Source organism: Fukomys damarensis, unplaced genomic scaffold (assembly GCF_012274545.1).
Source record: "Fukomys damarensis isolate Sample0158 unplaced genomic scaffold, DMR_v1.0_HiC HiC_scaffold_16, whole genome shotgun sequence".
NCBI lineage: Eukaryota > Metazoa > Chordata > Mammalia > Rodentia > Bathyergidae > Fukomys > Fukomys damarensis.
This window is the reverse complement of record NW_022900928.1, coordinates 78,254,569-78,314,479: the sequence shown is the minus strand read 5'-3', so window position 1 is coordinate 78,314,479 and position 59,911 is coordinate 78,254,569. Positions and strand designations below refer to the sequence as shown.

Here is a 59,911-nt window from a genome sequence, read left to right as displayed (position 1 = left end):
TAAACTCAATAAAAAGAAAAAAAACAATAAATAAAAACATTTTAAACACCCCAATCAAAATCAGTGAAATTGAAAATGTAATTAAACACTTACCAACAAAGAAAAGTCCAGGTCCTGATGGATTCACTGCTGAATTTTACAAGACATTTAGAAAAGAACTACTGCCTTTACTCTTCAAATTGTTCAATGAAATTGAAAGGGAAGCAATACCTCCAAATTCATTCCTGGAAGCAAGTATCACTTTGATTCCCAAACCAGGGAAAGATGTAACTAAAAAAGAGAACTACAGGCCAAACTCCTTAATGAATATAGATGCAAAAATCCTTTATATGATACTAGCAAACAGAATACAGAGGATCATCAAGAAGATCATACATCCTGACCAAGCTGGATTTATTCCAGGGATGCAAGGATGGTTCATCATATGTAAGTCAATAAATGTAATACACTATATTAACAGAGTCAAAGACAAAACCCATATGATCCTCTCAATGGATGCGGAAAAAGCACTTGACAAAATTCAACACCCATTCATGATAAAAACCTTGCAAAAAAATGGAATAGATGATCTACATCTCAACTTAATAAAGGCTATTTATGAAAAACCAACAGCCAACATCATATTAAATGGCCAAAAACTGAAAATCAGGACCAAGACAAGGATGCCCACTATCATCACTCCTCTTCGATATAGTCCTGGAAACATTAGCCACAGCAATTAGACAAAAGAGAGAAATTAAAGCAATAAAGATAGGAAAGGAAGAAGTTAAACAGTCATTGTTTGCTGACAATATGATACTCTACATTAAAGACCCAAAAAACTCTACCAAAAGACTTCTAAATTTAATTGACACTTCTAGCAGAGTAGCTAGATACAAGGTCAACACACAAAAATTAATAGCCTTCTTGTACACAAATAACAGACTCACTGAGAGAGAAATTAGGGAAACAATTCCTTTCACAATAGCATCCAAACAAATGAAGTATCTAGGAATCAATCTAACAAAAGAAGCAAAAGACCTCTACACTGAAAACTACAGCACTCTGAAAAAAGAGATTGAGGAGGATATAAGAAAATGGAAAGCTATCTCCTGCTCCTGGGTAGGAAGAATCAACATAGTGAAAATGGCCATACTACCAAAACTGCTATACAGATTCAATGCAAAGCCAATTGAAATTGCAACATTATATTTCACAGAAATAGAAAAACGAATCCAAAAATTGCTTTGGAACCATAAGAAGCCAAGAATAACAAAAGCCATCCTAGGCAACAGACACATGGTGGGAGGTATAACAATTTCCAATGTGAAACTATACTACAAAGCCATTGTGATAAAAACAGCATGATACTGTCAAAGAAACAGATCTGAGGATCTGTGGAACAGAATGGAAGACACAAAAACAACTCCAGATGTACTCAGCTACATCATCTTTGACAAAGGAGCTGACCATCCTCAGTGGAGGAAAGATCACCTCTTTAATAAATGGTGTTGGAAAAACTGGATCTCAACCTGCCAAAGATTAAAACTGGACCCTTATCTTTCACCATGCACTAAATTAAAATCCAAGTGGATTAAAGATCTAAATATTAAAACAGAAACACTAAACTTGCTGGAAGTTAGGCAAAATTCCCAAAGACATTGGCATAGGAAAAGCTTTTATGAATAAATCCTCAATAGCAAGGGAACTAGCAGAAAGAATCAACAACTGGGATCTCATCTTATTAAAAAGCTTCTGCACTGCAAAAGAAACCAACAGAACTAAGAGACAAACTACAATGTGGGAAAAAAATTTTACCAGCCGCTCTTCATACAAAGGACTATTATCTAGAATACATAAAGAACACAAAACAATCAGTCCCCCCAAATATAAAGACCTGATTCAAAAATGGGCATCTGAAATGAACAGACATTTCCCAAAGAAGTAAAAACAGCAAGTAGATATATGAAAAAATGTTCCACATCACTGGTCATTCGAGAGATGCAGATGCAAACAACACTGAGATTCCACCTCACCCCACAAAGAGTGGCTGCTATCAAGAAATCACACAATAACAAATGTTGGCGGAGTTGTGGGGAGAAAGAAACCCTTCTCCATTGTTGGTGGGAGTGCAGACTAGTGCAACCACTATGGAAATCAATATGGAGATACCTCAAAGAGCTAGGACTAGAGGTTCCATTTGACCCAGCCATCCCTCTGTTGAGTATCTTTCCAAAAGAATTAAAAGAATCATTTCACAGTGATATATGCTTATCTATGTTTATAGTGGCACAGTTTGTAATAGTTAAAACTTGGAAACAGCCCATTTGCCCATTTGTTGGGAACTGGATAAAGAAGATGTGGTTTTTCTATAAAATAGAATATTACTCAGCCATAAAGAATGAGAAATTAGATTCATTCATAGGAAAATGGATACATATTGTGGATATATTCCTATATGAAATAAATAAGTCACACATGGGTAAATACCGAATAGTTTCTCTGGTGTGAATAAACTATAATAGTACATAAGATCCTAATGATTCCCTGGTGTGAATATTCTGCAACAATGTATAAGATTCTAATAAGATTACTGACATTTAGAAATTTGAAGAAAGGAGCTAAAGGTGTAGGGAAGGTGTGATGCGTAGGGGAAGAACAAAAAGGGAAAAGAAAAAAATGTGAGAGAATGAAAAGATGAAAATAAAGTGTTTGTAGATGGGGAGGGGAGGAGGGGGTGAAGGGAGGGCAGAGGTAAGGGGAAAAAATGAGAATCAAGACTTGCCATGTAAAGGTACATGATCCCAACAATGAATGTAACTGTACTGTATCCCTAAAATGTACCAATAAACTCAATAAAATTAAAAAAAAGGATCCTAATGATATAATAGACAACGTGAAATAGGAGGAAAGGGGCTAAAGGTGTAGGGAATGTGGGAAGGGTAGGGGAAAGGTAATAAGGGAAAAGAAAAAATATGAGAAAATGAAAAAATGGAAATGAAGTGTTTGTAAAGGGAGAGGGGAGGAGGGGTGAAGGGAGGACAGGGACAAGGGGAAAAAATGAGAACCAAGACCTGTCACGTAAAGGTACAAGATCCCAATAATGAATGTAACTGTACTGTATACCTAGAATGTACCAATAAACTCAATGAGGAAAAAAAAATAAAAAGTAGCAAGAATGATGAGTAAGTATGTCTGGAACAAGGAGGTAGTAACATGAGAGGGACTCATGGCATTGTGCCTTTTACTGTAATAAATTTTTTAACCATCCTTGCCTCACAAGCACAAGGTCCTGAGTTCTATCTCCTGTACCAATAATTAATTAATTGATTGATTAATGTTTAATTGAAATATTTACCATATATTTTAATCATGCTTCATATGTATCTCTTGTTCTCTCTCCCTCTACTTTTAAAGCCAGCAGGATTCAATTATGAAGGCTCCACTCTGATGACTTTATCCAATCCCAAGCACCACATAATAACTAACACCTCTGGATGGCACCAGATACCTCTGGATACCATCCATAGTCAGGTTAAGTTTCAGCACAAATTTCATTGGGGGCAAGCTATCATAAATAGCAGCAAATATGCTCCCAAATGCGTTTCTGTATACATATGTACAAATGTTACATAGTAGGTTTTAAAAAATGATGTCATACCTTTTTTTTCAGACAGACTATCTCCGCTGTCTATTCTGTTGTGTGTGTGTGTGCGTGTGTGTGCTTTGTTTTTTGTTTTTTTGGTACTGGGGATCAATTTCAGGACCTTGCGCTTGCAAGGCAAGCAAGGCACCACTGAGTTAAATTTCTGGCCCCAAATCTCTTTTTTTAATACTGATCTTTGATTTACTGATTGACAATAATTCTAAAATCTTTCTATGTGACTGCAGTTTCTTATGAGCTGGTTTATCCTCCAAAATGCATACTCTGAATTCCCAACCTTTGATAGTACTTTATTTGGAGATAAGATATTTAAAGGGGTAATTGATTTCAACAGAGATCATTAGATTGGCCCTTAATCCAATATGGTCTTATAAAAAGAAAAGAGTGAAACACAGATAGAGAGTAAAGGCCATGTGAAGACACAGGGAGGACATGGCTATCTACAAGCCAAGGAGACAGGCTTCAGAAGAAACCAGCTTTGCTGACGTGGCTCCAGCCTCCAGAATTGGACTCTGGGTTTTCATCCTCCAGAATCATGAGAAAAACTAATTTCTATTGTTTTAGATCCTCAGCCTGTGGTAGCTGATGCCAGCTCACTTCTATTTAACTGCCACAAAGAATTCCATTTCATAAATAGATCACAACTGTTTTTAAATAAGTCTCTTTTGCTAGGTATCAAAAACCCTTCTACCTCTCATGTTCTTGTCTCACTCATTTTTTTCTTTCTTCCTTTTCAATTAGAAATAATGCTAAATTGAATGTTTCCACTGTTAAATTCTTTCATATTTGTGTTTCTTGTGAATGGCTGTTTCCATAGGTTTGAGTCACCCAGGACAAGTGTTTATGTCAAAACGAGAAGCATGGTTTCCAGGTCAGTACATATTATATGTACCAATTGTATGAGTTTCTCACATGTGTGCTCACCAAGGTTCTTTCCAGGTACTATATTGGCATCCTACTCTTCTCTTCTATATTGTCTGTTTCATTTTTTGGATTGTATTTTATCTTTTTCATAAAAAGAGCTCTAAGAAAGGAAAAGAAAAAAATCATCCACATATTTAACTCCAGACAATGATTGAACCTTCAGTTCCTTGGAAGTCAAGGAGCTCTTTCATCTCTGGTTTCAACACTGCTCTCACCATCCCTTGAGTCCCCTAAGCAATCCCATAAACTTGAATACCCACACTAGATAACAGAAGCAATGCAACCCTAGCAGTCAATATTCTTGTCATTGCTAAATATGTCATTGCTGTCACGGCTAAATCTTCCCAGGAATAGTTCTGGGTGGAGACTTGCCATGGCATGGCAGTGTTGGGGAATTCTCCATAGTTGGTTTCAAAGAGTTCAACACATTAACACAGACATGCATTTCTGGCACAAAGCATAGTCCTCTCTCCTCTTACCTAAAAAAGTCAATACCATAATTTCAGAATGCTATTCCCTTGTTTAGAAACCAGAATTTCCATGGCTATGGCTCAGCATAAAGCCCCAACTTTCGAGGCAGAAATCAAGCTCCCCACAATCCAGTTCTGCTCCACTCTCACCCCCACATCTGTCAGGCACAGGGCTTCGGCTTCCAAACCTCTTCATTCTCACCCCCAAAGAGGCCTCTGCTACCCCTATTTAATGTCTTTGTTCGGGTCAGTTATGTGTACCATCTCACCATTAGGTGATGGACTCTTGGAGGTCAGATCCTGTGTCTCAATTCCACACTTCTAGGACATAGTGAGAAAATAATAAATATTGAAAAGAGGGAAGAAAGAGAAACAGAACAGGGAAGGACCCAATGTTTGATTTAAAATTGCTCTTCCAAATCCTTCCATCCAGTGGCCATCTTCCCTCTCTCTGTTCTTCAGCCTCCACATTTGATCTACACTTTCTTCATCCATCTCAACTCCTCTGCTTCCATGAAACTTTCTGGACCACTCTGGACTATTTATTTATTTTCTAAGAATATACACAGTCTCCTGTCCTGAGCTATGTGCTCTTTATGATGAGTTGCATGCTTTAGCTTCTTTCTTGTTCCCCAGCTCCAAGAATGCACCACCATAGACAGATACTGAATGGAACTGGTAATTCTGTCCACTGTCTGCCACTAATTGCATTTGTCTCTGGCACCTGAACCAGCAGTTGAGGCAGAAACTTGGCTGTTCATAATCTCTAAGGAATAGGAGGCCCAGAAAACATTCTTCCTGTTTCTAACCCTAAATCTACCAGGACTGTTATCGCTTAGCTACTTTTCGAAAAGTCTGTTTTCTCACCTACAAAATGGGGGTAAAGATAGAATGTACTCTGTTGAGTTGTTATGAAGAACCACATACAACATATAAAGGCTTATAACCTGTAACACATACAACATATGGATGTAGAAAATCTTCTGTTAGCAACGGCAGCAGCTTTATTATTATCCTACCAAAAGTCAAGATCTCTCCCAAGACCCAGAACAAAGAAAATGCAGTGATGAAACCTACCCACTGGGCGGCAGTGCAGAGTTCGAAGTCAGTTTTTGTGCTAGGTATGAACATGGTAAATAAGTGCAGAAAAGAAACAGAAATATTTAAGCATCATTTTCCTGTTCACTGACATCTAAAAGTATTTCTGAGGTTAAAAGAAACTAAGAAAATTCTAGAGGAAGTAGCAATCCTGTCTACTGGGATTTCTCAACTATTTATTCTCCATCAGAGGGCAGTCTACAGATGGAAGAGTAGACTAGCCTTGGTCAAGAAACTTTCAAACAGAAGTTGAGGAATGTGGAAATTCTGAAGTATAAAATCAAAAAGACACATCTCCTTTTGTTTCAGAAGGAATAGCACACAAAAGCTTTTGAATACTCTTGGGGCTTAGATTTTTCAATTTATGAAATCAGTGGGTCTTTACGTGTGGAAAAGAGGGGTTGTATAATTAATAATCAAATCCAGTGATTCATCTAATAAATGAGGAAACGGACTCAAAAAAAAAAAAAACAAATCATTTGTGCAAGGTCACTGGGATCAGTGATAGCAGAGCCTAGCTAGAAGCCCAGAGCACTGGTTCTGTAGCCATGTCTAAATAAGTGGCTTTTGAAGAAATAAGAACAAAAGGGCTTACCAAGATGTAATGGACTCACGGGAACTACAAGAAACTTTTCCTTTCATCAATTAGGTATTTATCTAATGATTTCAAGTGTCAAACTTTCCCAGGATGGTGCACTAAAAGATCAGTGGCCTAAACTACAGGAAATCTCCATCTCAGGTGGAGAATGAGCAGCAAGATGTAGCCAGGTTGCTTCAGCAACATTTTCTGGCCCAAAAATTCACAAAACTTCTCTTTCAAAAGATTTTCATTTTTCTCAGCCTGACTCCAATCCACTTGCCAATCCAGTCCAAAGTGTGTTACACATTAAAACCCCAGGAATCCTTATGGGTAACATATGTTGCTGAAACATGCAGAGCCATAATATGTCATAACCCAATGGTATTGTCCCTAGAGCTAATACAACTTGGTTAGCATATGTTTCTGCTATTCCCATCATGAGACACAAGTATTGAAATATATTATGCACAATATATGGTTAAATGAAAGATACAGGGGGTATATTAAAAAATAAATCTGTTTACATGACCTATGCTGAAAGATATCTGAAATGCCATCCAGTTGCCTTCACACTAATGTATGATGACTATCTCTGTCATTTGCTCTGATCTCTCTATTCCCTTTCCTTTCAAGCTATCAAGACTCCTTGTATGTTTCTTGGTGTCAAGATAACCACAGAATACTCACCTCATAGACAGGGGAGGTGCAATGCCAAAAACTAAGGCAGTGAGTAAGGAGGTGTAGTAGGAAGTGAGGTACAACAGGAGAAAAGAATCAGTCATCCTCTCCCTCCAAATCCTGATGGTGCTGCATTTAGAAATTTAATCCCAGGAGGAAACCAAGTACGTTGATTTTTCCACTCCCTCTGTTGCACAGTCGTATCTATAGATCAAGGAATGCCTAACTTTATACTTCTTTTGTGAAACAAGGACGTCATCAAGACAGAAAACATTAATTCGATTTCCTGTGACACTTCTTTCGTTGTCAGACCCTGTGCACAGTTCACTCACCAGACCTGCTCACTCCCATAATTTTCAAGGACTGATGTTGCCTACTCCAACCCACTTACACTGCCCTAGTTCAGGCTTTTGTGGTCTTAAATCCAGATTATTACAGGAGCCTTTTACTTGATCCTTCTATAACAGTCAATTCTTATCCCAAAACCATGATTATTACCAGCTCATCAGAGTTGTAAGCTGCTTAAATTCTGATCTGATTTGAAAATCTAATTTTAAAATCCTTCCATGGCTTTCTGTTGCCTACCAAACTCTTTTACATGGCATATAAGGTCCTTCATGATCAGAATCCATCCCAGCCCAGCCTGCAAGCTCATCACTATCTGCCAATCTATAAACCAACCACATCAAGTTCTTTAAATGCCTAACCTCCTATGCCATGTTAAATGCTGGTCACATATTGAGGAATCCTTATCTACTCAACAAAGTCTACTCAATCTTAAAGGCCCAGCCCTAGCATAATTTCCTCTGTGAGGTCTTCCCAGATCTGCTTAAAGCAATACCTGCAAATTCTTCCATTGTCCCACAGATGTGCACACCTACATACCTCTGCTCTATACCTTCTCACAGTACATCACAGTCCTTTGCCTGCGCCTGTGTTCCCAACCGAATGTGAGTCTCTTGAGTAGAACAAGTGGTTTCATTCTACAACTCACTCCATAAACAGGAAACTCAGAGTCCTGACTCTACCACTTACAAGTTGGGAGAACGAATACAAGGTCCCTAACATTTTTGGTTCTCAGCTTCTTTGTATGCAAAAGGACACAGTGATAGAATATTGTTTATAAAATTATTATAAGCAATCAATAGAATAAGGCAGATAAAGTCCTTATGCTACTATATCATAGTTAATGTTAGGTAATAAGCATGCAGGTATGCTAACAGCCCAAGGAGGATGAGTATTATTATATTATTATATTGTATTATTATATTATTACTGTAAGTCAAGCACTTAGTTGTGCAAGTACAAATAAAGCTCACTCTCAAGGTCCATAGAGCCTATCTGAAGAGACAGACAATTAGTACAATATGAGAGGACACAGAGGGGGCCAGGAGAGCCCAAAACAGGGCACCTACTGCTGAGGTTGAAAGTCCTTCTTGGGGGAAGGATAGAAAGGGGATGAATCAAGGAGTGGGGAGGACAGGTTAGCGCTATTTACATATTCCAGGCATGATGTGAGACTGGTGGAAAGGAAAGTTGGGGCCCAAATATGTTGTCTTTAGCTGGAGCCAAATATGTTGTCATATAAACATCCCATAAGAAGAATGACTTTAGTCCACTTCTATTTCAATGCAGATTGGAAAATAACAACTATGAAAATTCTTTGAGAACATTCAGCCCTTGTAACTTACTCTTTGTTTAGAGAAATATCTCACTGGCATTTATTGAACCTTCATTACATTCCAGGCAGTGTGCTACACATGTCAGCCCATTGAGATCACATAATAACTCTACTGTTGGTAAAAATTTTCACACTTTTATAGAAAAAACGACCCCAGTTGCATCACCCCACCAAATGTCTTAGGTTCTGCCATGGTCTGGATATAGTTGAGGATGTCTCCAAAGGTTCATGTGTTGGGAGCATGGTCCTCAGTATGGTGATATGAGAGATAGTGAAATGTTTAAGTGGGGGTTAATGGGAGGTCTCTGGGGCACTACCTCCAAAGGAATGAATATAGTTATCATGAAATCTGGTTAGTTGGAAAGGAATATAATAAAAAAGCATAATGGCCCCTCCTCAATGTAGGATTCCTGTTCTGTCCTTTTTGTAATCCTTCCTGTGCACTGCCTACCAACATACTATCTACCATGGTGCAATATGTATAGGGGGAACCTCAGTAGGGTCAGTGCACATAGTCTGGACTGCCAGTCTCCAAAAATTTGAGATAAATAAACCTCTTTTCTTTATAAGTTCCTCAGCCTCCAGTGTTTTCATACAGCAATATAAAATATACTCATCTCCTTGATTTCATCACCCTTTCTTCCCTCACCTATCAGGTCCCCTCAGCAGACGAAGGTGCTGCTCTGGTTTATATCCCCATCTACATATCTATAAATTGTTCTTTATTCAACTCCCTCCTTGTGTTATCCTAAGTTGAGCCCGTCTCTGTATTTTCTGCTGGAATCCTAGCTGGATGATAGGAAAGGAAAGACTGGAGAAAGTGAATTTCCACCAACAGAAAAGTGGGTCAGAAGACGGAAAAAGTACTACCTGAAAAAAAAAAAAGCAATTGGCAAACTCTGGACATGATAAAAATCACTTGGGAGAACAACTTGGAAAGAGCTGGTAATAAAATATGCACATTACAGCCCAGAAATACCACTCCTACCAACTCACATTGAATCCGTGCTCTGAGACAGTTGGACAAGAATTTTCACAACAGAGCTGTATCACAAAAATACTGGAAACAACCTAAATGCCAGCCATTCTTATCCCATGGTGAAGTAATATACTAGATCACAAAACAAATGAGTTAGAACCACCTGTATCCCTACAAATGACTACTATATAGCTACAATTCAAACTGAGAAAGTAATTTTCAGAGGAGTGCATGTAGGTGCTACCCTGTATAGACAGTTGAAAAACATGCAATGCTCAGGGGTGGAGCTATATATGGGACAAGGCAGAAGAAATGGCTGGGCGTGACAAGCACCAGACTGGAGACAGAGACTGCACCCAGCAGAAGAGGAGGAGACAGAATGGGGGAGGCATCCATGGAGGGGGGGAGCAGCTTATTGGTGATGTCTTCTTTCTTACACTGGATGATTAGCACCTAGGTTTTATTTTATTTTATTACTTTTTGTCTCTTCTGGGCATCATCATATTATTATATTATTTTGGAATTATTTTAATGACAGGAAAAGGAAAAGGCACTAGTGGAAGTTTACAGAGAAAACAAAGAGCTGCAGGGTTGAAACTCCATTGCCAGGTTGGACTCCTTATTCATTCTTTTCTGCCCTTTTGACACTCAAAGGCAATCAAACAATTCAAGGATTCTGGACTTCTCTGTACTTGAGGCTTATTTGGTGGCAGGGTGGATCCAGGTGCCAAATTCCAATTCTAAAAATGTCAGAAGCTCCACTGGGAAATTTTCCAGTAAATGAATTAAGAGACAGGTTTCCCATCAGGAGAGATTGCAGAAATCTCAGGCGTATTCAGGTAGTACTAATGGATCCTTTAGGAAACAGAACATTGCCTCAAGTCATTGCTCCCAAGTCATTAAAAGAAATCTTTCAGAGGAAAAAGAAAAGAACAGGTAATTCTTCCCTAGCCTCACCAAGAGACTGATGAGGGCTCCCAATTTACAACAGAGGACAGCTGAAAGGAAGCACGCAGACCCAGTCCAAATGGCACCGCATAGGTCATGCTGTGCTTTGAGCCCCTTTCCCTGGAACACCCAAGGGCTTGTTCTTAAAATCCTCAGCAACAGCAAAACCACATCAGAAATATCAGCTTGCTCAGCCCCAGCAGAGGTGCCAAGACTGGAAGCCCAGCCCCACAAGGTCATCTGAACAGCTTTTCAGGAGTTCAGGATAGCAGCAGCCATAGTTGGAGACTATGGCCAAGTGGGGGAGGCAGGTGGAGAGGCAGGAAGAAGAGGGTTGTGTATAACAATTTAGGAGTGCAGACAAAATGTCACCAGCCTCCAACCCTTCACCATGAAAGTATATTCACCATTTTCCCAAACCCAGTTTTTTGTGAGTAAATTCCCTTCTCTCTTTATCTCCCCCAATCTTATCCTTTCTGCCCAAATTGCTCTCCTTTGGAAACAAACAGTTCTGTCTCTCCTTTGGAATGCCTCCTATCTCCTCCTTAATAACATTCTGGTCAGTTCTTGGAATGTGATTTACATTACTGACCAGAGTGCACAAGAACAAAACAATGGCAGGGCTTCCCAGCTGAGCGCCAGGGTGGAGCTGGGCAGAGTCTCCAAGTGCCTGGGGTGGGAGGGGAAGGGTGAGAGCTGAGCATCTGGCATGGTGCTCTCTCCTTCTGCAGTCTTCTGCTTGGGAGCTGCGGACATTTCATTACAATGCTCTCACAGCTGCTGTGGGCTAAGGATGACACGGTGGCATCTGAGGAACCTGAAGGAAACATTTTGGTCTTCTGGGATTTGTCTCTAGAATTGTAGGCTTCAGAGCTGACTCACCCAAAAGAGCCTGAGTGCAAGCCAAGATACAACGGAAAGACTCTTGGGTCACACATGCTGCCCTTGGCTATGCCAGCTCGGCCTAGGCAAGTGGGCCCCGACCCGGGGAGTCAAGAGCGTCCTGCAATTATCAAGATTTTTTCTCTACTGGGGCAAGAATGCATTACCCTTCCAAGGATGGATTACGAAGCACGCCATCCCTGTCTCTCTTCAGTGCCATGAAGGTTAGGAAACTGTTCCTGCCTTCTCTCGAAAGCTTACAAATACATACAGTAGAGACAGGTGTTACTGCTCCCAGCTGCAGCTCCGATGGGAGGTTCCTTCATAGGACTTCATTTGAGCTTCCAGGACTAACTGCCAGGGGGACTCAGCCTCCTCTGCTTTCTCTTTTATGTGCTGACCCCAAATCAACCCACAGGACCTTTTCCTTGGAAAGGTTTTCCTGGCAATTGCTACAGTGGAAGCCAGAGGGACAACAAAAATAACAGCCCCAAGAATGTGAGCACATTATTGGCAGTTCACAGAGATCTTAGTAACTGTAAGCTTAGGGATCAACCCAAGCCCCTCCACCTCCCTTCCAGGCCTCCAGGTAATTTGGAGGGCCACAAAGGCTCTCCTGTTTCTTCCAGAACCTTCTACCAAGTGCTGAAGCTTTGTCAAAGTCCCCTTCTCTGGCCTCCTCACCTACATGCCTCAAAGGGTGGCTCTTCCAGCTCATGAGAAATCATTCTCTCCATGGCTTTGCTCTGCCAGGAAGTCAGAAAGAGAAACACATCCATCTCTGAACCTCAAACCAAAGCTGGAGAGTCAGCCAGAAAAGTTGAAACCAAACTTCGCTTAGAAACCAGGCTGCAAATGCTGGACGTGCCTTAAAGGAACATTATATCTACACTGAGTATCTATATTCACTTTGCAAATAGGAAGTGAGGTTCCAAGACAGGACCTCAGATCTGAGCCAACTAAGTTTTCACATGTTCTTTAAAATGTGTCATACCCCTCTTTGTGCCTGTACGTTTGTTAAAACTGCCAAACAGACTAGGAGGAGGCAAACATTCTCCAGCCAGAATGAAACTTTAGAAAACTGGGGTCTCCTCTTACAATAGGCAGTTGAGACTCATGCGTGATGGGCCCCTCCGGCCTCTTTTATCTCATCCCCCTCACAAATACAACCCCAAAGATCCTCTCAAAGCCCCACAGTCTGGGCTTGCTGTCCCTGTGCTAAATGGCCTGTCCCTGTTTAGCATCCTTTAGTCTCAGGTTTTTCATCGTTTAGTCTCAAGTTGTCTTATTTTACCTACAAACACTCCGAAAGGGACTCTTTTATCACCAGTTGGTTTCTTCTTTGTATTGAACACTCCTCCTGACTCTGCCTCTTTGCTTCTGACCTGAGCTCTGCCCCACCCCACCCCCAACTCACCTGGGAGCTACATGGGACCAGGGCTGTGCCTGTCATGGTCACTGCTATCTCCATGGCTCCTAGCACCACAGTGGGCACAAAGCACACATTCCACAAACATGGGACATCTGTGCACAGATGAGATACAGTCACAGAGGCAGACACAAGTCTTAAAAACTTCCAACTTTATTAGGAGCAAACTGCCATCACCCCACAGCCAGCTCCCATGTATACACAGTATACATGCCCAGCCAGGACCCAGGTCCTCCCATCCTTCTGCAGTGTACAGAATGCAAAAGACGTAAGTACAGCTCTGGCTCTATCAATAGTGTCTAGTATCCTCAGAAGCTGACTCCCAGGCTGGGGCAATCCAGACCCTCAAACTGTCCTTGGCTCCTCCAGCTTTCTCTCCAGTATTGAGGGTGTTTGGTGAGGCTCTTCCAATCAGTGCACACAATGGGTAAAGGAGGTTAGGGAATCATGAGCCCAAGGCCTTACTGTTCCACACCCCACTTAGGAAATTTCTGAGGCCCCAAAAAGCTCCTCTTCTCCATAGGCATGAGATGCCATCTTCACTTTTTATGCCATCACCAGAACCCTGTGCCTTGAGTCTCATCTCCTCTCAGCTCTGGAGAGTTTGGCTGGACTGAGGAAATATTCAGAGACAAGACAAACTACCCAAATTGTCTTGTTCATAGTTTTGGTTTGGGGGAGGGAGCTGTTTGTTTTTTAAGAGAAGGAAAAAGGAGAGGGACCACGATAGAAAGGTGCACGGAGACCTAGCTTGTGCCAAGCACAAAAGTGGTTATCCCTCCTTGAAACAGTTTGTAAAGCAGTGTCAGCAAAGATCTCCTGCTAGGGAGCCAGCCACCCCAGGGATAGTCCCTTCCTCCCCCACCTTTCCCCTGCTCACTCTGCACAGCCCCCACCCCACCCTCTCCCAGCCTGGGGGAAAATGCACTGATCAGAGCACAGGTTGTCATCCACTAGCACATCTGCCCCTCTGCCTCATGCCGGGTCCTTTTGTCTCTGCAGCTTCACAGTATAAGGAGGGGATTCCTCCTTGCTCTGTCCTGCATGAGTGTCTGCAGCCCTACTCAAGGGAGTTGAAGGCCCTCCACTTGCTGCAGTAGTTCAGTCTATATTCTCCAGCCTAAGATTAGACCAGTGTCAGAACACCCTACACCAGCAGTCTGGCTGGCTGGCTGCTTGTTTTGTAGGTCTTGACTGTGAGCAAAACCACAGAAAAGAACTGAATCGCTCTCCCCAGGGAAGATTCACGCTTTGATCTGATCTCAGTTAAATTCTTTACTGAGGTCTTGGATTCTGCCTATACTGAAAAGCAGAAGGTCATCTTTTTGCACTAAGGCATCTGCACCTTCAAAAAATACCCTGCTTGACCAAAGGATTGCTATCCACAAATTATCTCCCTACTTGGAGCTATAAGTAATGCCTGGGTTTTCCCCCCGTCATGTTGCCAAAACAGATAAGTCTCCAGCAGTTCCTACTGGCAGCTGTGAAGGCCTCTGGGTCAGGTTATGACTCATGTTGCCTCCTGAACAGCTCCCAGGAAACCTAAAGAGACAAACCCCCTCTCTGCCTTCATGTTTGGAGCCCTGGTGGATGGCCCTGCATCACACACTCGTGTCTGGGGCTGAGCAGATTAATCTATGAAGATGACAGCTGGGCGTGGTCGAGCACTGGATCACCTCTGTTCCTAGGGACAGGGTGGGTTCCCAGAGAGCATAATCTGAGGTAGCAAACAAGCAACCCAATTCCCAGCTGCAGGTGTGATGTGACAGGCCCATAGCAGACAACAGGAGCCGTCTGGAAGAAGGAAGCTTACCTTGCAGGGAGAGAGATGTTCAGCACCCAGCCTTTATGGGCACACCCTGCTCCCCTCTCCATGGGTATAAGATTACGGTCACTTTGGAGATTCTTAGGCAATGCAGAGCCTGTGGGTGGTGTCAGCCTTACTATGTGTCCCTCTCAAGAGGAAAAAGCCATCAAAACTGGAGTTTCCTCCTCCCTGTCCCAGGGTGACAGTCCCCAGTGCCTAGACCAGAGCTCAGGATCTACCCCCAGCCCTAAAGTCAGCAGAACCCTCTAAATTTTCCCCCAGACTCCCTGCTTCAGCAAACCAATAAGCACCAGCATCTTTTAGCAATAGCCAGCTTCCCCCGGACAAAGACAGCAAACTCCATGGGACTTTTTCCTCTTTCTGCAAATCCTTTTGGCAAAGGAAACCTTGGTGGCAGCCTTCCCCCTAGTCTAATGCCCTGGGTGGTGGGGAAGAAAAGAAGCCTGCTTTTCCAGGGTGGGCCCAAGTGGAAGATGACAAACCTTGGGACTACCTGTTCCCATCTACATCTTCCCCAGTGGAGGCAGCCAGGCTCCAGTTGTAGGCAACCTCACTGTGTTCAGATTTCCCCTCTCACCACCAGTCTTTACTGATCAGCCTGTGTCAGTCAGGAAAAAAAGGGGGGTCTGAAAGCACCATGAAAACCCTGCCTTGTTCAGAGATGGCTCAGAACCCCTTGAGCCACCTGAGGGTGCCAAGCTGCTGGGCCATGGCTCTTCCAGCAGCATGAGGCCCCCAAATGGGGGGCCGGGGTCCCTGAAGTTTTCCCTGGGAGAAGCCCATTCTCCGGGTCCCTAAGAAACTGGGCCTCAGCACCTCTGCCCAGTACCCACACCTTGCAGCCTCTCCCCGAAACTGGGCCCCCGAGGAGCGGGGCATGAGGTAGACTGTGCGTTAGTTAGCATCCCTGCCCAGTCTAGGGAGGAAGGAACCACTCGTCCCAATCCATGGTCCTTGTCCTGGATGTGAGTGGCATGGTGGCACAGGCCACTTGCCGCCATCCTCTGCTCCATCTGGCCAGAGCACTGGCACAACAGTGGGGTGGAGAATGAAGGAGAGAAAGGGGCAGTCCCATTCAACAGGGCCTCAAGATGCAGAAGTCCAGTTCCTGGGGCTTGCGGCGCAGGTTGCACTGGTCCCGGGCCAGCAGCCGGCTTCCATGACCCACACACTTGAGTGAACGTCTCTTAAATCCCCTGCCACAGGTCTTGGAGCAGGGCGACCAGGTCCCAAGTTCCCAGGTTGGGCAGGGTTCCCCGCAGGCTCGCATCTCCACTGGTCGATGGGCTACATCACAGGCAGAGGCCCCATGCTGCTGCAAGGAGCCCCGGCAGTCCACTGCCCGCTTCTGCAGGCCATTGCCACAGCTGGCAGAGCAAGGTCCCCAGCTGCCCGCCACCCAACGTGCAGGAAGCCTGTCATCTGGCTGCTCCACTTGATTGGAGAGGCGGAGAACAGTGTTGTGCAGCACAGAGGGGGTGCGGGGCTCCTTGGGACGGGAGGACTTGTCTTCCCAAGGCTCTTTGGGCAGATAGAAGGAGTAACGGACCCGTGGTGGTGTCATCTTCCCCACAGAGAGGACCTCCACGGTCAGGGGCTCCAGGATGGGCCGGGAAGCCTGCAGGCTCTCCACTGCTGTGCCTGTGCCACTGTACCGCAGCAGGCTGCCCTTCACCACCAGGTCCCGCTCCACAGCCGACACCACAAAGTGCCCGTTGAGCAGGTACTTGCCGTGGCTGTTCTTCACTGCCAGGTAGTTGTCATCCCCAATCAGCCCCTTATAGCCACGCTGGCGGATGTCGATGCTGGAGGCGCCTACAGGGAGGGCAACCACGAAATTGTAGCCATGCCTGGGGAGGGAAAGAGGGATTGTACATTAGATGCCTGAACCTAAGAACCTCACTCCTCTTTAAAGTCACCACTGATCCTCTCTTGAAAGCCCCAGAAAAGAATGCAAAGTGTAGCAACAGGCTGTCCAGGGCCCAATGGAAGCACACAAAGTGAATGCTGGTACATGAGCTTGTCGCTTGTCATTAAATCATCTAAAGCTGAATACACTGACTATAGAGCCTCATGATCATTTTTCTTTCACAAATTTATCTTTTTGTAAATGCCAGTGAGAGAATAAAAACACAAGTTTTGGAGCTAGACAGATCCATGGCCCTTGCTTTACTGATGATCTTGGATAAATCTCAATTTTTCTGAGCCTGTTTCCTCATCGACAAAATGGACCTCATAGCTGATGCATCTCATCCAACTGTAGGATTAAAGAAGCCATAGCCTATAAAGTGTGCAGCCGAGTACCTAGCAAAGACTCAGAAAGTATCAACCATGGTGGTGAGGGAGGGGAGGAAGTAAGTCTACAGAGCTCGACATATTGAGAACCAGTAGTAGCCTTGAGGGATAGAGATCCAGCCCTAGCTCAGGCACCGATTCCCTGGTGACTTTACACAAGTCAGTTTCTCTGGGTTTTGGTGGCCTTCTGTACAATGCCTGGATTAGGCCAGGTGACTTCTACAGCTCCTGACAGCCTGTCCATTCAACCAGTCAAGCAAATCTAAGGCCCACATAGCCACCCTGCTGCAAGTCCCACGAAGGACAGCCTTGAACACCTCTGCCTGCAGCGCCCAAGCTTCCAGAGAAGGAGCCGGGTATTTGCCCCATGCCTCATGCTCCAAGAGGCTCAGCAGAGGGCATCACATCCAGAGGGGACAGTCTGACTCCAGGACAGTCCATCTGGTCTTCATTAGCTCCTGAACTCCTGCCCCCAACTGAAACCTCTGGTACTCTGCCTGTCCCTTCCTTAGGGAACGTCACTGGCCTCACAAAGCTCCAGCTGGGGAGGACATACATTGGAGTGAGGATTAGAAGAGGCCTAGAGATCATCCTTGGGCTGATTCTAGGGCATATTTCCAAAGACATGCCAGCTCCTTCAGTCCCAGCCATTTGCTTACTGTCCCTTAGCAGTTTGCTGCCATTTTCTCCTTAATCCAATCTTCAAGACCAAGATCTCAGTCACCAGGAGAGGGTGGCAGCTGTCAAATGCTGCCTCCTTATCAGCATTAGGAATATGTACTGAGCATTTATTTTGTACCTGGTTCTGTAATAGCCATTTTTTTTGGATTAATTCCTTTACTTTTCACAAGAGCACAAGTGAAGTACATTCATATTATACTCACTTTACAAATGAGAATGTCTAAAAGTCTACAGATTGAGTTGCTTGCCCAAGGTCATGGAGAAAATGGAAAACTGAGATTTGAATACAGGTCAGTGCTACTCTAAAGCACCAGACAGGTCCTAGCAACCCTGCCACCTCTAAGACTATCACCTCCTGATGAGATGTGTTCTCTACCATTTAGCTTTGCTGGATGGATGGATGGATGGATGGACGCTTGGGTAGATGGGTGAATATCAGCCCCCAAAGAGTAAGAATGGCCTCCACAAAAAGTGTATGCTGGGATCTGACATTCACTCCAATCGAATCTAAGCTTCCAGTGCCTTGGGGAATTCCACCCACTTGCCTCCCACCTTGCTCCCTGGCTGTACCCCCCAGGGCCCAGAACTCACATGGGCTTGGTGAATAGTCCTGTCACCCTCTTGCAGCTCTTATTGTCTCCCCCACACACCCCACACTTGTCAAACTTCTTCTTGGAGCCCAAGTTCCCATCGCAGCCAGCCTTGATGCACTTTCCTTGGACACAGACCGAGGTGGAGTCGGGAGAACACAGTGTACCATCCACCACCTGCAGCACCCCCAGGAGGGAGAGGAGGAAGAGGAAAGCAGCTCAGGGAATGCTCCCTGAATGCATGGGCCCTGCTTTATCTCCAACCCCCAGCTTGCTTACCTTGGGTGCCAGCACATAGAAGTAGCCAGTGCCGTTGGCTCGGCAGATGAGCTTGCACTTGTCCCGGGGAGACACACCTGAATACTTGGGCACCCACGCCACGGAGAGAGTGAGCCGGTTGGTGCTATGGTTATAGCCATTGAAAGCTTCACACTGCTCCTCCCTGAAGCTCTTGCCAGAGGCTGGGAAGGGAAGAAGCACAGGCAGAAAACTAAAGGGAAGTTCAAAAGAGAGCTTCCCTCCCAGGGGTGCCCAGCACCCAAGATCTAAACAGCTCTTCCCACCCTCAGAGGTATGATGCCACAGCCTCCCCAACTCAGAAGGACTACAGAGGCTAAAACCAAAAATGCAGTGCACAGATAGTAATGTGTCCCCTGAGCAACATAATATGGCAGCTTTTCCCTGTGTCACAGATATGCTAAACATTTTTTGGATCATGAAATCCTTCAGCAGTCACTGAAACTGTTTTCATCATAGTGTTATTGATGTACAAAATAAATTACATGGATTTACAAAAAAATATCACTTATATTGATATGCACTGACCAATATATTTTGAAACATACTTGTGATACATGTACTTCTGTTAATGCATTAAATAATAACATTCAATATTAACTCTAGTAACAACTATAAATTTAAATTAGAGATGGTCATAGATGGCATTCTGAGAATTCTTCAACAAATGAAATGTCATATGAAAAGATCCATGATTTCTTTTAGTGACAAAGTGACAAGTATTTCTACCAAGGTTGTAGTTTGCTGCTCAAGTGTAGGAAATATTAAATTTTAGATGGAAAGGCTCATTTCTTCAAAAAACTAAATTTCTAATTGAAGGAAATACTGTTTTAGATAGAAACACTAACAAAAACAGAGGTGCAATTTTCCCCCCATCAAGTTCATGAACCTTGGATTCCTGCCTAGAAGATGGGTTTGTCAAAGACTTCCTTGAGCCACTTGCCTTCTAGCCTAAGTACCCAGAAGAAAACACCCTTGCCAAAAAGTGAGTGGACAGAGGCTCTGCACCTCTCCACTCCCTGGCTCTGTCCTAGGACGTGGGATCTTGACTGCAATCCCTCTGTGGGGAAAGTGGCCTTTAGGTTCACCTCCCCAAATCCCAGGCCATGTGCCCCACCACCACCGCCTCCTCACCTGAGGTGGGGCAGGGCTCCAGGTTGCAAGACCGGTACTTCACCCGCACTCCCTCGCAGTACTTGCCACCATTGGCAGGGGTGGGGCTGCTGCACTGTCTCCGGGCCAGCTGGACGCCCCCGCCGCAGGTGCGTGAGCAGGGACCGTAGGGCTCCCACTTGGCCCAAGAGCCGTCCACCTGCAAAGAAGAGCCTATTACACCCCTGCGAGGCTCCAGGCACCACTTCCAGCCTCTTCATCTGCAGAAAAGTCTGGCGGTACAGCTCCAAGTTCCCACCCTGCCCCACTGGAATGAAATCTACTTTATGTCATGAAGAAAAAATGATAAGCCGATGATCCATATGCACAGGGCCCACACAATGCTACAAGTAATTAATTAGCAAACACCTACTGCTACCAGTTATAAAAAAATCACCCAGAAGAGAGAAGCCTCCCTGTACTACAGAGGGAGGCAGACCAGTTTTATAGTCACAGGAATGGGTCTAAGCTGGCAGCTAAACCTCCCTGGGTTTCATGTGCTTCACCTGTAAAAATGGGACCAGTAATCCTCAGATCCGAGTTTGGAAGTTTTAAATGAAGCTACACATATAAAAACTATTAGCACAGGACCTGTCTCTGCAGGAGCTCAAAGCTTCCTCCCTTTTTCATTTACTTTTAGCGCATCTACAAAAATCTATCCTTCCACTGGCCTAGTCAATACCCTTGTCAGAGAAACTAAGTCACCATAGATGCTTAAATAGTTTTATTTGCAAGTGTTCTGTAATTCAGACTTTTTCCCAAATTAAACAGACCTTCACTTTAATCAGGTGCTTCATCGGAGAAAGTTTCACACTAAGCAGTGTTAATTTTGTATTAAGAGGGCATACAGGTGAAACACTATAGAGCAATCCTAAAACTACTTTGGACTAAATTATGCAGGGGGATATCTGTTTGTGGGTTTGTGGGTTGTTGGTTGGTTTGAAAGGGCAGGGAGGGGATAGAAAATTTATAGTCTACATTCTCTCCCCCCCCTTCTTTCTTTTTGTTTTTTTTGTTTTGTTTTGTTTTGTTTTGTTTTTTTGTTTTGTTTTAGCCAGAATCTCCCTATGTAGTTCAGGCTGGCTCTGAACTCACGGTGACCCTCCTGCCTCAGCTTCCCCAGTGCTGGGATTATAGACATACCTGCACTGTTTCTCTTATGATAAGAACAAAATGGGTTTCATCCTCTGAGCATACATCAGCTGAGCAACAGAGGAAGCAACCCAGTTGTACAAGTCTGGGACTCAAACTGTCCTAGATCATTCACATAGCGACTCACCCACACAGACCTAGTCAGGAACTGATTGCATGAAATACGAAAACTTTGATGTAGGTACATATTCAGCATAGTCATTCCATTCCATCTGTCTGCCAAACAATTCTTGATTCCTTGTGTGCCCATCACAAGCTGAAGCTGCTCTCTCAAAATCAGCAAGGATCAGATGAAGAATGAATGAGTCTATGCTGAGCTCTTATGATCTCCAGTTTTTCTTCTACACTTAACCCAGCCTCTGCAGCTTCTGATATATTGCTGTTTGTTTTTCTTTCCAGCCGTCTGTACAAAAATATTCACTGTGTTCCTGCCATGCGCCATTCATTTGTTCACCAGTATTTACTGAGTTCCTTCTACACACCTTACACCATGTGCAACAAGTTCCCACCTTCAAACAGTAAAAATAAGCCAGTGCGTTTGGTGCATTGGATGGGGTTAAAAGCAGGTGGGGGGAGGACAACTGGGAGGACCTCAGTGAGGAGCTTTCTACATTAGGAGGGGTCAGGGAGGTCACATTTAAAGAAGTACAGGTGTGAACCAGGCAGATATTGGAGAAACAGCACTCCGGAGGCAGCAACGCAAAGGCCCTAAGGAAGGACACACCTAGAATGCACCAGCATCACAGGAGCAGAGCAAGCAAGAGGAGAGGAACAGGACATAAAGGCAGAAGTTGGTTGGCTCATTCATTCCAAGCCAGATCCAGCAGAGAAATAGCATAGCCAAATTAAAACTTTAGCATTATCTTTCTGGTTGCCATGTTGCGGATTGTCTACAAGAGTAAGATCAGAGGCAGGAAATCCAGTAGGGAGCCATTGCCATAATCTGGGGGAGGAGACAGAAGCTGGGGGACAAGCAGAGGAAGCAGGGAGAAATGGGGTTCTGGGTCTATTTCCAAGATGGGTCAATGGAAATTGCTAAGATACAGAAGGTGAGGTAAGCAAGAGAAAAAGGATTACAGCAGAAGCAACTGGAAGGTGGAGTTGCCAGAGCAGGTAAGAGCTCAGTTTTACACCTGCTATGTTTAAGATGCCTGCCAGGTGTCCACAAAGGATTGTCAAGATTCAGCAAACACACCTGTAGTTCAGGATAGAGACACAGGCTAGAGACAAATTTCAGGGTTTTCAACATATGAGTGGTATTTAAAGATTCAGTACAGATGAATCACTGGAAGACTAGCAGGGATAGTGAGGAGAGAAAGGACTGAACCCCACAGCACATCAACCTGTAGAAAATGAGAGTAGAAGAAAGAAAAAGTGGAGATTGAGAGGCAGCCAGTAAGGGAGAAGAAGAACTCACAAGATAGTGGGGCCTGGCCTGAGCCACAAGGCTCCATCCCCAGGGAACAGAGGGATGGGCTGCAGCAGCTCCAGCCAGGGCAACAACGGTGACTGACCCAGGACCTGGCCACCAAATGGCCTGAAGAGGAGCTCTTTGAGGAATGGGGAGAGTGAAATCCTGACTTGAATAAGCTCCAGAGAAAAGCCAGAAGACAGGAATTGGAGAGAACAAGTGTTTACACAACTCTTTCAAGGAACTCTGCTATAAAGGGAGTCAGAGAAACATACTGCATATTTGGAGAGGCCGTAGGATCCCACAAGAAGTTCTGTTTAAGATTAAAGAAATCATGACAGGTTTGTATACTGATAGGAATTACTTAACTCAGGAGAGGAGAAAACTATTACTGCAGGAGAGAAAGGAGGCTTCATAAATTAGTTCTATGGAAGTGAGATGTTACACGAGTGAGCCTGATCCCTCCCCGCTCCAGCTTTCTGTCTGACCATGTGAGCTCTCCCTCTTGAATGCACTGTCACTATGATGCCACCTGCCACAAGGTGACACAGTTAGGAGGTTCCTTATCAGACTGTACATCATGATATTTGGACTTTCAGCTGCCAGAATTGTGAGCTAAATAAAACTCTTTTTGTTATAAGTATCCATCCTCCAGTACTTCATCATAGTGATGGAAAATGGGCTAAGATACCAGTGACAATCAAAATGAGGATGAAGAGTTCATAACGGGAGAGAAGAGGTAAAGGTGTACACTCACAGGTTCCAGAGGCCGGGAGACTCCCAGCCAGCATCATGGGCTCCCTGAGTGCCCAGGCTATGAAACTGAGGCCAGAGAGCACAGCTGGGTGTGTTTCTCCATTCGTGTTCACCCCTGTAGGGACACCCCAGGGTGCGACTGAACTGGACTCAACCAAGGGGTGGCTAAGCCAAGTGAATACAACAGAGACAGAGTGAGTGGTCCAGAGTACATGTAACAAGTGACTCTCAGCTCACTTACTAGAAAGTGAGGGCAACAGAAGGAAAGCTTTAAAGTCAGCTGCATCAGTGGACCATAGGCCCAGAAGGCACTAAAGAATTGGAATCCAAAAACCAAACTGAGCTGGGAAGTGGAGCCGGCAGGGAAGATGGGGTGCTCATGGTCAGCATGGATCCCTGGGATTCTGAGACAGGCCTTGTGTGTTGCCCTTGGCTGATAAGGGCAATGGCCCACATGAAGGGTCAGATTTTGGTTAAACAGGGTGATGCAGGGACTGCTCAGAAGTTGTGGAGGATATAATGGATTTTTCTGAGAGACAATTCCAGAAATTACATAGAAAAATTGTGCTTTCCAGACCACATTTTCCATATACAAAAGCACCTTAACTAGTTTTCATTCTCTGGATTCCTCTTACCAAGAGAAGTCTTGCCAAGACTCACCCTTACACAGAAGCTTCTAGTCTCAATCCATCAGCCTGGCCATCAAATTGGCCATAATCTGGTAGAAAAAGGTTTTAAATAATTCTGGACCACACCTATCTCAAGTGCTTGTGAAAGGTTTTTTATACTATTACTTCTATGCATATAAACCTTGTACTTCCCTCAGCTGGGGACAGGGATGTGGAAGGGACAGCTGTGTCCAGGATCAAGGAGGACAGACTTGTTATTCCCATCTGGGAATAAACCTTTTTACTACCATAACATACAAGACCTGAAGTACATAAAGTTCGTGGTAGAGCCAGAGAATATTTGGGTTTCTGTCGCTCTAATTTTTCTATTTATCTGGAGGAAAGACTTTTATTCAATTATATTTCAGTTAAAAAACAACAATGACTGAAGCTGAGTTCAGGGTATGTCAAATTACCAAAGCTTTCCCAAGGCTTCATTTCATTTCATTGCTGAGCCTGTTCATCTTGATCACCCCAACCCCCTGAATTGAAACAGACTCGGAAATGATGAGGAAAGAAACAGTGGACCCAGAGAGTGAGCTGCTCCAGAGGGCAAGTGTTCAACTCTAGGCCCAGGCCTCTCCTACATAAGAAGCTCAGAGCTGGAGCCCCAATACTGCTGGAGACTTTCTCCACATGTCTAATACCTCACCAAGTTCTCTGGCCTACCACAGTTTTTCCTCTCCACTTTCAGAAGCAAAGAAGGGACAGGACTGTAGACAGGAACAGAAGCACAGTGCAGGGTAGTGATTTAGTTATTGTAGCCCCACTGATCTGAAGATCTGAGATGGGCCTCTTCCCAGTGGAGACCAGGCACCATTCTCCTCCTCCCCAGTTCCCAGTGTGGGGCTCCAGCACTCACCCGGTACTTGTTGAGGTTGTGTCTCTCCACACAGGCACCCTTGAGGCAGAACTTGCCTTCACCACAGCTGGTGCCATCTGCCCAGGGGAAGTGGCGGGTCTGGCACACCATCTGCCCCTTGGCCTTGCCGGTGCACCACAGCTTGGTGCAGTACTGCATGTAGGGACAGGGCTTAGAGCCCACACCAAAGGCCAGCTCACACTGCTGGCTCAGGGTATAGCTGGTGCCTGGCAGGTCCTCAGGCAGGGAGAGCGGTTTGCTGGGCTGGTCTAAGAGGCAATCACCTGCAGAGAGCCAAGGATATTTGTTAGAACATGCTAGAGGAGAGGCTAAGCTAGCCTGGGATCTAAAAGGCAGAGAGAAAATGGACCAAGGAGCGTCTGGAATGGACCCACATCAGGGCCCAACTCCATGGGGTAATCACACCTTTTGTACAGAAGGTGATCCAGAGAGGATGTGAGCAGCCCCTCCAGTGACAGCCCCACTCTTCTGTCACCCTGGCTCACCATGCCCGCTGTCCAGGAAGTCAGTGATGATGGCAGCACTGCAGGCTGACCAGGGGTTGGCACGGTCAATCTGGATGAGGGTTGGAGACATCATGTGGTTGGCTTGGAGCTTTCCAAAGACCTCCTCGCATACTTTCACATTGTCATGAGGCATATTGAACACGTGGCCTGTGGGGTGACATTGGAGGACTCAGGGGGCAGAAGTTCAGGGCCGCACAGAATAGGGAGAAATCAGGGGGAATCTGGAGAGCCTATAAAACAGTTTTCAAGGTGTTCATTTGCACCTGTCAATGGACTGCTTTGCAGATGTCCTCAAGATCATGCGCTTATATTTTCTGTATCTTTCACCAGGCTGTAAGCTAAGTGAGGACAAAGTTACATCTTCTTGTATTTATCATATTCTCCTTAGAGTGCCCAAGTGACAGACACTCAGCAGAGGTATTCAGACCTCTGCCAACTAAGCTGGCCATCTAATCTGGGGCAATCAGAAGATATAAAACAAAGCCACTGCCAATGCAAACTCTGGCCCTTAGAAAGGATCCCTAAGGCTTCAGAATATGAGTGAGCAAGTGTCTCCCTACCCCCAAAGCATCCAGCTCAAACCCAGAACAACCTCAGAGGGCAGCTCTCTCCCTGCTCCAGCCTTACCCAGCTCGTGGGCAGTGGTGAAGGCTGACGGAAGCCCATCATCCTCGATAACAGAGCAACTCCTCTTGGGATCGCACATGGTGCCCACATCCGCCATGCCCAGAGTGTCACATGTGGTGGCTCCACACAAGTCCTGCCAGGAGGGAGAGAAGCAGAGCCTGGATGAAGCTAGAGGACAGTGACACTTGAAGGAAATAAAGGGTGTTCTAAGGAATACTCCTATTCATCTCCACTCCAACCCCCGACCAACCGAAGAACTTCCAGCCAGGCCTCCTTGCTAAGGGGTTATAGGGCTCTTTGTGGGACCACCCCAGGCAAAGGGAGGAGGCCTCAGGAAGAAAGCTCTGTGGCTCACTGAGAATGTGTCCAACCCCACCCAGGGAGGTCTTATGAGAGGAAATTAAGAGGTACAAAATTAAACTACAATGGCCACTGCTTTATATAGAGACAATCTTCCAGACCAGAAAAGTGGTGCCTCCCATGGCGGGGTGAGGTTTTGGTCATGGCTTGCTGAGGCAGGTGGAATGGAAGGCAACCACATCCCCATCCAGAGTAAGCTTTGAGCAGCCTTGGTCTGAGCTGAGTGACTGCCATTTGGATAACCATGAATTAAGTTTCAATTCTCAGCCTAAATATCACTGGCTAAGGACTGGCCCATGCCAGAGATACAGTTTCCATGAGTTGGGAGGAAGCAAACTGAGGTGGTTACAAGCCATACACAATGCAGGTGTACACCGAAGCTCAAGGGGCTGCTAGGAGGAAATGATAATTAGATCATCACCCAAGACAAAGATTTCCCCCTTATTTAAGGGCTTGAACCGAGAGCCTTCTAGTTGAGCTTCCTTCCAGCCCTTTTTTGAGGCAGACTAGCTAAGTTGCAAAGGTCTGGTTGCTCGGGCTGGCTCAGACTTTTTATCCTGCTGCTCAGCCTCCTAGCCTCCCCACTGGGATTACAGTGTGCACCCCCATGCATGGCTAGGTCCCTATTTTTGTACTGAAGCTTAACTTGCTACAGTAGCAAGGGCTTCCAGTACCACACTTTGATATGAAGTATTCCCAGGGGATGCTGAAGGGCACAAGGAGGCTCCAAAAGTGGTCAGCTCAAAGAATTTACAGAGCACTAAAGGCAGTGATGCAATCTAAACACAGTAAGAAGCCAGATGTTGGCCTGGGGATGTAGTGCAGTTGTAGAACCCTTGCCTAGGGGGTATAAGGTCCTCAGTTGGATCCCTGGCACCTGCACCCACCACACACACACACATACACACACACACACACACACACACACACAAATGCAGGAGTTGGAAGTAGGATGAGATACTCATGCACATCCTCTTCTCCTTCGGAAAAACATGTAAAGTCAGTGGCACCAACACTCTCTGCATTACATCACTGCCTTTGATGCACAAAGCATTCTACAGTGTACAAGAAACGAGCACATACATCACCTCATTCAATCCTCCCAAGAGTATTAGAAGGTGGGAACATTACTATACACATCTGTCAAAAGTGAAAACTGAGGTTTATGATCTTAGCTAATATTATGGCTTATATCTAGATGTATCTTCAAAGCGCCATTTGGTCATAGGTAAGGATTTTCAGAGGTGCCTGGATCTAGAGTGTGTGATGCTGGGATCAAGGGTGTGTGACTACTAAATTAATCCATTGAGTGGTTTGGCATAGTTCTAGGTGTGAATAATGAGAAAGCCCACACTGGGTGTGGGTGGCATCACCCAAAGTGTGGGTAGCTTGGAAAGGATAAAAGGAAGAGACAGGCTGCTGCTGGTGGAGCCTCTTCATACTTCGCTGCTTTGCTGTCATCTGCTTGCCATGAACTGTTTCTCCTCTGCCGCGCCCTGTGCCATGTCACCCTTCCGTGGAGCCAGCCAACTGTGAACTGAAACCTCTACAAACTGTGAGCTACAATTAATCTTTCCTCCTTTAACTTTGGTGTAGGGTGTTTTGTCTCAGCAATAAGAAAAGTAACCAAGACAGCTAATCATAGCATGATTTAGTAAACATTGTGCATACATTTTACATGCATGACCCAATCTAACCCTCACAACATTCCACTGAAATAATGACTAATTACTACCTTCCACAAAGAAACTGAAGCCCAACAAGGTCACAGAGCACAAAGATACACTGAGGATCTGTATAATTGGTGCTCTTTCCTCCAAATCACAACTAATTGCTCAGCAACTCTTGTGCAACTCAGGAGAAAGAGCTGTGTCAGTCTTCTGTGGCATGTGAGCACACACACATAGCTGTTCTCAATTTCTTTCCCTTTAGGGCAAAGTGCCTATGTGAGGCGTGTGTGATTAAGCATGTCTGTGCACACACGCATATTCTGACCTCAGGGAGGTGGGTAGCAGCAAGTTAGTGGGGTCAGGGGGCATGGGAGGAAAAGTGGTCATAGTTCAGAAAATCAGCAAACTTTAATCCAAAGCACTCACAAGTTTACCACCTGAGCAATCAAAGTTGGCTTTCCAGAGTCAGGTGACAGTCACCCCTCCTAATGAGTTAACAGTTCTTCTGGCCAGAGAACCACGAGAGTGACCAGCCTGAACCCAGAGGGTGCTGTAGTCAGCGACAGGTTCCATGCATGCCCTATCTTTGTGCAGCTGCCTGCATCTGTACATCCACTTCCAGCAACCCCACAGGGGACCTCAACTGCCTTCCCTTTTCAAAGACTTACCCTCCTAAAAAGTTCTTTTTCCCCAGAGCTCTGAAATCTCCAAGGGAGCCACTGTTAAAACTCAGGAAAAGAAATTTACTGGATCAGCATTTAGGGAATGCTAAACTGCTGAGATCATGGACCAGCTGGTTAGTGGAGGGAAAAGGGAAGTGGAGGAAAGGATGATAACTTGTGCCATGGCACAGTGAAGGAAACAGGCAGTGGGCAATGGGGCCACATGTCCCTGGTCCCTACGGCACGAGATCCCAACCAGCAAAGGTGATTGTCACTGGAAACGATAGCTGTGTGCTTTCAGCTTGCAGTCTGCAACAGTGCCTCCAGCGCAGGCCAGTCTCGTGGTTCCCGGCACCCTGCACACTCACTGCTGCCCTCACAAGGGGGAAGGGTACAGGAATAAGAACTAATAAGCCAGATTTCAATCCTGGCCCAGTCACTAAGTGTAAGTGTACCTTTAGCTAAGTCCCTTCTCTCCTCCAAGCCTATTTCCAGCTCCAGTGAAAGGCCAGTTCTCAACTAGAATTTCTAATGCCCCATGTGTTACACCTCTTCCCCAATCCCAGTGTACTCAGCCCCTTCTGGCCCTGAAAGATACAAACGGAACACACAGAATGACACACTTTTAGACCTTAAAGAACCCTAACCAGCTCCTCTTCCACTGACCCATGTCATACAGTGAATAGCACTAACTTACACAAGAAATGACGGCCACCTTGCCCCCTGCTAGCATGCGGAGTGCCAGCCCCTAACCTGCTCCCACAAAATGGCCAGAACAGAGCAGGAGTTCACACTGGGATCTCAGGCTTTCCTGAGGTGCCTCTGCAGCTGGGAGGTCCTGAAAGCCAAGGTGTCCTTCCTCTCAGGAAGGAAGGTTTCTTGATAATCAAGGACATGCACCTGCAGGCCCTTCCTGGCCAGGAGCAACCTGTTCTTTCCATCAAGGAATGTGGTTTCACGGGATCAAACAAGGAGAACAAGGAAAGTGCCAGAGAGTGCAAATTCCTGAAGGGAAGATGCTGCTCTTGGGATCAGAAGCTCTGCCTGTCCTTCTTCTCCAAATCAGGGATATAAATAAAGAATTGCTGGCCTTAGTGCTTTGAACGCCTACTAGCACTTGTACAGGGGCCCAGTTTTGTCTCATTTGTGGCATTAAATGTCTCCACCCTTCTGGAATGGACTCAGAGACACTCCAATTGCCTTAACCTTTTCAACTCAGGACTTGATCAAAAATGAGAAGGGAGAGGAGGGAAGAGAAGGGGAGGGAAGGGAACGGAAGGGAAGGGAAGGCCTTCTGACTTCTTCTACCTGCAGGGTATAGGCACCTCCCTGCCCAACACGTTGCAGTAGCCCCATTTACCAATGTTGTTCCCTACGTGCCCTGGCCAGGACTCCCCACCAGCTCCTTCCCCTACAGACCTCCTCTGTTTCCCATGCCTATCCCGAAATTCTCAATGTTTTTCAACACTACAGAGAAAGAAGGATACATAAAAACAAGCACATTAATTTTGGAGGGGGTACTGGGGATTAAACTCAGGACCTTGAGCTTGCAAGACAGGTGAAGCACCACTGAGCTAAATCCTGGCCTTCATTTTTTTAATGTGGTAGGAAATACATGCATTCCATGTAATTGACTTCCCACTTCCATTTATGAAGTCCTAGACATAAGAGACAATACTCATCTTGGAGGCCACAACACAGCAGGCTAGTATTGTACTCATAGAACCTCCACACTTTTGCAGAGGGGGAAACTGAGGCTTCATGAGTTGAGATTACATGCCAAGACCACATGGTTATCAAGTGAAAACAAGATCCCAAATCCATGCCTTTGACACCCTTGCCAGCCCAACAATGTTCTTTCTTCCAAATCCACCTCATTAGTTAGTTACTGAAATTACTAGTAAAAGTCACCCTGCACTAGTAGTAACAGCATTAACACTAGTAAGGGAGTCCCCTTAACTTGTCTTCCATCTGAATCTCTGCCATATTTCCTTCTGTAGCCTAAAACTCATTTCTGTTTGTAATCCCCAAAGATGGGAGGGCTTTGCTCTGCTCCAAGAAATAACAGCTGGCACTTGTGCCTGGTCAATGGGACTAAGGTAGCCTGATAAAGGAGGAGATCATACAGACCAGAAGGTCATTTGCTTCTATTAGCACATTTGGTTTCACTGGCATACAAATCTTCCAGATGTACAAAATGGTATTATTGAAGAGATTCAAGTGCCCAAATAACAGGAACACCTCAATGAGGAAGAACTGGAATCCAAAATCATCTCCAGAAACTGTCACTTCAAGAGAGGTACCCACCAAATACAGTGACAATGGCTAACATTTATTGAGCTCCTACTAGGTACCAGACACTATCTTAAGAACTTAACTTCTATTTGCTCATCTTATATTTAATCTTCACAATAGCTTCAGGAGAAGATGCTTTTATAGGCCCCATTTTACAGAAGAGACCCAGAGAAGATACTTAATAAACTCAGTGTCGCACGGTGTTTCACAGTAGGTGAAAATATTTTCATTTTTTAACCTGAACCCTAAATGTGCTGCCCTATTGCAAGTGCTTTACGACAGAAGGCACTGGCCTCAGATTCACATGAGGTTCCAGATGTTGTTCCTCCGTGCACAATAAAACATTGCCTCAACAAGGCCTCAAACTTTGGGGTTGAGAGGGGGGAAAAGTCAGAGGATGAATGAAGCAAGTAAGAGAGAAGAGGGGATAAACTTCCTGCCCAGGTAATCCCAAGAGAGGAAGAAAGAACAAAGGGGAGATAGAAAAAGGAGATAGATAGAAAAGGGGTTGAGATCTAGGCAGCACAGCCTGTGGCCGAGCCCCTACCACGACTCCCTACTGCTTCTGGTGCACATGTGCCCCAGGAATAAAAAGGGCCAAGTCATCTCAAGAGGGAAGACAGCCTGCCCCATAATGCCCCTCCGCAGAGCTCAAGCTAGTGCTAAGGGACAGAATGAGGAGAATCCTAGAGAGAGGGAAACCAGACACTGCTACAGAGAGCCTCGCTGGTTGAGCAAGCTCCTGGACCCTTGCTCCACACCTGTACTGACACACTGACCCATCCCTGCTGTGCACCCCATCTGCTGACTCCAGGGTAGATTAAGAGTGCTCCTCTCTGGGGTCCTGTCCTTCTCTAGGGCACAACTTGATGCCAAAGAGCAAAGAAGAAATGCCAGAAGAACCAAAGACTCCCTCTCCCAAACATGGCAACCTGGCAGCTGGAAATCTGTCTTAATAATGCCAGGAAGGGAAAGAAACAACTTAAATGCCCAATGACAGGCAGTCATCTCATCTTCCTTCTACACACACTTATCAAGCCCGAGATGCAGGGGCCTGGGTAGGGGTTATAGAGACACAGAGAGGCTGCTGCCTTAGAGGACTTCATAGGTCAGTAGGATTGGCAAGTACTGAGTTTCTGTTCAAACACAAGAACATGTAATCAGACAAGTGTGACATACACTTGGCAAGGACAATGGAACAGAATGCTTTAAATCAGGACTGCCCCAAGTTTACATTCTGATAAGGAGTCCAGAGGTGACTTATCAACAAGAAGAAGCCTAACATGAGCAGCCCCTAGGGTGGTCATCAGAATGAGCTGCCATTGCCGGGTGCCTACTTTGGAAGACTCAGCAACTCACCCTTGAAAGAGACTCACAAGTTAGGTGTCCAGTCATCATCATTAGTCTCATTCCAGGGAAAGGAAAGTGAACCCCAAACAGCTGACTCATTCAGTATTCATGGCTTAAAAAGTGCAAGTGCAGTGTTCAGACTCAGCTCTGCCAACTCCACGCCTGATTTATTTCCATGGCACCAGGAGACAGTGAGTGAGTCACGGTGTCAAGACAAGGTGGGAAAAGGGGGTGGGGGTGACAGCCAAAGAGAAGGGGAATGGTGGGTAGAGGGAAAGGTCTTCCTCATCTTCTTAACTGGCTAAAAATAAAGAAAGAAGCCGGGTGTGGCAGCACACACCTGTAGTCCCAGCTACTCAGGAAGCTGAGGCAGAAGAGGCACTTGAGCCTAGGGGCTAAGCATCTGCCAGGACCACAAAACCTCGTCCTGAAAAAAGGAAAAGAAAGAAAGTATGAGAGAGAGAGAGAGAGAGAGAGAGAGAGAGAGAGAGAGAGAGAGAGGAAAGAGAGAGAGAGAGAGAGAGAGAGAGAGAGAGAAGGAAAGAAAGGGAGGGAAGGAGGGAGGGGAAAAATAAGATTGATTTCCTCTGACCCTCATCCTCTGTCTTCCACCATTAATATCAGGTATAGTGAAAGAATGGCTAAAGTTCTCATCCTACAAGAGACAAAATAATAGGCTCCTTCTTCCTCTCTTTCTCCGTGTTCCCTCCCCGCAGGAGTGTATTTCCATGTAATGACCAAGAATGACAAATTATTAAACACCATATCTTCATTTGGCCCATCTCTCCTACAATCTTCCAAGGACTGACCAAAAGAGATCATGATGTAGCACATAGAAGGCTGAGGCAGGAAGATCACCACAAGTTCAGGACCAGCCTCAGCTGCATAGTGAGCTCAAGGTCAGCCTGAATTAAAAGGAGACTTCTCTCTCAAAAAAAAAGAGAGAGATCGCAGGGGAATTTAGTTCATTGGTTCTGCTGCCTAAGGTCCTGAGTTTGATCTCCAGCACCAAAAAAAAAAAAAAAAAGATCATAACAAAATCATAATTTTTATCATATTGAAAGATAGATGTAAATACATATAATCATTTTATTTGCATTTTTTAACCTGAACCCTAAATGTGCTGCCCTATTGCAAGTGCTTTACGACAGAAGGCACTGGCCTCAGATTCACATGAGGTTCCAGATGTTGTTCCACCGTGCACAATAAAACAATGCCTCAACAAGGCCTCAAAGTTTGGGGTGGAGAGCGGGGAAAGGTCAGAGGATGAAGCAAGTAAGAGAGAAGAGGCGATAAACTTCCTGCCCAGGTAATCCCAACAGAGGAAGAAAGAACAAAGGGAAGAAAGGAAAGGGGAATGGCATAAAATGACACTAAAACAACAGAAAAAAAAAACTGAAAGGTTAAGTGGGCAGAAAACCATAAACTGCAAGTTTTAAAAAATGAAAATGAAGTCATCTCAAAAGAGGAAATATCACAAAAAACAAACCAGGTTGGGGAGGAAATAAAGGTATACTGCAATGTGGAAAACAATCTTCCTTCCCCCTTCCAGCAGCTTCCTGGCCCCGGGGCCTTTCCTGCAGCCTGGTCCCTTCAAGGGCTTCCTCGGCTCACACTTTCCAGGAGGTGAACATCCCCTTTGGGCGCTCCCAGGGAAGGCTCTATGCCTCTGTCCTGGCACTCAGCACATCCTACTAGAACTGGCTGTTGCCTCGTGGAATCCTTGTCACACAGTTAATTCCTAGGGACTACAAGCTATATATTACTAATAGTGTAGAACAGCCTAGAATAGTACCTGGAAAGAACACACTCAATAAATATGAGGAGAATGTGCCAATAAATGGATGAAAGCCATCCTACCACAAAGGCTCCAAACAGCAGAGGCCTTGGATCTAAAGACAAAGAAGTCCCAGCAAATGAGGGCCTACTGAGTCTCAGCTGCCAATACCTGGCGCCTGCTGTTCCATGAAACAAGAAGCCAGAGAAACTTTTCTCCTCACAGAAATAAAAGAGAAAGACTCTGGCTCTAATTCTCAGCAGATCCTCGTTCCAATCCTGGGCTGACCTCACCCTGCTGTTATGAGCCTGGAGGCTGACTGCTTTGCAGATTCAGATGTGCACTCTTGCTGCATGAACTTACTCTGAATCTTTACATAAACTCCTCAGATCGTCAAAATGCTTGTTGTATGATCAATGTATCCTCTGTTCTGGATGGTTAGGGCTCCTGGAGACCACATCTGCCTTAGTCTAGAAAGAGCAGCTGTTGGCTCATGTTCTCATCCAATACTCTACCTTCCCTCAGGGAGCTCAGGAATGAAAAGTTGCTAAGACTCTGAGAATGCAGCAGGCCCCTAAATCTACACTGTTGAGGGAGTGGGGGAGAGATGTTTACCCAAGGCATAACACACATACCTGGACGAGAGACCTGCCAACACAACCTCCCCATTCTCTAACTTTGCCCTTTAGATGTCTACAGGAAAAACAGCTTCTAACAGTTACATCTCATGCATCTCTGCTTCTGACCCAAGTGGTCATGCATCCTGTACCCATTATGCCCAGACAACACAGGGCCCCAAACAGAAGCTATCGTGCTGTTTGACTGCTTCTTCTTCTTCAAAAGGGAGACTCCTTCTGATGGCATGGCCCATATTCCCAGTGGTACTCCTCTTCCTAGGGCTGCTTACAAAAGTCAGCCTGAACCACTAAGCAGCAGAGACTGAGGTCTGCTGCTTTACAGACAGCAAGTGATCTCCACAGTGGCATCCTGGGTAGCAGATGGGGCAACAGCTCCTTTTCCCATTAAGATATCCTGTTCTTGGCCTTTGCTTTCTTTCCCCCAGCAATCCAACTGCAGGGCTGGTCTATGTGCTGAGGTCGAAGCCACCTCCTTTGCAGTTTCTCCATGACTCAGGCAGTGCTTGAAAGGGGCTGGGCAAAGGCAGCTCAACAGACTTCAGTTGAAAGAATGAGTGCAAGCAAACAAGACTCGGGCCAAAGACCTCCCTAGAGAAACCAGGTGGTGGGAGGAGAAGAAGAATGGGAAAAGAGGAAGTTCAACTCCAGGAAGGGACTGGCTGTGCCAAATGGGTTACTGTGGAAGACTCCAGCTCCAGTCCATGGGCGCCAGACCAGCTTTGAGTGGCCATTTGGAAACAGTGGAGAATGAGAGCCCCAGAGGTGACTCTGTGCCATCGCCAAGATGCTGTGATTATTATGATAATGACAAAACAAGAGCAAAGCACTCCTCCAAGTCAAAGCCCCCAAAATCAGAGGAAGCAGGTCACTGGGATGGCTGTTTTCCTCCCAGTCTCCTGTATCTGAGAAATTCCAAGAATCCAAACATTTCATAGCATCTGGCTGCATCAACACCTACAACCTAAATATTTACAGATGTATAGCTTCTTTGAGATAGAGTATCAGGTAAAGTTGCCAAAAGGCCTCACTGTTTTTCTGGTCAGGGTCCATCTGCCTAATTCTAATGCTTAGTATCTCACCAACCCTGCAGCCAGTGTCTTCCAACACTCGACTATTCTTACATTGCTTCCACCCACACAAGGGCAGAAGCTGGAACCCCACATTCAAATGATTTGAGTGGGGTGGCAGGTGTCACAGGAGTTTTAGTTGAGTCTGGACATGAGTGACCTTACCTGCTCTGCTCTGGGGTCCAGCTGGGTTAATGGGTCACCCTCTGGTAACAAGGATAGGGGTAAACTGGAAGAGATTTTCCCAGCTCAGGGCCAAGTGAAACGCCACTTGAAGCTCCAAGTGAAACGGTCCCAGTTCCAAACAGGTGCCCTAAACTAATGCTCTGCTTGCAGTCGTCTAAAAGCCCCTAGATAGGACCCGCAGAGAAGGTTGAGGAGACCCAGAATTGAAGGGAGGTTCCCAGAAGGCACTTGAGTCTGGTCTTTCATGCAACCCACAAAATATCTCAAAGATTACTTACATCCCACTCCAGGTTTTCCAAGGGCCCAGGACAGAGAGAGAATAACATGTCACCCATTAGAGAAATGTAGCAGATGCTGACCTCAGGTCACCTTCCAGTTCCACAGTCAGGGACAGGAAGCCTCTGAGGAGGTGTCAGACAGCACTTAGCAGCGGCACCTAAGAAGGGCAGTCGGTCCTGCCCTCTCCAACACCATCCTCATAGCGCCTCCTATCGACCTTGCAGACCAACTGCGGCTCCGGGGCGGCAACTTCCTGGGTTCCGGCCCCTGCATGCCTGGTTTAGGAGGCGCTGATTGGCCGCGGCAAGCCAACACCTTCGGAAGTGGAGCCGTCCAGATACACGTGAGCCCGAGCTCGGCTAAGCCTAAGAGAGGGCTTCTCCACGAAGTTGCAAAGTTGGAGTTGGAAGAGATGGATGGAATTTAAACTCTGGGGCATTGCGGGGAACAAAGGAGATCTGCAGAGCTAAGAGTGGTGACCTTAGGAGAACAGGGCTGACTGGGTCCAGAGAGAGGACAGATCAACTCACCTGCCTGGTGAAGAGGATGGCGGTATCCCAGTACTCAGGGTGCTTGTCGCTCACTTTGTTCAGCTTCTTCTGCCAGGCGCAGAAATTGCGCAGCGTCAGGGCAGCGTTGCCGGTGACCTTGGGCCCGGTGTCACGGTCTCCGAGAAGCAGCACCTTCACCACAACGATGTTGATGGGATTAAGGATGCTGGGGTGGCGGTAGAGTCGCGCCGCCGTGGCCAGCAGCGTCAGCAGATAATGCTCCAAGTCCGCGCCGTGGAACTTGACCATCGACTCGTCCGCCACCACCAGCGTCTCCACGTACCGTGGGATGGACACGAAGCGCTTGGCGCGCCCAGAACTGCGCTGCCTGTGATTGTCCCCCAAGTCTGTCCGCCGCGGCTTGTACGGATCCAGGGCCCTCAGGATGGCCGGGTTCCAGCCCGAGGCCACCCCGCAGCGGGAGGCGGAGTCTCCCGAGATCCCGCCGGGAACTCCCCGGCGCTGGAGGAGGTGCGCGCCCTGGCTGTTGCGCGGCGCAGCCGGAGAGCTAGCGTTGGGCAGTGGGCTAATGACATACTCCGCACCTCGGTAGCCAAAGGTGCCGCGGAGACCTCCGCACAGGCTCAAGGCGGCGAACGAGTCTGGCTCGGCGTTCACGTCCCCCGAGTAGAAACAGCGTCGCAGGTCTAAAGAGCTGGGGGCGAGCTCCTGGAGGGGATCGCCCAGATACTCAGTGGCGAAGGCGGGAGCCAGGAACTGAGCATCCGGCATCAGGTGTAGGTAAAAGTCCTCCTGAAACGCTGCAATCTGAAAAATGAGTCCCTGATCCCCGGAATCCTCTGGACCTCGCCGGTAGTAGTGGCGGCCGTTGATGTCTGGATCCAGTCGGATGGGGACGACGACCTCCCGCTGTGTGTCCGAGCCGCCAGCAAGTCGCCCGGCAAGAGCCAGGGTTAGTATGCCCAGAAGAAGCATGGCGCGGGGAAGCTCACAGCCGCGCTCTGCCCAGGATCTCGGCCGGGCGCCCTGGCCGCATGCACCGGTCTCCTTGCAGCCCACGCACCGGAACCACCGACGCTCGGGGGCAGCCGGCAGCTCTCAAAAAGTACAGCCAACCAAGGCAGAGAGACACCTCCCGGAGCAGCGAGCTTGCACCCGCAGCCCGCGCCTCCTACCTGTGCCTTTCCAAGAAGAGCGCGCGCCCAGGGAGCTTAAGTACAACCGCTGTCAAGTGCAAGGACAAAAAATTGCAGCGGAGAGCTGGCAGGAGGCGCAGGGCGGCTTCTCGCTGCCTCAGCCACTCGCAGCGCAGAAACCCAGGATCTGGGCGAGCCTATTAAAGGCCCCCTCCTCTTTGGACTGCCCAGTCAGCGCCCCTCCCTTCTCTCCCCTTCCAGCCTCCCAGAGCTCGCAGCCCCGAGCCTCAAAGGGCCACCGGAGAGCTCGGTCCCGCCTCCAGAGCAGAGAGCCACTTGGCGGGGAGGGAGTGGAGCTGAGCTGAGGCTGGAGGCGTGGGCTGGCCAGGGGAACCGGTGCAGGGAAGCTCTCCTTGCGCGTTTTGCCCTAGGTTATGCACCAGTGCATGTGCAAGCCAGTTACTTGTGCCCCTGGTGTCGCCTGAGTTCTTCCTGAGTTTTAGCCTTCAGCTGGAGGCAGCTGGAGTCAAGAGTTAAGAATGAAGATATGACTGACCCCTTCCTCATCCCTGCTGTTGCTGTCTGTCCCTGCTGTTTCTTAATCACAGGGTCCCCTAAAAGACTCACAACCAAGCATCTCACACACACAGCCGTTGAATGTCCTATTGCCAGAAGGGTGACTTCCAAGAAACCTGGGAATCCCTTCTGGATCCAGAGCCAAGCCCGCATCAGCCCTGGGATGAAGAGTGTATTGGATAGGCCGGTGTGTAGTGTCACCTTTTGGGGAGTTTTGCCAGCCAACTGTTTAACATAGCCATTTTTTAAATCAAACTACATAAGTTTTATTAAATAAAAATGTTTTTTTCTTTATTGGTACATTTTAGGTATACAATACACTTACATTCTTCATTGCGATCTTGTACCTAAATAAAAATGTTTTATAACAAAATTGATAAATATTCAAAGCCCATCACTTCCTAATAATTTGACTATTGTCCATGGTTGTGAGCCATCAAAACCATCAACTTTACCCAACAATGCTGAACTCCCAAAAAGAGAGCACAGGGCTTGGAAATATGACAGGGGCTCTACATGCCCCCCAGCATTCAGGGAGGTCAGGAGGGCTGCTTCAAATAAGTCCTGGTAGAAGTACAATTGGTCCCCGATTAAAGACCCACCTACCAGTTTAACAGCTGTTCAGACTTATGACCCACATTTGGGCTTACAATGCAGAAAGGGGAGGGGTAGTACAGCCTTGTGATGGTTCCTTCTACAGTATGTGCAGTACCTTGATTTTTGTTGATTGTACTATACAGTACTTTATTTTTTGTTTTGTTTTGTCATATATTACAGTGCTGGATGTAAGGGCTATGCAAATAAAGCCAACTCATCAAGGTGGAGTTTCCTTTGACCATTTATTTGTTTTGAATATTGTGCGTACTATATACAATTCCTCATTTAGCAACCAACTCATTTAATTGCCTAGTGAAAGGACTGGCCCTCATTGGTTAAACAAGGAGTGCTTGTGTGGCAAATGCTACCAGTCAGGGCTTGAGGAGGGGAGATGAGTCTTTGTTAAATATTCACCGGCATCCAGTTCCTGGGGGAGTATAGACAACATGAAAGAGATGATCTTCCTGCCTCAGAGGGACAGGGCGCTCAACAGTAGAAAAGTCAGATCTTTCTTATCTAACTTGATCTTTGACCAAAGGTTGGCCTGGGCACTGGAGTTGGAAGCCAAGTATGGAGCAATCCAATTACTCTATAATTTGGAGAGCACCCGAGGGCTCTGCTTACAGATGCTGTAGACCTCAAGGTTCTCCTTCCCTCTCTGCAGAATCCACTTCTTCCTGACATGAGGAAAGACACGGAGATAGTGGGGGCTTTCCTGTTTTTCCTGATACCTTGAAAGCCTTTCCAGGACAAAACTGAGTCTACAGGAGAAAAAAAAACAGGAGAGGGGAGTGTGTGGTGATTTTAGCATAACTGGGTCAGAGTGGAAGTATGTGAGAGTTTTAGAAAAGTGCTCCTCCAGTGGACAACTCTGCTGGGAGGGAAAGAGAAGGCACATACTGCTGCAGCAGGGCAGAGTGCCTAATGCCCAGTATCTTCTCCCAGCAAAGAAGCCACTCTTAGGAGAGCTTCATACAGGAAGACAGTACAGATGCCCATGATTCTCCTGAGGTCTTTCCTTAATTGAGATGTGAGGCACTGAAATTCTTTATGTAAAGGAGTAAGAGATGGGTGTTTGTACCTGTAAATGAAGCGGACAGACGCATGTAGGAGAATCATGTGAAACAGTTTGCTCTGGTTCACAAATAATCCATATGAGTATTCAAAGAGGGCCTATCTTTAAAGAGCAACTCACACAACTGAGAGCAACTGGAAGTGACTTTTTGGGGGCAAGCAGTTGTTTCCTATGCCCTCAATTTTAATGGTGAGTTACAAGGTTTCCAACTACATTTTACTTTCACTCAATGGATGGGTTTGGGCAAGGCCCGCAGCATTTCAATCAAGGTGGCAAACTCAGGGAGAAGCCCCCAACCCTCCCAAGTACTTCTGTTCCCTTTCCACAATCACAGCCTGGCTTGTTTCATCCCTGAACTTGGAAACTTGCCATGTGGACTTGCTCAAAGTCACTAGCATGTACTGCATACTTTCCGTGTATGAAGCACTGTACCAAGAGTTGTATGTGCATTATCTTATTCAATGCTTGTTTTTCTCCCTTGGTACTTGAAGTTCCATCCCATCACTACTACCAGGGTGTCCTAGCCAGGAATTGAGGGTTGAGGGCTATGCTGATATTCAGTACCAAGACTACTTGAATAGCAGTTGGGAAAACTCGGATCCACACTCCAGTTCCATCATTCTGGTTCTCAGACCCTGCATTTCCTCATCTAGCAGAAAAGAAAAGATCATCCTGTGGCAAAGAACTATAACAGAAATCTCTCATCCCACTAACACCTAAGGCTACTTCCAGACCAAAGATTATATGACTGAGGGTAGCCTATGGAAGGTAACATAGCTAAAGGGTTAAGAGTATCTTCCATCTTCCAGGTGCTAGCTGTGCATCTTGGATAAGTTGCTGTACATTCCTAAGCCTCAGTTTCTCCTTTGTTAAAAGAAGGATAATATTCTTGCTTCCTATAGTTATTGTGAAGATCAAGTGACTTAATGCTTGCAAAGAGCTCAGCAGCGTTTGGAACATAAAGAAAAATGTCTCTTAAGGGTTATCTAACACTACTGTTAATATTCTTATTAGCTGCTATTATTTTGACTACTACTGCTCTTGTCAAGCTTTACTAGCGCCTCCAACACAATTTGCCATCATCACATTCTGACTTCTGTGGTGTTCCTAAGAGGGAAGAGGGGAAAGCTAATGGGAATGTCCTCTTCCAGCTCTGCTTGGGGATTTTCATGTGGTTTCAGCAGCCCTGCTTCCCACCACCTTCTCACTTCTCTCTGTCCTCTATGATTTTAAGATCCTTGGGCAATGAAAGACATCTTATTCCCTAGAGAGAGATCAGGGGCCTAGATCATCATCTCAGCCTTGCCTGTTATGCCTTGCAGGATCAGCGCAAATGAGCACTTTATAGACTAAGTCCCAAGTCATGACCCAGATGACATCCTTTATTTGGTCCCTAGTACTTATCTCTATTTAAAACCATTTTGTTTACTTGACTTTTTACTTTTGTATGGAGTGACTTTCTCCATCCCTGACAGAATGAGAGTGAGACCTGTTTGTCATGTCCACTATTCTATTCCACAGGGTGGAGCACACAGAAGTCCAGGTACATACTGAATGAATCCATGAAACCAATTCTATTCTCGACTTTGAAGCTCAGTCTGGAAGCTTTGTAAAAGATATTACATTTCTAAAATGAGCCTAAGGCTATCTCACAGAGTTCAGTGCCTAATGCTCTCTTCCCTTAACTATTGATTTCTCTTACATGAGAACTCCTCACATAGCCCAGCACCCTCACTGCTGTGTCTACGGCAACTCAGCCAGCTGATTTCCTCATCTCATGAACCCACTTCTCTTTATTCTTTACCTGAAGACCTGACTTTGGCTAAATTTGTTCAGCTGTTTCATGCTGAACACAGATCTGTGCAAACCATTTTCTCCTGCCCTCTCCACTTCCTCCATACATACCTTTCTTCAAATGACAGAAGCCATTTGAACAAATTCACACAGCTCTGGATGCTCCTTCTCTCTTGGTTCCTTTGGGCCCTTACATACTCCACCTATAACATAAGTATATTCCATTTGAGCTTGCCATTCACTAATTAAGTGTTGAACCCTTCTCCTCAGTCTGGGCCACAGCAATACTGGACAGGTAACTCATCGAAGATGGAGCTTGGGCTCCCTTTCCCTTTCTGACAGTCTCCATGCCAGTTCCCACTGCAGGTAGTGACTGCGTAGCTAAACCAAGTAGGTTCAGGAGATTCCAAGAAGATCAACTCAAAAAAGTGACACCCAATGCCAGAGAGAGACAGTTGCACGGCTAGGTATGACACTTGGATTTCACTTCTTTCAGATCCCGCTGATTAATGCATGATCCAGGTCAAGGTTACCTTCAGCCACCCTGTAATACAGAGCATCCTGGAGGATCTCCCAAAATAAGACAAAAGAATAGAGGAGAAAAGTTGTAGGAGTTAGGGAGGCAAGCACCACAGTGCAAGCTAGATTTTAATGGGAAGGAAAGTAATTGAAAGAAGTCTGGAGAGATGGTATATCATTGGCTCACCATGCTGGGATTTAAATCAGGTTTCATACAGCAACATGAAAATAGATTTATGAATTTATGTCTTTATCACTCTTTTTCAAATATCTTAAAAATCTCAAATGTGTTTCATGTGCTCTTCATGGAACTTGTGCCACAGCACTGGGCAAAGCAGACAACACCCAGACAGGCGGAGACTTTGGGGAGCCCTTGGGAGGCCTAGGGAATGTTATCCTATGGAGCCTCCTTCATCCACTGGCTTCCACAACCGCTGGAACCCTCAGCTGATCTTCTTCCAGATGTGGAGACAGCTGAAGCAGTTGGAGATTCATCTAAGGCCCCATGAATTATAGTTCTGGGCCTGCATCCATTCTTCATTGCTCAGAGGAAATATTTAACTCTATTTTTCCCTCTCAGCCACCCACTCTGTTTTTTTCTCTAGGGCTGAGTATTTTAGTATAAAGGCCACCTGGTCCTTAACTCCTCTGGTTCTCTCGAACACTAGGAGGTCAGAACAAAAGGTCCTGATTTGGCTTGGGAAAACTCAACAAATAATTCCAGGCTATGTCCTTCTCCACCCTAAATCCCCTTTATACAGTCTTAAGTACAGCCACCACCCTGCTATCTCAGACTCCCCAACTCAGTCATTTATTTTATAGCTTTACACATATACACACCCCAATGTAAATTACTTGGTAACTCCTGGTTGTTCAGGATACAGCTACACCTTTGGCCTTCAGGCTGGTGTGGGATGAATGCCTACAACAGACAGGAAATGAATGCTGAATCCTCCACTCCTATCCAGAGGTTTAGAAAATAATTAGTGTGTTCTGTCCAATAAGCTTCTGTCACCTCTACTCATCCCAGCATGCTCCTTCCCTCATCACCTCCATCAGCATCCACAATAGCACCTTCAAGACGGAGCTTGAAAGGGGCTCCATGCCAGTCAGTAAAGAAGGGTGTCTCTTGTTTCTGAGACAAAATATCCCACTTCCAAAGTTAAAGAAAAGGTTTATTTGGGAAAAGTTTATTTGGCTTACAGTTGGTGGAAGTTTCAGTCTACAATCAACTCACTCCAAGGCAGGGTGGCAAAGAGGCAACAGTTCATGGCAGTGGAAGACAACAAAAGCAACAAGACACCTTAACAGTGTCTTTCTACACCCTTTATCTTATTCAGACTACTCATGCCCTTAATCCTAGTCCCCTTGGGCCTAGCCCCACCATGAATCAATCATATAGTTTCAGCTACCTCCAAAATAGCATGAAGCTTTGGGGGGACATCTAAACACAAGCCATGACAAAGGCCCTTCTCCAGATGCTTTCTTCACACTAAATGAGGCTAGAAGGTATAGCTGGTCACTTTCCCAAGTGTGTTTTCTTCCATCAGCTCATCCTCTTTCCTCTTGAAAATACTTGACAGCATGAAACATTATGTGATTTGTAAATGAATTAGTTGCCGCAGAATGAGCTGATATAATTTAGGCTCCTGTATACACCCAGTAGTAAGTAGCAAGCAGCTACATTTATTGTAGATCACAGGAAGTTGTGCCCAGGGCAAGTCTGTGCCACCAAAAGATAAGGCACAGACAGAAAAATCTACTGGGGTGACAGAAAAGCACTGCAACATGTCAAAGCATACTAAAGCAGCAACAGCAATAGAGCAACAAAAAGCCTGGATAGCAAGACCTTGGGAATTTCAAGGATACGCACCTCATCTCAAGTGCCTTCTCCTGAATCTCTAGGTGTGATGGACAGGGACAATTGACAGGGTGCTGAGTCATCTTAGAGGATCTCAACATGCATGCCTGTCCCAGATTCACTCTGATCTGAATTATATTTATGACAGGTAGTGCATATTTATGAACCTATAATGAGATAGCAGAGTCAAGGTCACTAGAAGGTCAACCAGGGAGAACCAACACTCATATGCTCTCAGATAGAGGATCAGAAATCTCCTAGGTTTTTGTTGTTTTATTTTTTTTTTTATCCCTCTTACAGACAACAGAAACAGGAACAATCACAGGGTACTGTTACTTCTAGGTTTGTTGTTTTATTTTTTTTTTTATCCCTCTTACAGACAACAGAAACAGGAACAATCACAGGGTACTGTTTAGAATTAAATGGTGGGAAGGGGATGACCCCTTCAGCTCTATTGTCTCTAACTAAATGCATATATGTTTTCTCACCTCATTCTCACAAAACCACTTGGGGAAGAGTTGAGGGACACGTAAGAGTTTGCCCATAACTTCCGGGGATCTCTTGCCTCTCCAAAGCCCATTCTTCATCTCCTAGAAATTTGGCAAACCCTGCTCTTGCCCAAAGAAGAGGAAAAGTCTCCTCTTTTACATAAGCTGCTAAGAGACTTGAAACTCAGAATGAGTTATGCCAGGCCCAAGTCTAATGCACCAACCCTCATATGATGAAAGGTCAGGAGCAGCAGTCAACTCACAGTCCAAACTGCAGGCCAGCAAGTCAAGGCCCAGCCTTGGCTCTGTCTGATGTTGGATTATCTGGGGGTACCAGCTAAGTGACCCAGCCTCTTAAAATTCTGGATTTCTTATTTGTGAAGAGGAAGAATGTTCTTATTATCATTAGTAGCAAAACACTGAGTCCACAGAGTGAAGAGTATTCTTTGGGACTCTTAAAATTAGAAAATAAGATACAGATCTCACTTCAGGAGTTTGCAATTTATTTGACTTATTCTGTCCAGAAGAAACTGAGGTGAGTCACAGATTCTTGCTCTCTGCACTTAAATTCTACCAGCAACTTCCTTCTTCATATCAAAATTAGCAGGTAGCAATCCCAGTACTCAGGAGGCCATCCTGGACTACATAGTGAGATTGCTTGTGCAACGCAAAGGCAGCAGGCACCTTCTGCCTGTACCCTGCTGTTCCATCCTTTTCTCCCTCCAGCATGTCAGCCTCCCCTCCACAGTCCACACTCCCTGGCCCTGCTCACAGCCACTATGCTTTCTGTTGCTCTCTGTCATCTTCTCACACATCCTCACTCCCTTTTCTCAAAATTTACTGCCAGCATCTAATTTGCACTAAGATGAAAGTAACTGATAACAGCTCTAAAATGTTTCCCATTAGTACACATTCACACCTTCGAAGGATGACAGACTTTTTCAATATAAAGTTTTGATGGTATAATTTTAGATGGCAGCCAGTTTTGAAGAGGAGCGGAGGGAAGAGTAGCAAAAACACTCTAACTGTTAGGAAAGGTCACCACTAACAGTTGCACAACTTTTGCACAGAACAGCCCCAGGGAGAGCAGTTCTTATCAACAAGGACTCCCAGAAACAAAGCTTACTCCACAACACTGATACCATCTGCTAACCCCACTCTTGTCTATCAGGCTTCTTCCTGAGCCTAAGAGCCCCACGATAGAAGGAAGGGCTTCTCTTTAACTACTCCCTTTTGCTGGCATCTAATTTAGAAATGTTTCATGGAAAGCTTACCTCTCTGATCCTTTCTTTTACTAACCTAGCTGAAGCACCTCGCCTCTCTGCAGGCTTCAGTGGGAAATTAAACACACTGGTGTCTAACTAAAGAACACGGAACTAGTATTTGGGTGAGGCCCATCATGCTGCGTGGCCCTGACTCACCTCTCACCTGAGAAGAGCCTAAGGTCCCAGCACACCCTGTTGTTCTCCTACCTTGGGTGCCCCATCTTCTGCAAAGATGCCAGACATCAGCAACTTCTTCTATGAGGGCTTTGCACCTATGCCTCCCTCACTTCCTCCTCCCTGCCCCTCTGAGCAGCCCCCCTTGTCCCTATAGATCCAGCAATGTCGCTTCACTAAACTGGCAGGAGCAGCTCAGCAACTCGTCCAATACTTTCAAGCTGTGCTTGATAAGACTCCAAAAGTCAAGTCGCTCCAAGTAGCAAGTCCTTCCTCCCTCCCCTTTTCCTTCCTGAAGTAGCCAGGAATCACCTTCTTCATATCAAGACATCCCACCCTGACATTTGGAATCAGCTGAGTGATAGTCACTACTTGTGTGAGGGCCCAGGTATGGCATGAAAAGGGGCAGCAAGAATTGGGTGGGCTTATCTCTTCACCTGTGCTCTTGGAAGTGTAGAAAAGAGAAAATTGGGAAAAATATGAAAAGCTGAAAAATGAAAATGAATAGAAGCTATAATTGCACTTCTACTAACCCGATGTTGGCACCTGGCTCCCATATCAGCATTTCTATTTCCCATAGCTACTTGAGCTTCATTACTTTTAGCTATCTCCTGCTAGACATCCTAACGGGTCCAGAACAAGCCTGAAACCAAACTCCTTAGTCCCCTGGTGCAACCCAAAACAACACACACACACACACACACACACACACACACACACACACGCATCTTCTCCCTCCTGTTTTACTCTCTTCCCTCATCTTTCAACAAGTCAGTTTCATCTCTCTTCCTTGACCCTGCCTCTATCACCAGGTCAAGACAGTGCTAACCCAAAGAGGCTCTAATCTGTTCCTCCCCTTCCCCATCGCTGCTTCTGGAGAAGGCTGTCACCTCCTGTGATCTTGTCCCTACATGTCTGTCTTGGCCAATCTCTCTATTCACACAATCTTTATCCCACATAATTTTGAGAGTTTTCTTTCTAAAAAAAAGTCTAATGTGGCCATGTTATTATCCCACCTAAAAGTCTTTAGTAGGTCTGCACTGCCCTCTGGAAGGATGTTTACAGCACCCAAAGCAATGGGCACACTCCTTTGCCTGCTGGCCCCAGCTGATTCTTCCAGCCTTCTTGCCTGCCTCCCCTCAGCAGTCCCTCACACTACAGACCTCAGGACTCACTGGAGCTCCTTTCTTTTCTCAGTCATAGCAGGCCCTTTAGTGTCTTTATGTGTGTATACATCTCCTCTTTTCTAAAAGCTATATCTCCCTCCAATGCCTGGTGAATTTCCTACTCATTCATTAAAATCCAATGAAAACACACTCCAGTAGAATCTTTCCCCACCCACTCCCTGCCCATCTTAACACAGCTGTCACATCTTTCCCTGGGTTCTCATACTTGTTAATTTTATCAACAAATGTTTGCTGGTTCTTATTCTGTACAACAGGCTTTTTTAATATCTTATCTTTACTGGTATGTGTTTGCATTATATAATGATTACATTTCTCCTGGGGAGTTGGCACACAGGCATAACACATTTTAATTCTTTTTTATCCCCTCCTCCCTCCCTCCATCTCTTGCAAAAGATCTTTTTGTAAAAGATCTATCCATTTTATCTATTTTTTTGAATGATGCTCTATCTTGCACTTGCAACACTGTATGATAGTTATTTGGCTATTTCATTTTCTATTTCACCAAACTAGAAGCTGTCTTGATAAAACAGATAATCAGAGAGCTGGGTGCTGTTGGAATAAAACAGATAATCAGAACTCAGGAACTGACTTTTGTATTTCTTTGTCCCCATTTTCTGGTATATAGGAGGTTTATGCGATGACCACTAGTGAAGAGGCAGGGAGGGGATGGGGAGCTGAAAAAGGAAAGGAAAAAGAAAAATCTTTAGTAAGAGAAAAAAATGAGCAAAATTCAGAGAAGAGAAAGAACTGCAGTGGAAGCCAATGAGACGGAAAAAGAAAAGAAAATGAGAAAGGAAAAATAGATATGCCTTCAAAATGTGTGTGTGTGTGTGTGTGTGTAGATTTGTGTGTGGGGTGTACACACATACACATGAAGTAGATGTCAAATATCATTTGAAGCCGTCAACGTCATGTGAAGCTTGATACTAATCTAAATGCATTTCTTCTTAGACAGAGTCTCACTGTGTAGTTGAGACTGACCTGGAACTCACTACATAGCCCAGGCTCGAACTCACAGCAATCCTCCAGCCTCCACCTCCTGAGTGCTGGGATTACAAGCATGTGCCACCACCCCCGGCTCTGAACAAATCAATTTTTTTTGTACCAGTGATCAAACTTGGGTCCTTGGGCTTGCAAGGCAGGTGGTGGAACCACTGAGCTAAATCCCCAGCCCTAAAATGCATTGCTGAGCAAGCACATCAGGTCTTGTTTGTCTTTTCTTCCTCCTTTGTTTTCCTTCACATGGCTGCCCTAAACCCTACTATCACAAATCCTGAGACTTGCTTTCTCTCTGTCATTTTTGAGATATCTTCACACACAAGGTGAAATACTCCTTCACATGTCATTAAATATAACTAAATTCAAATTATTTGTTTTGTTTTGAAAACTTTTGGGTGCTCATCCACTGAGCTACATCCCTAGCCCCCGTTTTATTGGGTCTTGTTAGGTTGCCCAAGCTGGTCTCAGTCACAATCCTTCTGCCTCAGCTTCTTGACTGGCACTTACAGGTATGGACTACCATTCCTGGCTGATTTTTTAAAATTCTTCCATAATGGAAGTTTCTTTTACTGAAAAAGAACACATACCAGAAGGAAGAGGTCAGAATGAAGATAGCGTGATCTGTTGGGTTAGGGAGGATGTTGAAATATATCAGCACTCCAGGGAGTGCTGAGTGCTCAGTCATCTCATACTCAGGTCTCACTCTGTGGAAGACAGTGGAGTTAGATATGAAATGGAAATATCCCCGAACTGAGGACTCAAGCTCTGGCTCCAAATCTGCCAACCACTCTGCTCAAATGACACCACTAATAGTCTGCTTTCCCCATCTGTAAAGTAAGGAATCAGAGGAAGCTATCTCTTATGTCACGAGCCCCTCTAATATCTATGTCCCTCTTCAAATTTTTCTAATTAAAAAAAAAAAACAGAATGAGACTCCAGAATCAATCTAATGAAGGAAGCAAAACACCTTTACAATGAAAATTACAGTACTCTGAAAAAAGAGATCAAAGAGGATATAAGAAAATGGGAAGACTTCCCTTGCCCCTGGATAGGAAGAACCAATGTAGTAAAAATAGCCATACTTCCAAAACTGCTACACAGATTCAGTGCAATTCCAGTTGAAATCCCAACAGTATATTTCACAGAGCTAGAGAAAACAATCCAAAAATTCAATTGGAACCAGAAGAGATCTAGAATAGCAAAAGAAAGTCTAGGCAACAGAGACATGACAGGAGGTATCACAATCATCAATTTGATACTATACTACAAAGCCACTGTGATAAGAACAGCATGGTACTGGCAAAGAAACAGACCCAAGGATCAGTGGAATAGATTAAAAGATGCAGAAACAACTCCAGACATACTCATTTACCTCATCTTTGACAAAGGAGCCAAATATCTGCACTGTAGGAAAGATAGCCTCTTCAATAAATTGTGTTGGAAAAACTGGATTTAAACCTGCCAAAGATTAAAACTAGACCCATACCTTTCACAATGCACTAAACTAAAATCCAAGTAGATTAAATATCTGAATGTTAAAACAGAAATACTAACCTTGCTGGAAGATAAGTTAGGTAGAACTCTTGAAGACATCAACATAGGAAGACTTTATGAACAAAACGTCAGTAGCGCAGAAACTAGCACAACTAATCAACATCTGGGATCTCATATTATTAAAAATCCTCTGCACTGCAAGAGAAACCACCAACTGAGCTAAGAGACAACTACAGTGTGGGAAAAAAATTTTACCATCTGCTCCTCAGACAAGGACTACTATCTAGAATATATATAGAACTCAAAAAAATCAGACCTCCCCAAATATAAAAACCCAATTCAAAAATGGGCATCTGAAATGAACAGACAATTCTCAAACAAAGAAGTAAAAGCAGCAAATAAATGTATGAAAGAATGTTCAACATCACTGGTCGTTCAAGAGATGCAAATGAAAACAGCACTGAGATTCCACCTCACCCCCCCCCAAAAAATAGCTGCTATCAAGAAATCAACCAATAACAAATGCTGGCAGGGTTGTGGGGAGAAAGAAACCCTTCCTCATTGTTGCTGGGAGTGCGGACCTGTGCAACTACTGTGGAAATCAATATGGAGATACCTCAAGCAACTAGGATTAGAGGGCCCATTTGACCCAGCTATTCCTCTGCTGGGTATCTTCCCATAAGAATTAAAATAATCATACCACAGTGATATATGTGCACCCCTGTTTATAGTGGCACAGTTTGTAATAGCTAAAGCTTAGAAACAGCCCATTTGCCCATCAACTGTAGACTGAATAAAGAAGTTGTTTTTTTTTAATTAAATGGAGTATTACTTAGCCATAAAGAACAAGAAACTAGAGACATTTATAGCTAAATGGATGTACATTGAGGCCATACTCTAAAGTGAAATATATAGGACACACATGTGTAAATACTGAATAATTTCTCTGGTGTGAGAATTAAAAGTGTGAATAAAGATCAAAGTGAATAATAGATAATATGAAATAGGAATAAAAGGTCTAAAAGGGTAGGGGAAGTGGAAGAAGTAGGGTAAATGGAAGAAGGGAAAGGAAAAATATGAGAAAAGGAAAAAAATGAAAGCAGTCTTTGTAAATAGGAAGGGTGGAGGGGTTGAAGGGGAATGGGGAAAAAATAGGAACCAAGATACATCAAGCAAATACAAGTTCCCAATGATGACTATAACTGTACTGTATACCTAAAATGTACCAATAAACAATTTTCTTAAAATAATTGCATTAAATCTTTAAAAAACAATCAGACTCCAGAGTGAGTCTCTGGGAAGAATATTCTGAAAAATAAAAGAAGTAAACCCTATAATCTAAGGAAGTGAGATGAGTGGAGAAATGGACAGTTGGCCCTAAGCATTTATATTAGTTATGTCTTTGTTTTTTTTTTTTTGATGCCTGAAATTAAACTTGGGACCCTGCACTTGTGAGGTAGGCAGCAGAAAGAACCACTGAGCTATATCCCCAGCCCTAAGTATTTATATTAAAAGCCAAACCCAAAACTATGCAAAACAAAAATATTTACATTTATGGTAGTAATGGTGCTGCTGGTGATGATGGTGGTGGTGATGCTGGTCGGGTCGTGGTGGTGGTGATGATGATAACGGGGATAGTGGTGATGATGATGACGGTACTCTTGGTGGTAATGGAGATGATGGTAGAAAAAGTGGTGATGGTGGTGATAGTGATGATAGAAAGCCATTTTCATATGTACTTACATGCACCAAGAATTATTCTTAGCATTCCACATTCGAATTCATTATAAATACAGTTATAAAAACTGCGTGGTTTTTACACAAAATCCCATGCTGATCTTGGCCCCTTGTGCTTGCAAGGCAGGTGGCAGAACCACTGAGCCAAATCCCTGGCTTTCCCTCTTTTTTTTAAGTTCAATTTTTATTTGTTTATAGCACATAACCTCCTTTCCTTCTAAAATAAGGATAAATAAAGCCAGGCACGGTGGCGCATGCCTGTAATCCCAGCACTCAGGAGACAGAGGCAGGAGGATCGCTGTGAGTTCGAGACCAGCCTGAGCTACATAGTGAGTTCCAGGTCAGTCTCAACTACATAGTGAGACCCTGCCTCAAAAAAATAAAATAAAATAAAATAAAATAAAGATAAATAAGGGCCGGGGATTTAGCTCAGTGGTTCCAGTTCCTGCCTTGTAAGTGCAAGGACCCGAGTTCAATCCCCAGTACCAAAAATAAATAAATAAATAAATAAATAAGGATAAATAAATGCAATTTTGCAAATTAGAGAGACAGACAGGTGTGCACACACACTGAATATCATATAACACATATACATATGTATCAACTTAATCATCTCTAGATTGATAAATCAGAAATAGTTAAGTAATTATCAGATCCTTTATTTACTGATACTCCAGACTGTGCTTTTGTATCAGCTATTAAAGGTAAGTGTAACAAGACTCCCATCTGGTGGTTAGAATTAAGAATGGAGCTTTGGAAGAAATATACTGCTTGCATTAATGATTAAACAAGTGCTCAGAAATCAAGCTGTCCTCATGATTGAGGTATGTTGGGTACTAGAAACATCTCAATTTAGCCAGCTTTCCTAGACTGCCTGAAAATTCGAGTTGACAAATGATGATGTTATGAAGATCAGAAATTGTGACTGTGACACTCAACACCTGCAACTCAAAGGAGGAGAAGTTTATTTTGACTCATACATCAGTCAACAGTCAGCTGGAACCAAGGCATGGTAGAGGAGAGCACCTCACTGCATAGTGGACAGGAAGCAGACAGATATATTGAGGAGCTGGGAAGGGAGATAAGCCTTTCCAGGCCACACCCACAGTAATGAAAAGTAGCTAAGACAGATTTGGTAATAGGAGTGTGTTATTGCTATGACACCACCTGACTGTATGGTTCAGAAGCCCTTGGAAAGGTTTAGAGATGCTGAGTGGAGAAGCAGTCTTAGAATGCTGTGAGCCAAACCTGATGGAGATTCTAGATGGAGTTCAGAACACCAGAGTGTTGATTAAGGAGAGCAGATGGAATAGACAAAGCTCAGGAAGTTTCTGTTTGGAACAAGGACTCCACTGGCAGTTTGACTTGAAATCATATGTATCATGCTGTGGCAGAAAATTTGTCTACATTTGGCACATGACCTGAGGCTTTGTAAGAGACTGATATAAAGGGCAGCAGACTAAACAGGCATGGGAAATTTCAAGGGGCCAACATTCAGGCTGTAGCATGGATACTGTTGGGGGCTTTTAGCCAGCTCTACAGTGAGAATCAATAGAAAATGGCAAAGCTGAATGATTTTTAAAGCATTGAGTTTTTCCAGAAAGAAAATGCCTGTAAATTTGATGCAGAGGAGAGCTTAATTGCCACAACTATTAGCATTAAAAAGGAACCCAGTGGGCTGGGGATTTAGCTCAGTGGTTCCACTGCTTGCCTGGCAAGTGCAAGGATCTGAGTTCAATCCCCAGTACCAAAATAAATAAATAAATAAATAAATAAATGAAAAGAAAAAGAAACCAAGTAGAACAATATGAAGAGTGAGTTGAGGGCATGTGAGGAATCAGCAAGACCTCATCCTTCAGAAGCTGTAAGGTACAGAAATGAAAGACTTTGCTTGAGAGGATCACCCAGAGTCACGTGCCTGGTGAATTTGTTTCACAGGATTTGGTACACAGTGTTCAGCCATCTAGGTACTAGGGGACTACTGCGGTCATGATACAAGAGGGCTCAAGCAGGCAGTAGAACTTGGCATCATGCACATGGTGCTAGTTTTACAGGCATGCAGAATGCAATAGTTGTGGAGTAAGGAAGGCTTCATCCCAATTTCAGAAGAAGGCCTACAGGCCAGACATTGTGCACCTGAGGGGGCAGTGAGTGAAGCTGTAAGGGTGGAGCCGAAAGTATAATGGGTATCCCAAGAGGTTGGAGAAGCCAGGAACATGGAACATCTGAAGAAAACCACAAGGAGTAAATAAAACTTAACCAAGACAGAACCCATGAGGGCTACAACCAGTGATGATGGGGGATGGGTGGATGGTCAGCCAAGCCCTTCGGAATTCACATCTTATCACCACTTGCCCTGCATGCTATGTATGAAGCTACAGGATTTAATATTTGCCCTGTTGGGTTTCTTTGCTTTGGCCCCCATAGATTTCAATCCTCTTTTTCTCCCTTTTGGGATGGAAAGGTTTATCCTGTGTCATTGTATGTTGGCAGTGTTTAACTTCTTTTCCATTTTCCAGGGGCTTGGAGTTTTCCTTTGAGTCTCAAAGGAGACTTTGAATTTGCACTTTTCAGCAATGCTGAAACTGTTAGAGAAACTGTTGACAAGTCTTAGAGAAGGAGTAAGTGCATTTTGCATAAAGAGATGTGCCTGTGTCTTTTGGGGGCCTGGGGTGGAATGTTATGGTTTATATCTAGATATCCTCCCAAAGCTTCACACACTTATAGGTGAGCTGTTAAAACATGATTGGATTATAAGGGCATTAAACTGACCTGCTTAGAAGCTGGGGCCTAGTCGAAAGAGGTAAATTGCTTGGGAGCATGACCAGTAAGGGTTTATCTCCCTTCTGCATGGCTCTCTCTATATCCTGTCCACCATGCCACAAGCAGCTCTCCTCCACCATGTCCCTCTGCCATACCATCCTGTCTTGGACCCAACCAAAGAGAGACTTAATGTGCTGAGCACCAGATGAAGAAAGGACTGCAGGAAGGGGAAAGCACAAGTTACCTTATTGCCAACAGCACAATACCTCCTTTGATGTTCTCCAGTGATTGATGGCTTTTTATTTGTACAATTTTGATGAGCTGACTTCTTAATTTTACATGAAATTATGTATTTCTAACATTTTTAAAAGTTGCTCTGGAAAGACAGGAAGAGGGGAGAGAAATAACAAGTTCTAATAGTGCCACCTTCTGGTCCTATGTGATGTAGCAGGCCTGACCTAATACTGTGGCTGTTAGTTCATGTAACACTCCAAGGTACAAGGAATAGTTACTGACCAGTTACAGTAATCTCAGATTGTAACCATGGATACATTTCAGATGGGATCCTGGGCAACTTTTTACATGTGTCTTGCCCATATACTCCTCCATGAGACTGCAATTTGGGAGAGCAAGGACCATCTGTCATGGACACCCAAAGCTTGAACACCCAATTCTTGACAGTCACTGAAAATAAAAATGGCAAGAACAAAGAGGTTGTTTGTATTTTTGTTTCTCTATGTATCAAACTCAATTAAAGTCTTCTTTACAAGCAATTCAATGTAAATATCACAGAAACATTTGTACTAAATCTGCTTTTCAGTGATATAGGTAACAAGATTGGGAACATCTCCTTTGAATTGGCATCTATGTTTACCAAGCTGGCAAAATGAAGGCAGAAAAATGAATCAGAGTAACTACCACTTTTCAGGGAATTAAATTTAAGGTGGCGTCAAGAATATGAATGAGCCAGGTATGGACGCATATGCCTGTAATCCCAGCACTCAGAAGGCTGAGATAGGAAAATCACCCGCCTGGGCTACATAGTGAATTCAAGACCAGCCTAAATGATATAATGAAAGCTTTCTTTAAAAACAAAAACAAAAAATCATGAATGGTTTTCTAAAACTTGAGTACATTTCCAAAGGTCCCAAAACATAGAATATTTATTTAGGGCCAAAAAAAGAATTAAGCAGATAACAATATATAGGAAATCTTGAATATATTTGGGTGGTTATCCACAAAACCCTGCAAAACCCTGTGAATGTCAACACAAAATGACAGAAAAAATCAAGTTTAGTCTGCTGGGATGTATGCTCAGGGATACCATACATATATAAAAAGACTAGGAAATCCTTTCTCTACAGTAGACAATGCAGAGTTGCGGCCATTACATAAGAGCCCAAACTATAGGAAATGGGCATAAATTGTGATACAAACAAGTATTGCTTTGTTTAAAAAGAAAAGCTCTGCTTATATTTAAGTGTCATAGCAGGCTTTCAAGAGAAGTTAGTCATTCCCTGAGCTCTTACAGAAAGGCTAGTGAAGGAGACAGATCTTCCCTAGGGCCCCTTCCAGTCTGTATGCCATGATTTAATCCTTAATTCTATTCAAAAGGATATTAATTCTGTGTAAGACATTCTCCCCAGAAAAATGTTCTGCAAAATTAGCATTGGTTAAGAGACCTACTTTCTAGCTAGGTGATCCCTAACAAGGTGCTTAACCTCTCTACGCCTATTTCTCCACCTGGAAGATGAATTTTTCAGGGGATTTCATGATAATGGAGAAAACATTTGTGAGCTTCATATCACAATTCCCAGTCTTCAGCAAGTACTCAAAAGACAGAAATTATTATCACTGAAGGTAAATGAAAATTAAATCAAATTTAAATGAGCACTGAGAATAATGTCTGGCCAACAGTTAGCACCCAAGGTTAATGAAAAGGTAAGAACTGCAAAGGAAATATTAAAGCAAAACAGTTTATTTCATGTAGAAAGTACCATCGCATTTGAGGAGAAAGCATCTTTACATATACAACTCTGGATAAGTCACTGAAACCTGCATCTTCCTTTTTATACACAAAAGTAAGTAGAAATAAATTAGATGACCACAGTGTTTTCTCCAATTTTAAAGAGTCTAAATTCTAGAGAACACCAAAATTTAATAAATAGTAAAATGGTATAATACACATCATATAAAGCTCTAGTTATAAACTAGGAAATAATCAGTTCATAATGGTATGAATTTATTAGAAACTTTAAATTCACAATAAGTCTGCAGTATAAACACTATAAATGTAAGTCCTTTAATTATGCAAAGACTAATTAAATAATGAATAACTGCTATATTCAGAATTAAACCAAAACAAAGATATTTTACTTTTCATAAATTTCCCCTGTATGATTTTTCTTCTATATTTACTTTGAGTTACCCATAAGAAACACAGATTCTTGCTGGATGTGGTGGTGCATGCCTGTAATCCCAGCACTGAGGAGGCTGAGGCAGGAGGATCAAGTTCGAGGACAGTCTGGACTGCATAGCAAGACCCTGTCTCAAAAGATAATAAATAAATCCCATATACTGAATCTTAAAAATCCACATGAAAAAATTCAATGAATTCAAATTAATTCAAAAATTTACAAACCCCTTTTTTGGGGGAGCCAGAACTAAATATTTTAGCTTACTTGTGCCTGCCATTAAGTAGTTCAAAATCAGCCAACATGCCAATGATCAAATAGCTCTGGTCACTTTCCAGCACACATTCTGTATGGACAGTGAAATCTGAATGTTGTACTGTTTTCAGGTGTTATGAAATATTAATTGTCTTTCTAATTTTTAAATTTGCCACTTAAGATGTAAAAGCCATTTTTAAATTATGGATTGTATAAAAAGAGGCCGTGCTCGGGACTTAGTCCTGGACCATACTTCGCCAATCCTTGCTGTAATACTTTGGGAAAGAGAGGGGTAATGTAGGAAATCTGCAAGGAGCAGGGTGCTCCTTTGATGTTTTCACCAGTGGGTGTGTGTTTGTTTTTCTGTATTGGCTCCATGTTCCCTTAATTGGGCTTCCACTACAAACATTCACCCTCTCTCCATCCCTGCAGCAAGGGCCTCAAGATCAGCATAGCTAAGGGAAGCCTGACACCTTGTGGTTGTACTGCAAATGCCAGGTGTCCCTTGGAAGGCACCAGCAAGCAGAACCAGTGGGCAAGGATGACCCCAGGAGGGAGACAGCACCCAGCAGGCTAGTGAGGTAAAGAGCCAGCACCACTCCGCAGCAGTTTGTTGTTATTGTCATTGTTGTGGTTGTTGATGAAATGAAGCAAAATGAAGTCCAGAGTTCACTAACTTCTCTCTCCAAAGGGAAGTTCCAAAAGGTTCTTCTTGGGTGGTATTTCTATCAAAAAAAAAAAAAAAAAAAAGCAGTTTTCAGAGCCTTCCCAACTGTATGATGACAGTCCAGTTTTTCCTGTCTGCATAAGTCTCCATATGTATCATTCATACACATACAGCCAGGAGGAAAGAAGCAGACACAGCAGATACCACCACCCCACCACCACCTCTTGTCAGCTGCTCACAATGGAGAAAGAAGGTAAAAGCAGAGGCTACAACTGCTATTGAAAATCAATTTCATTCTGGGAAAGGGCAAATACAGGATTTCAAGACAGCAAAGACACATGACTAAAGTGTCACACCGTCCTGGAGAACATGGGATTCCTCCTTGTCTGTGCAGGTCAGTCTGTCCCAGGGTTATTATACTGTTGTGCTGCCATGAAGATTTTGGCTCATTTCAGTAAACAAAGAGGAGGACATTTTTCCATTCCCCTACTTGTAAGAGCCCGATGCGTGGAAAAAAAAAAAAGTCCTAGACTCAAATTCTTCCTACACCATACATTATGTAGAGTAGAATATTCCATGGCTGGCTGGTTTGAGATATCTATCCTTTTGTCAAATTCACAACCAACCTTTTCTATTGACAGAAAACAGAGAGTAATTTGGCTGGCCTGTCCCTGAGTTCTACAGTAACCGAAGAACTTCTGTGGCTGCAAGAGCCCCTCTTTGAAGATAAGAAGTCCTGAGTGTCTCACATGTCATGCTGAAGCTCCATAGCTACCCAAAGGGGGCAGGTGATAGAAGCAAGCATGACCTGGACTGTCTGCACCCCAGCATAAGCAAAGAGCTGGGTGGCTGGGGATGGCAAAAGACCTAAAGGCCTTGGTCCTGGGAATTCCAAGGGATCTTCCAGCTTCAGAGAAAGGCCATGGGAATGGGGTGGCTAGGTCTGGAGCCCTTACCTAGAGGATTCCGGATCCAACCTAGCCCTAAGCCATTGAAGGCTACCACGGGATGCAGATGCTGACCTTTGTAGTCTTGAGACCCTGTCGTCCTCCTTCGCCTGCGTTTCCACTGCCACCCTTTTCTCCAGGGGAAGTGGCAGTGTGGGGCAAAACATATCAGCCCCATACACACTTGTACCTGGAGCGGTGTGCAGTGCAGTGAAAGGGGACCTGCCACCCTTCCTGAAGTCCTTGGGGCTGTCTGCCTTACAGTAACTGGCAGTACTTTAAGGTAGAAGACAACAGTCTTTACAACTTGAGACCTGCTTTCCTGCTGGGGAACTGCTAGCTTCCTGGGTTGATACTGCCTGCTGCCACCACACTGCCGGTAGGTTCTTGCTGTGCCCCACCAGCCAGGGAACACACAGGTCCTTGGTCCCTTCAGCTGGATGGGGCTTTTTAGGCTGTGTGGAGATTTTTTGTTTGTTTGTTTGTTTGTTGTGTGGACCGCATTACTTTAGTATGACTTTTTCCATCTCTCACTTGTATTTTACAGTGAAAAGTTCTGGGAGCATCTCTGGAGACTGCTTTCTCCTGAGGTTTTTAGACCTCGGGGGTAACACCGCAGAAATAAGAATGTTGTCCCTCCAAGGGCCGTTTCAGCATCATAGGAGTTAACGTGGGTCCTCACCTAAAGGGGAAGGAGAAAAAGATTGGAGTTGACATTTAATGGGAGAGGGGGTGGCCACGGGTCTGGCTGACTCCTGATTGGTTTTACATTTCTTCCGATCTCTCTCTCTCTCTCTCTCTCTCTCTCGTCTCTTTTTCAGTTTCTCTCTTTGCCCCCATGGGAGGGGAAACGGGAATAGTGAGAGATCAAAAATAAACCTCTTATGTCAAAGCCGGGAAGGAAGTATAAATACGAAGGGCTCGGCAGCCCACTCTGCGCTGTCCGAACCGGGGAGGAGACAGGAGGCGCTGTGCGGGGCCGACACGCGCGGCTGGGGCGAGGACGGGT

The 59,911-nt window shown here is 44.7% G+C and overlaps 1 protein-coding gene across 1 annotated transcript; it reads right to left on the bottom strand.

Annotated features, from left to right (window-relative positions):
• Positions 1 to 13,464: 13,464 nt before the first annotated feature.
• On the bottom strand, positions 13,465 to 38,323 carry Adamts15 (ADAM metallopeptidase with thrombospondin type 1 motif 15). The gene is made up of 8 exons (XM_010640092.3): positions 36,973 to 38,323; positions 26,159 to 26,291; positions 25,511 to 25,678; positions 25,005 to 25,288; positions 20,138 to 20,315; positions 18,986 to 19,167; positions 18,708 to 18,883; positions 13,465 to 16,990 (listed from the first exon to the last, which is right to left on the bottom strand). Exons 1-8 carry the CDS (start codon positions 37,927 to 37,929, stop codon positions 16,216 to 16,218), a joined length of 2,853 nt encoding a protein of 950 aa, XP_010638394.1. The 5' UTR covers positions 37,930 to 38,323; the 3' UTR covers positions 13,465 to 16,215.
• Positions 38,324 to 59,911: the final 21,588 nt, after the last annotated feature.

What these genes read in the sequence shown, in the direction of transcription:
- Adamts15 (XM_010640092.3), bottom strand. Translation starts at nt 37,929, where the DNA reads ATGCTTCTTCTGGGCATACTAACCCTGGCTCTTGCCGGGCGACTTGCT. An exon ending in CCATCCTCTTCACCAGGCAG is followed by an intron (nt 26,292 to 36,972) that starts GTGAGTTGATCT and finishes CCCTCCTGGCAG; the next exon opens with GACTTGTGTGGAGCCACCAC. An exon ending in CACCACTGCCCACGAGCTGG is followed by an intron (nt 25,679 to 26,158) that starts GTAAGGCTGGAG and finishes GTCACCCCACAG; the next exon opens with GCCACGTGTTCAATATGCCT.